This window comes from Vicia villosa, linkage group LG1 (genome assembly GCF_029867415.1).
Source record: "Vicia villosa cultivar HV-30 ecotype Madison, WI linkage group LG1, Vvil1.0, whole genome shotgun sequence".
Taxonomy (NCBI): domain Eukaryota; kingdom Viridiplantae; phylum Streptophyta; class Magnoliopsida; order Fabales; family Fabaceae; genus Vicia; species Vicia villosa.
The window spans coordinates 121,436,369-121,487,523 of NC_081180.1; the positions used below are offsets into that span (position 1 = coordinate 121,436,369).

Below are 51,155 nucleotides of genomic sequence, written 5' to 3' on the forward strand. Positions count from 1 at the left end.
TCCTCCACAAAATTGAGAAAATCAGCACAATCTCTAGCACTGCTACTAGAGTACTTCCCTATCCTCTCCTCCTTGTACATTACAGAGTTAAAATCACCGCTATGCACCATTCCTCATCCGCTGCCAAGTTCTTCAGCCTAATCAAACTACTTCAGACTTCTCTTCTCAAAACGGACTTGCAAGGAGCATAAACATTTATGAAATTAACACAGGTACCTTTATGACAAGCCTTCAACCCAACAAAACCCACTCCTTTAAAGCTCTGAATAAGCTCCAAGGAATTCCTCCTCCAAAGGAAAACCGAACCTCCTGAAGCGCCATTGGAATCCAAGTGTGTCCCCTCCACATCCTTAGCTCCCCAGAAATCTTCAGCCATCTTCAAACTAAAGCTAGATAACTTTGTTTCCAAAAGAAAGTAGACATCGACCTTACCAACCTGGCTCAAGAAATCTATTCTTTTTCTCTTTAAATAACTACCCCTCCTCTAATATTTAGGGTGACAATAATCATTTCAAACTATCGGATTTCACCTTCCTTGCAATCATCCCCTTCTTATCTCTCTTCTCCAGCCCTTCTATTTCTTTTTTAATCTCATCTTTGTTACCCTCACAAGCAATGCCCAATCTTAACATAGAGTCCTTTAGCGTTTTTTGCCACCGAAGACTCCTTGTTAACCTGCAGCCTCCTGATACATTGAACAATATCAGAGTCTGTCATTGACTCACAGCAAAGAACCTTACCACCTGAGAAATTATCCTCTTCTTCTCTCCTTTTCTGCCTATCAGAAACGGTTCTCGAGAATTTGGGTCCAAAATTAGGGTTTAGAGAAGCAAAGTAGGATTGGGGAATGTCAAAATTTTCAACCCTTACCCCCAAATCCTTCACTTGTCGCACCTTCTTGGATTTAAGCCTGTTATTATTAGTTTTAGTGTGAGGGCAATGGTGTAGTTTTCATGATGTCAAAACATTATGAATTAACTACAATCGACATGGAATCATAGAAATCAAATGGATGCAACAAAGACAAGCACTTTTGGCTATAAGACACCAATAGGTCGACTCACACATACTATAGGTCGACCTACTACAATCATTTTATGAAAGATTTCATGCAAGGGTTGAATGCGTCGACGCATTACCCTCTCAGGTCGACGCATGTGATTTTGGTGAAATCTCGGGTATGCGCACGCCGACCCTTCAGGTCGACGCATCAATTTTTGGGTGACTCAAGTGCAAGATCAAGATGCGTCGATGCATTATTGGATTAGGTCGACGCATGGCATTTTGAGGAACTCATGGGAATGCGCACGCCAACCCTTCAGTTCGACGCAAGTGTCACACTTAGCTCATTTTCAGGTGCAATACTCTCAACAGGTCGACCTATGCAGAGGAGCAGGTCGACCTATCGCTTCTCAAACTGGTTTTTGCTGTATTCAAATTGGCCTATGTAATGTGTATGGTATAAATATCCAAATGATCATTCTCAAGCATTTTAACAAGAAACGTGAAAGATAGACTCAAGCTTCTACTCATCTTCAACCTTTCGCTTATTGATCGAAAATCACACATGATCATCTTTTTCGATCGGAGTAAGGAACGTGTGTTGATAAGGTTTGACGGTAGACATTTGTCTTGTTCGAGATTCGACGGTAGACATTTATCTTGTTCGAGTGAAGATTGTTGAGGGTGTTTCTTGTATAAAACCTTAGGGTTTTTCCTTCTTCATCAAAGAATTGGTACGAAGGTTTTTGACGATCAATTTGCTTTGGTAATCAATTCAGCCGTGCATAAGGGATTGAGGGAGTGAAGATCCGCTCAACAAATTTGCTACAACTGGAGGATTGATAAAGGAACGATCGGGGTCTTGATCGGTGAAGATCATTGACATTGACTTGATTCAACTTGAATCAAGGGGAGGATCAAATTGTATTCAATTTTACTACATGTGTGTAGTTGGTGATTGGTAAATTCTATCCTTGTTAAACATTTTGCAATCAAATAAAACTTTCCTAATTTCATTTGAAATTAGGGGAAGACGTACTCCTGCGAGGAAGATAGAGGAACTGCCTGAACAAATCTCGTGTTCTTTATCGTTCTTACTTTTCTATCTTGTTTCTATTCGTTTCGTTATATTTCCATTATTGAACAAAAATTAAGGTTTGGCAAATATCGATTACCAAGTGTTCGATAAAACGTAATTCATTATTCGCCATTTTTCATCCGTTCGGTTTAGTGCACATATCCGGTCCCCGATAACGCAATCGCTCTTAAACGATTAAGTGATTCAGGGAAGTCACGTTTCAAAAGCTAAAATTTTCTTAAGTCAGAAAAAGGTGGTCTATTCACCCCCCTCTAGACCATTCCTATGGTCTAACATTTAGAACAGGCCTCATCAAAAGATAACAAGCCCAAAAATAAAGGTCCCACTAAAGCTAACCTTTTATCTAAGTTCGATCCATTTCTCACCCCCTAGTGACACACCTTGCTAGACAAGTTATAATCCTAGGACTGACATTTGTCCCTCCCATTGACTCTACAACCTTGAGAGTGAAACTGTTGATTTCTAACCCCAGTGACGCCACATATTCTTTGTACCTTACTTAAACCTCTAAGAGTTCTTTGTTTTTCCCAATGGATATTAATTCTCAATATTCGGACCACTATTTTCTTTATCCAGATCTTGATTGTTCTCCTTTGGCTCCGAAACACCACCATCTCCGGTACCACAGTCGGATTCTGGCACAAACTTAAACTCACTACTAACATCTTCATTATCAGACTCATTGACATAATCTTCTAAAGATGAGTCGATCTTCACCTGATACTTTTTGTGACTTAACTTAAACCATCGCCTTTCCTCCACTTCACAAGCATCTTCTACCAATAATATATTGAACATATCATTATCAATCTTAACCTTGACATCTTCGTTGATCAACGAGAGATTTTTTGTGCAGACAAGGAGCCTAGCCGCATCCATACTAGTTTTGCCCTTGGTTCTTTCATCCTCGTGGATTAGAGCACCTAACGTTTGAGAAATGAATTCAAAAAAGCTAAAAGACCAAGCATGACATGGGACTGTGTAAGCTTTCACCCACGTCAACCTTTCGTGATCAACCTTTCTAGGTGTCCACCTCCTCATATCCTTGAACCACGGCTCAATCCATATGCTACCTCCCTCCATCATCTCTTTCAGTATCCCTTCTTCATCATCCTCAAGCAAGCATAGGTTAGCTCCAAGAGGGATGACTTTTATCAAAAATAAACCATCAATGTGAAACTGATCTTGCATGGTGAACAGAGTCCCCTGAATGACTACCTCTCCCACTAAATTTTTTGCCAGTTTAATCTTCTCACTTTCTTCAAACATAAATTCTTTAACTTTGGAGGAAGATTCTCCTTGAAGCACCTTCGCAAAAGTAACACCCTTAACAAGATCCAAGCAACTTTTCTGCTCCTCAATCCTTCCTGTTGATAGGTAATGTTTTAGGTAGGCCTCTAACCGTGCTTCTCGATGGTAGTCCTTTGTTAACACTTTGAATAGCCCTTCTTCCAAACTTTGGCAAGTTTGCTTAGATCTTCTTTTCGTCGAGAAGTATCAACAAACACAAGTATCAACAAAATCCTATAACCATATAATACATAAGTTTTTTTCCTGGACATATGATCCGTAGGTAATAATTTCAATAGGTTTAGATCACATATAGCCACGAATGTATCAGTCATCACTGATAGTTTCCGTTGATCAGGACCGGTTTTGGGCCTGTGCAACCTGACCCGTTGCACAGGGCCTCCAAAAAAGAGTGGCCTCAAAATATTTGGACTGGGCTTTTTTAATTATTAATATAAAATCTATATAAATAAAATTTGTTGTTGTACAAACATTAATGCTTGTGGACCGCAGTGGTAGCGCAATAGCAGCTCATAAGCCCAGTTACGCGTTCGACCCATGTTTGATTTTTTTAAAAAATAAACCAAATACCCTACTTTTTGTGTTTGTTTCATCATATTATAATAAAATTTTGAAATTCATTGCCAAAAAGTTAACGAATCTAATTCTGTCCGCCCATAGTAACTTTCCAATTTTATTTTCTTTTTTAAATTCAAACCTTTAGATAATATAAATTTATGGTAAAATTTAAAACATTATTATGTGTCAATTGATCAATTATTTTTTATATAGAAAAATATACTATTTCATTTCAATAAAATATATTTATGTAAAAAAACATTTAATTTTGGCAAGCGGGTATTTTTTTAACTATAAAAGAATTAGTGCCTTGAACAGATATTTCATTATATGTCAAAAAATCTCTAATAAAAATATATCTAAATATATGAAAAGATATTATACCAATTAATAATAAATTTTACCAATATTACATCCATACGTTGCATCGGTTGATTTGAAAATGAAATTAGCCGAACATACACGACTCCTTTTAAATTTAATTGCCGCCAAACACAGCTATAAAAGACAATCTTCTCATTCTCATTCACTTCACCGTTCTCTCTTTTCTATTTCTGCAACCACAGCGTGTGAAACCCTAACCTGATATTCCATGGCATCCAAACCCTTGGCTCGTTCTTCTTCCGCCGCATCAAACATCTTCAGACCAGGAGTATTAGTTGAAATCAGTAACTATGTTAAGGGATTCCAAGGTTCATGGTTCACAGGAAAGATTATCCGTTGTCTCCATGGTGACGAGTTTTATGTAAAGTATGACAAGATAATGGAGAAGGAGGATAAAACAAAGGGCCTCCGAGAAAAAGCTAAGCTTTCTCAACTCCGTCCGATTCCTCCGAAGGATATCGTGCACGACTTCCGTATTGGAGATGATGTGGATGCTTATCACAACGGCGGGTGGTGGGAGGGTTGGATATCTGGATCATCAGGGGACGGTAAATGGGTTGTGGATTTCTATGACTGGAAAGAGCGGCAATCGTACCCTGAAAGAAAACTTAGGTTACACCACAACTGGGTCAATGGAAGGTGGATCCGACCAATTCCACAACAGGTGTGTTTTTATCTTCATTGGTTTTTTATCGTGTTTAGATTTGATCGATTCTAAGGTTTGATTGTTATTGTTGCATGTCTTAATATGTTAACTAAATACTGTGAGTGATGATTTGATGACATTGTTTACAGCATAATCGTGACATCAAAAAAAGGGAGAGGGTAAGGGCTGCTGAAACTGCTAGTAGAGAAAAGGGTGATTTCATACGTTCGGAAAGGGTGGATAAGAAATGGGTAATGACTTCTAAGGTATGATTCCAGTGTTTGTTCTTTTGAGTATGCACATTGACAGTACTTTGGTTTGAATAAGCAGTGTATTGTTAGGGCACATGTTAGCATGACCCATATAATATTAGTCTTCCTTTTAAACTGACTCAATCTTTTAGAGTGTGTTGGATTGCATCAATGATTATTTGTGGATTTGTTTGCTTGTTGTCACTTGCTTTTATTCTCAACTTATCATTTAATTCACATCTCTTAATTCTAAAATTTAATTTTTATTATATTAATGAACAACGTAATTTAATAATTGACTGATGTTTATTTGGTAGTATTATTATGAATGACAATTTTTTGTCCCATTTTTTTAATTATGTTTTTTTAAAGATAAATATTTTACCATTTTTATCTCAGAAATATTTATACCATATTTGTTTTCTATTTATCAATGTAAAATATTTAAATCATTTTTATATTTATTATTAACAATTGTTTGATTATTTTTCTATATAAATTTATTTGTGGAACATATTTATCACGTAATTTTATTGATTGATTTTAAATACCTTTTTTGAATTTTAGCATGAGGTCGCTCAAAAAGATAGAGAGACAAAGTTGAATTTAGAAGAAGAGTGTCAAGAGTTGAAGAGGTATTTCAGTACACTGGATATTGTAGGCAAGAGGATGACGAAGAAAAAAGTCAGGGAACTAACACATTCATTCACAATTTCCATGTGTCTACCATCAGTGAAGTACACGCTAAGGAGAGAAATTAAGAAGAGAAAAAAGAGTCAAGAGAGTGACGTGCATCGTGATCCTTCCATGTGGAAGTATGCTGAGGGCTCACAAGAAAGTCAGACTATGAAGAGATTATGTACAAAACCAACTGAAAGTCATTTGTCTAGCAAGTCTTTAAGACATTACTTATCTCAATTTCCTATTTTCTTACATCAGTACATTGATGACATTATTGATGTGCGTAAAGATGGAAATTGTGGTTTCCGTGCTATTGCAGCTTTACTTGGAATGGGCGAACAGTCATGGCCTTTAGTTCGGGAGCAGTTAGATGTTGAAGTTTATCAACACCATCAATTGTATTCTAAAGTGTTCCATGACACAATATCTAATGTTAGGAGTTCGTTGCAAGTAGATAGCTTGGGTCCTCAAGATTGTGACAAGTGGATGATGATTCCTGAAATGGGTTACCCTATTGCTTCTAGATACAATGTCATATTCGTCTCATTGTCCAAGAACTTTCACCTTAACCTCACTTTCTTCCCATTGATGAGATCTCCATGCACAACAGAGAGTATACACGAAATTTTTGCGGTTGGTTTTGTTGATAATGATCATTGGGTTCAGGTGAAGTTGAAACCCAATTGTCCATTGCCTCCCATCACCGATCAATGGAGACAGAACTGTAGTGAAGATGCAAGAGCATGGGAAACAACATATGCAAGACGTATAAGGCACTGGGAAGAAGAAGTTCAGAAGTCAACATAATTTATTTTGCATTGATATTGTAGCATATTTTTCATTATATATGTATTTATTTAATCGAATATATTTTATTAACTGGTGCTCTACCGAATTTTTCATATATTCAAAAATCACCACTACCTACCTGATTTTTCATTTATTTGAAAATTTTGGTATTTATCGGATTATTCGAATTCAAAATTTTTGGTATTTATCATATTATTCAAAATATCGGGTACGTTTTATAGGTTACCATATTTTTTAAAAAGAAATATCTAGTATATATTCATGCATTTGAAAAAATAGGTATTTCTTCAACAATTACTAGAAACCAATGTTTTTTTACCTGAAATTTCAAAAATTTACAAGTTAAATTCACGCATAAGGTGGTGATATATATATATATATATATATATATATATATATATATATATATATATATATATATATATATATATATATATATATATGAAAGTAGAAATACAAGCCTGATCGGTTTCAAGTGAATGGTTATTCTATGTATATAGGTCTTATCTTGAGTGGATGGATTGACGAGTGTCTCTGCTTCAAGGCCGTTTCATTTTTTTGAAGGTCCTGTGTAGATTAGTCATGGTTTAATCATGATAAAATAATTAGAACCCTATTTAACTCCATTTTAATAGTCGCAATACTTTATGAGGCCCTATTTAATTACATTTTAACTATAAAAAACTAAGGTCATATGCAGTAATGTCTTGCACGTCCTCAAAGACGGCTCTGCTCTGCTCAAAGGTTATAAAAATTAAAACTTTGCTACCTTTATGGAGTAGAAGACTATGAGTCAATTATGAAGCACATTGAAAGATTTGTTATCAGAATGAATTCCTCAAACTACTATTTTCTATTTTATCATTGAGATCAACATTTCCGTGATATTCTTCTCTTGCACAATACCACAACTTCAAAAATTATATAAGCCTCACATCAATCTTTCAAATATATACATACATCATTAAGTAAAATGAATGTTAATGCAACACATCTTCATCTCTACTCCATATGAATATGGTATAATCACTTTGGATCCTCTCCTTCAATTTTCTCTCCTTCCCTCTCCATCCTCTCTATCTCTCTCTTAATTTCATTCTCTCTCTTTATCATATTTTGTTTTTTTAATGATGAGTGAGAGTGAGATTAAGAGAGAGATAGAGAGGATGGAGAGGGAAGGAGAGAAAATTGAAGGAGATGATCCAAGTCCTGGTATAATCCATACTCTAGAAATAGATAACATGAGCTACTTAGGATTCTACACTAGACATCGTAAATTCAAAAATTACTTAAAACCCATAGTCCATACCTTCTCGATTCATATTTTGTGTCACACTTAAAAATAAATGGCTTAAATGTATTTTTGGTCCCTGTAAGTTAGCGAGCTTTTTATTTTCGTCCCTGTAAGTTATTTTTTTTATTTGAGTGCCTATATTTCACTTTCGCGTTGATTTTAGTCCCTAAAATCAAAATCCGTAGAAAATTTCGCAGAAAAATCCGCAGGAAACCTGCAGATTTTCCTGCGGATTTTGGCTTTAGGGACTAAACCTCAACCAAAAAGTAAGATATAGGGACTAAAACAAAAAAACACTTATAGGGACGAAAATCTAAAACTCGCTAACTTACATGGACCAAAAGTGTATTTACGACTAAATAAATTTATAGACTACGGTATTATGTATGTTTAATCAAATTTAAGGTGGTAGATGAGTCGTGTATTTCCGAGACTTGTGGGAGAATCTAGTGCATTTCGACAATGAACTATGACTCCACCATGAGTGAGTGGATTGATATTGGGTCCTACAATTTCTACAACACGTATGCTTTAATTTTCCATTGTTTTATTGAGGTTAGGTTGATTTTAGAGTTTCATTATTATCGCATTTCTTAGGATGAGTTTTGAGTTAATTTGGATAATATTTATTGTCAAATCATTTGTGTCCTTGTTAGAATTGACTTAAATACTCTTATGGAATGTTTTGTATTGAATTGTCATGCCCCACGAAATCATTTTAAAGAGAAAAGCTATATATGTAAAAAAAAAAAAAAAACTATTAACATAAACCTAAAAACATTAATCCGGTATTATATAAACCAAATTTAACATTGATGCATTATAATATAATACAATCAAATCATAGAAATTTCATACACAAAATCATACTTCAACCAAATCATAAAGTCTAACATATACCCTAAAAACAGTAAAGTTCATACATTGTACTATCAACTTTTTAAAAAAGTATTTCCAAAGTATTTTGCACCCTGCAACGTAAAGAGACGTTGGGATTTGCGGCATGATTTTCACTCCGTAATGTTTGTCTTTGAAAAAGTGTTAAACGGTCACCTACCACATTTGACACACAATAATTCTAACCTTTAATTTTCACACATTTTTTTAAACTTAGTTGCGGGGTAAATAATACTTCGTAACGTTATTTTCAAAAAAATTTAAACTTCATCCATTAGTTACGAAAGAAAAAATATTATTCTCTTCTTTTATAAAAAAATTGTGTTGCGAGGTGAAAATCACATCGCAAATACATTATTTTGCTAGGTGATTTTCACCTGACAAACTCACTGACAAACTCACATGACAAAATTAATATTTTCTTGTAATTTCAAACTTCACCTCTCACTCTTCTATTTATGAATTAATCAATGTTTTCTTGTAATTTGAAACTTCACCTCTCACTCTTCTATTTATGAATTAATCAACATCATAAAATCATGTTTTATATGTCATATGTATTAGGCTTAAACATATACTATTTGCCACTAAATCATACCCAATGTTCTTGAAGCCGTAAAAACTTTGAAGCGGAGGTTGAAGAAAAGTTAGAATATAGCTTCATAATGTCATGGTCTTGAAAAATGAATCTTCTTTAGATGTTGAACATTGAAATATGAATTCGTTTTTTGTTTATTTTTACATTAAACTAGTCACAAAAGTAATTGTCAATTTTAGATTGGATTGTTAATACATTTTTTAGATTGGATTGTTAATACATTTTTAGATTATACGTTGAAATCCGGAAAATTCCCAATTTTAGATGATTATCTTTTCGTTTACTTCATTCAATAATAGTTTTTTAATATTCATGAAAAGAGTAAATAGTTACAAGCAACCTCCAACATCCACTCATTCACGATTTTTTATCACTTTAATTACATTATTCATTTTTATCGTATAGGTTCTTTTGACTTCACTTTGTAATCAATATAGATGAAAGATTAGCCATTTTCCAAGGATCTCATAATAGTGAAAGCATATGGGTAGCATGTATGAGGTATGTAGACTTAGTTAAATCAATGTTCAAAATAATATTTGTGTATTCAATACAATTTTGATGTATTAGTATTTTGAATAAGATCAGTTGATTAATATATCTTTGTCGGATAATGGTAGTTTGTCATTATCATCATTAGAAGAAGATGTTGAAGACAATATCAAAGAGCCTGGTGATTGTACTTTTGATGAAGAAATTTCAGTAAATTATACGGGTGATTTAGAGAAAATTAATTTCAAAGAAAGTAGTTTTGAAAATATAATTATATACCATTTTCCTGATCGCGAAGTTGGATTTATGTTTACCAATTGGTATGGGTGACTCCATGAATTTTTTAGTAGGAAGAGCAAGGTTTTAGAAATTTCATTGATGAAATAATTCAACAAACATTTAATTGCCATAGAGAAGGATTCGTAGATGAAAAATACAGCAAGTCCGTAACTAGAAAGCGGGAACATAAGCCAACTAGCATATCTGGTTATAGAGCAAAAATTTGAGTACATGGAGACTTCAATAGTGGACGTTGTTGGTATATTAAGTTTTTTGATGATGTCTATAATCAAACACTTTTAAAGACAAGTATGGGTGAATATGATAAATACCAATTGAATACTATGAGGAAATTTGGCATTCAAACCTTTCGCGTTTATGGGCTTTTTGAAAGCCAAGCAGAGAATATGTGTTTAATATGTGTTTACTCGTGATTTTTGTAATCAATCACTTAATTTTAAATAATTACTTGGATGATCAATTTAGAAAATCCTATGGTATTTTGTGCATAATTTTTATGAGAAAAGTGTTTGAATGTTATAAGTTTGAAACTGATTAAGAGAGTGAAAAGAAAAGTGTTCGAACATGAAAGGAAATAAAAGGCTTCGACCGTATCGAAGTCTATTATAAAATAAACGGTAAATGAACGATAAAGGCTAGAATAAAGTAAGTAAAAGTAACTGGAATGCTTTTCTTAAATATATAAAAGTTGGTGTGCAAAATCATACATAGTCCTCACAAACTCGTTTCTCGCTTTGACTTGGGCACTTTGAGCTCTATAGAGACTTTACAATGATCTTACCACCCTGATTCCTAACCATAGTATAAAAGTATTTGCCTGCAACAGCTAAGTCTTCAGGGTTCAACAAGTAACCCTTTGCATGGTTTCAAATCTTCTAACTTGCTTTCATGTGTCTTCGGCATCTGAATAAGATCAAAACTCAATTACTCAATATGATCCTTTCATCTTGTCTCAACTGTTATGGTCGACAACTCATCTTGTCGAGTTTATAGGAACAACATCTTGATCTTAAGGTTAATATGTCGACCTTTGACACCAACAATCGAAGACTACCTTTGTCGAACACATAACCATATCTTCCCGTATTTCAACTATGTATTATCTCAGCATCATATTCTCCTTGTTGAACTTAGCATGTCGAGAATCTCATGCTAACAAATTGCCCCCTAAAAATGTCACTTTTGACCATTTGGGATACATGTGGCATTTTTAAAACTTCCACGGCTGTTTAAAGTGGTGTGTTGACGTCATCATCATCATTACCTCTTTATCAAAATATCTTTTCAAGACTGTAGCGATGAAAATTGAGATCAAAGCCATTGGATTTACTTGACTCATTATTTTAATGAAAGTCGCCACTGCGCTTTATTGTTTCCAAAAGAAACGGGGAAAGGGCGAAATAAAACCCAAAGAAATTTTTAAATTAAAACTAATAAAAAGCAGAGATCTTAGATACGGGGGTTGATTATGCAAGGGAGAGGTATTAGCACCCCTTACATCTGTGTGGTACTCCATAGGAACCTTTTTGTAAATTGTGTTAAAAAAGAATTGTGTGCAAAAGAGAGTTTGTTTGATTTTAAAATTATGCTCGGCAAGACATTAAATCTTGTGCCTACATACCTCCCGAGTACAATGGAGAATTCAGAGCAACTGTAGTTTCACTTAAAAAGGAAACAAAAGATTTTAATTTAAAATAGGATAGACACTGGATTATCATAAGGGAGAAAACTCAGTCAATCATTCTTGAACATTAGAACAGATGGACCATTTGCATCACAAATGAAAGAAGGACTCCAACTTGGATTAAATCAACAAGTATGCCACTAACTCTTTCAAGTGGAAAAGAATCAATCATATCAATCAGTATCAAGACATTTGGGGGATTACATCTCCACTAAAATAATCCTTCAAGTCTAAACTTTAAAAAGAGGTATTGAAAGAAAGCCACAAAAGGGTTTTAAAATATTTTGAAAGAAAGTTTCATTAAAAGAGTGTTTCTAAAAGAATTTGCAAACATAAGAATATTTTGAAAGAGATGGAGAAGTTTTGAAAATTTAAGAAGATGGGAGGAGATGAAGGGACTATCCTAAAGCATAAAGTAAAAGCTAAAGATAAGAACAATCTAAACAATAAGAAGCCAACACTTGACATAAAGAAGTCAATGTAGATTTCTCATCCTTTGAATTAACACAACCAAGCAAGTACAATACCAAGTACCATATGAAATAAGCCTCAGATGAATCATAGATCAAGAAAAGCCTTCAATGAATATAACATCTTTATATGAGCAGCTTGCAATCGAAGTCTTGAAAATGCACCACAAGAACTTAAGACAAAATTTGACCAGAGTAACAGCTGCATATAGAAGAATTTTCCCAATCACAATGCCTTGGAGTAAACTCCAAGGACTTCAGACAAAGTATGGAACTCAAAATAACATGCACACAAAGAAAACCAAACCAATGCCTTGGAGTAAACTCCAAGGACTCCAGAATATCAATATAATAAAGCCAAGGTATCAAAGTCTTAGTTCAATAGTCCATCCTCCAAGCTTAGGGTATAGTAACCAAAGTCCAAGTCCTCATTAATTTTGTATGGTTTAGCCTTTATTAATGTTTTAAGAACAAAATAAGAGTCCAAATGGGCAAAGGAAAAAGTGCATAAGCATAAACATATATCCAAGTGGACAAATGGAAAATGAAAATAAACATAAATATGATGATCAATGAGACTTAATAAAATAAATCATAAAATAATAAAAGAAGCATAAAATAAAGTTAGAAGTTAGTAATTAGAAGTTAGTGATTAGAAATTAGTTATCAAAGTGAATGATCAATAATGATTGAATAATGATCTTAGGCCAAATTTGATAAAACTCATTGGAGGATTGATAAGACCAAAACCTCCTAACAACGATTTTTCAAAGGTATTGACCCAATTGTCAAATAATCAACCATCCTTGGGCTTACAAACATTGGTTTAGGCCACGAATGATCATTTTCCGATACAGGATAAATTTAGCGCTATGTTAAGCAATCGCCAAGTAACTTATATAGAAGTCACCCTACAACGAGGTCGGTCAATAAATATTTATGTGTTTAAAAACAAGTTAGAGAAATGATATAGAAGATCATTCTCCAAAAACTTGCAACACGTGTAAACTAACAAACAAAAACAAGAAGGGATTGAGATGAAGAGGGAGGGAAATGGATTGAAATTAAAACCATAGTGTCCAGATAAATTTCTTCTGATCATATGAGATTTCTTCTTAATGATCCAACAGAAGAATGATAAAATCATAACCTCTACACAATGGATTCATCAAGACTTACACCCAGAAATCAAAATAAAAATTAGATGGAGGAATACATCAAGTCACAAAATATAATAAAAGTCAGAAACGATTATCAAAAGAAATAAAATCCAATTTAAAGGAATAAAAAGGGATTTTAAATGGTCAAAAAATGAGAAATTATTGATGAAATACTTAATGAGTATCTAAACACCAAAAATGACCAAAATAAAGCTAACAAAGCAAAAATTAAGAAAAATAGTAAAATCCAAAGTAAAAATATGGAAAAATATAAATCAGAAAGAGAAAAATAAAAGAAGATTTTAGCAAATTTTTTGGTATTTTTATCAATTAAAATAAAAGAGTTATTAATTTTTTAAGATAAAACAATTTTGAATAATAAAATAAAACCAAAATAATGTAGACCATCTGATCAATGTCAAAATGCGTTAGTAATAAAATCTAATGAATCTGGCGCATTGTACATGTTATGGTCATTAGTGGATAAAACATTGAATCAACTTTAAATCAGATTTTGAAAAAAAGTGTGGCATTATTTCATTAGTTGAAGACGAACATCACATTGTCTTCAACCTCCAACCAATTCAAAATCACACTTCATGAAGTGTACAATTAGGAGCTCAAACCGGTACCATTAGATTCGTCCCTTCAAGATGATTACAACTGTATCCTCGCGCCAAATTTATTTTTGTCATAGCGTACTCGATTTGGAAAAAACCAGAGAAACAAAGTTTGAAAAATTTTGAATACAGATGACGCAAACGCATCCACAAGAAAATGAATGATCCCATGAGCATCAGAGAGTCAATAGCTGCATTGTAGCAAAAGAACTTAGATAAATTGGTGGAGAAAACTACTTGTAAAAGTTCAACTTTGAAGCTATGAAAGTGGAGTTCATGAGCTTTATTCAAGGAGAGTTGTGGCTTAATTCTTGCTCGGTTAGCTTCATGAAGTAACAAGGAATCTAACTCAACAAAGAACTTTGAGGGAATTCAAAGGAAAGACTGAATTCAAATCTCAATTTCAGTGAAGGTTGGTTTGAATAGGACCAGAGGTTTCTTGGCTTTTCAAGCTTTCAAAATGATGGGAATGAGATTCTTATTTATAAGGGAAGTGAATGGTGTAATGAGGAGAGGTGGATGAGGCAATTTGAGACGAATTCCTGCACACTTGCATCATGAGTAAAGTGTGACTTGCAAATTGTCAAAACTCATCCAAATCATGTCTTTTGGCACTCTAAGTGGCTCAAACAACTTTGTTAAACATGTTTAAGTTAAATTCGAGCATCAATTTGGTGATTAGAGGTCACATTAGTTAAATTCACTTTTGATTGTAAGTGGAAACTTAATGCTTAAGGTACCAATTTCAACATCATGGGGCAAACAATGTAGGGACCTTTATAGTACAATCTTGGACTCTTTGGAAAGCCGAGTGATCAAGATTTATCATGAGCTTTGAAAGTTTCCATTTTGATTCTTGTATAAAAAGTTATGACTTCTCGAAGTGGGGAAAAATATTGCACAAAACACTTAGCCAATTTTAGCAACTTTGACATCTTTGGGCAACTCACTTCAACCTTATGCCCTAAGAAATTGGTGTGTATGTTTTGAGATTTTCTTTGAGCCAAATACTCTCCTTATCAAGATTAATACAATTCAAAAAGAATCACCTCCATAGGCTTCATGAATTGAGAGATATGACTTTGTCAACTTGGGCAAAAACAAGGCAATCTTGCGAGGTCATTTCATCAAACACCTTTATGTATGACTCAAATGAGTACTTTAGAGCTTGAATTTATCAAAAGTCCCAACATGAAAGTTGTAGAGAATGTAAAAATAAGCTTATAGCCAAAAGTTATGCGAGAGAAAGTTAAAATTGAGAAATTTGGGCTTGTGTCAGTCTTGCACACATGACATGCCTTAAAAACTAGGCATCATAAAATGACCTCTAATGTTTCTCCTTCTCTCATGATATTTCACTCAAAGTTTGTTCTTAACCTCCAAATATGACTTGAATTAGACTCATTCAAGATTATTATTCAAAAATAATGGGCTCAAAATTATAATAAATGAGCAAGTTATGATCTTTTGAAGTGGACACGCAATTCCTTGAACTTTCAAAGGAGGACCTATAACGTCTTCTTACTTTTGATGACTTTCTTCACAAAATTTCCTCTTGACTTGTAAATATAAGTTGTTAATGGTGACAAGGAGAATCATTTGCAACAATAAGCACTAAAAATGTTGAAAATTTAAAGAGTTACGGCCATGTGATCACAGAATCAAGGACTTGTCAAATTAGGTCAAACTTCTTGAATCAACTTTGAATCTGTTGAACTTTCCTTGAATTTTAAAGCACCGGGAGTTATATGAGACTTTGAAATGATGTTTTCTTAAATCACTCTTGATTGTAAGGCTCATAGCTTGATGAAACTTGTTGAAGAAGGCATGGAAATAAACACATAAACCTATGAAGTTTCTTGATGAATCAAGCCACATGATCTTGAGATAAACTTGATCAAATGAAGTTAAGAGATGCTCAAGGTATAGAACTTGGTGAAGAGTGTCATACCCCAAAATTTGCCCTCCTCTATGCATCTTCAATAGCTCAAGGTTCAAAGGCTTATTCAAGACACTCTCTCCTAATCTAAGATCTCCAAAACTAGAGTTTTCATTTTTATCAAAGGTTTGTGAATATTCAAGGTTTAAAATGGATACTTTCACAAATGGGCCTAGCTTCTTATAATCCAAACTTGTTCCAAAGAGTATTAAAAACCCATAAAACTTAATTCCATGCCCATGATATTTTATTTTATTTATTATTGAATTTTTTATTCATTTAAAAATTCAACTTAAATTAAAATAAATAAAAAAATGGGAGAAGATTTGTTTTGGCTTTATTTTAATCACATAAATGCTGAATAATTGATGAAATTTAGTTGCAAAAGAGATTAGAAAAGGGAGAATAATATTTGAGCCAAAATTAGAAGCATTTGATTCAAAGATTCAATCATATATCAAAATCCGATTTTGCTAAGATTAGGTCCAATTTTGTTGACCTATTTGGTTCCCATATATATGTTGGACATAAGGAGAAGGAGGGGAAGGGTTTTTGGCCGAAAAGCATGCTGTGAAGAACTTCAAAAAACCGTAAAATTAGTGGCCATGGCAAAAGAATTTTGAAGCAAATTCGATCCATTCTAAAGATCAAATCAGCTCCCTCGATCCTTCCTGAAGCTAACACGATCGTCGGGGACGATCAAAGCACACGAAATCGCCTCCATACACTCACGGTGGGGCCAAGATTTAGAGAGTCTCGATTTCTATCATACGAGCAGTATAAATGCTTTTTGATCTTATATTCTTGTTCATATTCATGCATGCTATGTTTCTGGATGGTTTAATTTCAATATAGGTGCAGGAATTGGGAACCACCATTGTTAGGTTTGAGAGCTTCAAAAGAGGGTTTCCCATTCTAGGCCGAATTGAACGAAGATAATGATACCATTATACTCAGAAGCAAATTTCGGATGGAATCGTGGCGTTTCTTTTCATGTATCGTTGTTATATTTCACTTTGATAATGGTCCTACATGTAGCTACGGCAACCCCACCGTCACTATAACCATATCTAAAACGACAGTCCTTTGAGGAAGAAGGTTGTGTGGCGAATGGGTATTGGTCCAATTCAAATATATTGTGGGGCGCGCGTTTGTCTTCTGGATCCCCTATAACGCATGTTTTTAGATAATATCTCGTTTGCCCATATTCTTGATGATATAGAAACGTGGTACAGTTGGTAAAAGGCTCTTGCTGTGAGAGAGAGAACTGGGGTTTGAACCCTATATACAACATGTTATTTTTTATAACTTGTATGTTTTAAGTTGCTTACAGATCCTACGCAACTAGCCTATATGATCCAACCATGCACGTTCAATCCAGCACCATCAGATTAAGCTAGTATAAGATCTAACGTTCAAGAACTTGAAGGTCCATCATGCACCCTCAAGACCCCTACGTACATGATTACTGCCAGGTTTCTTTATATATTTATTTTATTATTTATCTTATTATATTAATTAATTAACATTGTTTGATTTAATTAGTCTATTTAATTAGGATTAATAATATGATTAGGATTAGGGTTGTAATTATTTAGGATTATTTTCCCGATTATTCAATTTATTTAATTTTAATCAATCTTTAATTATAAATCATAAAAACCCTAGAGATAGTTTATCAACATTAGGGTTTGTCCAATCTCATTGGCCATTTGGCCGGGATACTAGGATTTTAATTTGTTATTCGTTTCGACTAAATCTATTGGTCGCGATGGGTAATAATCGATTATTTAACCATTTAATTTTTTTTAATCGAATATAATTCAAATAAACTTATTTTGCTAAATGGTTTTAACCAAAGCTATTGGTTACGATGATTAGCATTTCTCCGTTATAAAATTCGTTATTATTTGTAATCGAATCTATCGATTATAAGAGATAACGATAAACTAATAATTATATTAAAATACATTCCATTTGCTAAAAGTGATAATCGAATCAATCGATTAGAATTTCCAGCAATTATTTACTAATCTTTTAACTATGGTGATCGAACCTATCGATCATTGCGGTTAATAGTACAAACTAAAACCAGGGTTGTACGCCCAAATCTCAAAACACACTAAACCACGACACCACAAAATTCATCTCTTCAATACTGCGATGTTCAAAACTACGATAAGGTAATTCAAAATACCTTCGAACTTCGTATTTCAAAACTACGATAGGCCATCCAAAAAGCCTTCAAACAACCTCATACTAATTCTAAGGCGTACAACCCTGTGCCCGAACTACGTTGACTCTGATTCTCCCTAAGGAGATACGTAGGCACTTGGCAACAAGGTGAGTCCCCTCCCCCATAAATCTCATTTTGTCCCGATTTTATTTCTTTGAATTGCAAACCTTTAATTATGTTAATTATTTGCCTTAACCCTGTTAACTGTCTGTCATATTTCTTTATGTTAGCCATAAACCTTAGCTTTATAATGCCAACCTTAGGAAAGGGTTGAGGGTGCCTAACACCTTCCCTCGACCTGAATATAGTATCTTACCCTAATCTCTTAACTGCGTAGGTTTCCTATTCGCCTTGGTAGAATAGGTGGCGACTCTAATCTTTAATTTTTAGGGCATGTTGTTACAAAGAGGACACTTCATTTGAAATCCAGGTCAATTAGCTTCCATGAATGATTAATTGATTGAGGGTCGATTCTCAAAACCCTAGCTTTAGGAGAGAGTATGATAGTTATTGGTTCAATTACCTACAATGCAAAACCTTGAAAGACAAAGACATCTTTTTTGTATTTTGGTTAGTGTAACATAACAAAGAAGTATTAAAAATTTAAATAAACATTGGTGCTTGGTGATTCCCCCAAAGGTTGAATGGGCACAAAGCTTAAAGTCAAACTCAAGATGGTGATCTTGATTAGTGGTAAGAATGCAAATGATTAGGGAATCTTAGGGTAAAAAATTGGAGTATGACAGATGCCCCTATTTAAGTTTCTTCTATCTGGATATATGAATATTGAAATCTTCTTCTCCGCACGATTGAAGAGACTTAAATACAAAATAAAACATGATTTTTGGCCCTAAGATGCCATGCCATGCTTAGGAATGAAATGACGTGATTAACAAACAGAAGGACACACAACACCACTGGGGAGAAGAAGATATACTCCACTGGGGAAGAAAAAGCTCCACTGGGAAAAATATCTTGCATAGGTAGGAAATGATAATCATCATTGAACCATACTCACAAGGGCTAGCAACATTTACTGAAGGTAAACTAATAAAGAAACACACTCACTTTTACTGAGAGTGGTTAACTAGGTACAAAGTAAACGCACGATTTTCTCATAATTCTCCCAAAGTGGTTAACTGGGTACCAAAATTTATTCCAGGAACAAACTAGAAAGAAACTGTCAATTAAGACTGAGTCTAATCCTTTTCCATTCATATAAACAAGCTGAACATAAGTACTGAAACATCAGTCATCCACAAATAAAGTATTTGGTGGGGAGATAGAAGAATAAGCATTTTTCTGCCTAAAGACTTTCTAAATGAAAGGAGACTTTGATAAGATACAAATTTTTGTTGACACTGATAAATTACTTCAAATGAGCACAGAACAAAAGGTTCTACTATGAATGCATGAATGGATATTTATGCATGTTATGATGCATATGTTGCCAAAACAATCACAGGGATCGACTCATTACGATCGGGATACACAGATGTACATTCAAGCATGTCTGAAACAAAAACATATGGAGGAGTAAAAATCCAATATCACATAAAACATAATAATATTCTTCGGAACATAGAGTTGTAAATCAGTGAAACAGGGCAAATATGTCAAACAACCTTATAGAAAACCGAAATAAACACCTCCCGTTGTCTAGGAAATTCGCAACCAGGGTGACACCAATGCTTAAAGTGTTTTAACTCTATTGGGGGAAACCAAGCTTAACATTTCAGATTTGAACATTTACTGAAATCGTTGTTTCAATTCCTTTTGGTATACTCATGAGTCAAAATAAATCATTTTTATGGTTTTAACAAAAACATGATTTGTTATTATTGAACTTTTCTGTTTCAAAATTTACTATCAGGAATAAATGAAATTTTATAAAGCAGAAAGAAATGTGATTGCAAATAAATAAATAAAGGCTTAAAATTTCTTGATAGGATGGTAGTTTGCGAATGGCAAAACTCCATCGATGATTACAAAGTTTGGAAAATGGTAAATTCATTGAAAAGATCCAATAAAACATGATGACCCTATCCTCCCTACCAACTTTGAATCTCTGCGTTGAGGTTTCGGTTGAAACGTGTTAAGCATTTTCTAACCGAGAGATAGTTCCTGATGATCAAGTCTTGTCTGATCTAGTTACTTGCCATGAATCCCTAACTTTTGCTTGGACTGCATTTTCAGGTTTTCAGTCCACCGGGATGATTTATTCTGCTTATGTCTCTACTTTTTCCTGGACCGCCTTTTTCAGGTTTTAAGTCCACCGAGACGCTCATTTTTGCCTAAGTCGGTCTTCGGGTTTTCAACATAGCGAGTTGTTCTTTTATTTTTATTTAGGCGGAGTATTTATTGAATACATCAACATTCACGGGACGTGGGAGCTCCTCATCATCAATAGCTACAATAATTAATGCATCGCCAGAGAAGGCTTTCTTAACAATATATGGTCCTTGGAAATTTGGAGTCCACTTGACCCTAGAATTAGAGTTGAAAGACAAATTCCTTTTGAGCACGAGGTCACCTTCTCTAAATACACAAGGTCGCCTTCTTATCAAACGCTTTCTTCATTATTTTCTTGTACAGCTGACTATGACACAAAGTCGCCATTCTCTTTTCTTCTATCAAATTTAATTGATCAAACCGACTTTCACACCATTCAGCCTCAAACAACTTGGTCTCCATTAATATCCTCAATGACGAAATCTCGACCTCAATGGGGAGCACTGCTTCCATACCATAAACAAGAGAGAAAGGGGTTTCCCCTGTTGAAGTACGAACAGATGTATGATACCCATGTAAAGCAAATGGTAGCATCCCATGCCAGTCCTTGTATGTAACAACCATCTTCTGAATGATCTTCTTGATATTCTTATTTTCCGCTTCAACAGCCCCATTCATCATTGGTCTGTAAGGAGAGGGGTTGTGATGTTCAATCTTGAATTTTTCATAAAGCTCTTTCATCATGTTGTTATTCAAATTTTAACCATTATCAGTGATAATCTTGCTTGGTGCACCATATCTGCAGATGATATTATTTTTGATAAATCGAACCACAGTCGGTCTGGTCACATTAGCATAGGACGCATCTTCTACCCACTTGATAAAATAATAAATAGCCACAAGAATGAAACGATGTTCTTTCGAAGCCTTGGGTTCAATCATTCCAATCATGTCAATGCCCCACGTAGAGAAAAATCATGGAGAGGGAATAACATTGAGAAGCGTCGAAGGCACGTGAATTTTATCGGCGTACACTTTTTAGTCGAGGAAGGAGCTTGATGATGGGTGGAATGACCACACCAACCCGGTTATGTATATTCATTATTTGAGTATTGGATTTATTGCACTTCAAGTTACAAACCGAATTCACCACTTGTCCTTAGATATAAGTAGATAATTTTTGTGCTTGACAAACTGAATTATTATATTAATTTAAAGAATCTTATGTATAAACTCAACTCTTGCTAATTAATATCAAATTTAAATTTATGTATTGCATTACTTAATTTAAAGAATCATGTGTATAGTTCAACTATGCTTAATTGATGAACATTAAGGTACTTTAGATGAATTGAGCCCTACAATTGTCCTAAATTTTTATATATAAAAATTTTTATCAGTTGGCCACGGTTGTATCATGGCCATTGTATGTAGTTTTCAAAATATTACTCTAAGGAAACACTTTATAATTGTTGGTGTTTATGGCAACACCGAAAAAGCGTTGCCTTAAGATCCATGGAAAAATGTCCCCTATCCCAATATTATAGGTGTCGTTTACGAATATTGTGCCAAAGAGAAAATAAGCGTTAAATCAACGCTCATATCGAAGACACCTAAAAATTGTTGCCTATTGTTTTAGGCAACAGTTTTAATGGCTCTGGTAATACTTTTCCAGCGTTGCAAGAGACAATAAATGTTGTAGTACGTAACTAAAAGACATGTCATTAGAGTATGGTCAGGCGCGTCAGAACACTTGAAAACTATATGAACTTGCAATGTGAAGAATTCCTCGCAAATTAAGGAAAAGGACAAGTGTCAGAACAATTGAAATTTTTTACGTATTCTACCCATCTAATTTATTCCCTCTATACATTTTAAAAGAAAATAAATATTGCAAGGAATTAACACCCTGTCAATGTTGCATCAATATTAAAAAAAACATGCATTGCGAGGGGTTAATCCCTATCAACCTCACTTATTTTGCAAGGAGTTTTATCCCTAGCATAAATCCCTCGCTATGATGCGATTATCTTACAGTGTCAAACACTAAAAAACACTTATTAGCCACGCGAAAACCACTTCACAAACAAAAATATCATATCGCAACACGCAATTTAGAGATGTGACGAAACATGTCGCAAAAATGCAAGTCGCAACTTATTTGTGGCGTGAAAATCACATCACAACTTTTTCACTTAAAAGTCACATCCTAACTTATCAAAATTATCACCACCACTTGTCCCAATAGTTATGATACCCCAACATTCATTTTCATTTTCATCTTCACCACCTGACGTTTTTTTTCTCCCTCCCATGGTTCTAGAACTTCCACAAGAATCACCATATTTCACCATGCCAAACCCAACACCAGAGATTCCACAACAACAACCAATTATCCATACTCCAACACTGGATGTTATTCTTCCTTCTCTAGAGATTCCACAAGAACCACCTATTTTCACCATGCCAAATCAAATGCCAGAAATTCTACAGGAACCACTGGTTTCTGCCATGCCAACACTAGACGTTGATGTGATTTTTATTTTGGAGAGAAAGGAAGTAAAAAGAAGAAGAAGTTTATGTTTTGTGAAAATGAGAAAAAGGGAGAAATAGGATATAAGGGAAGTAAAAAGAAGAAGAAGTTAATATTTTGATAAGTGCTAAAAAAACACTGATTAGCCACGTGATTTTCACACCACAGGCAATTTTTTGAAAATTTTAAAATTCCCCCCAAATACATCGTAACATGTGTAAACCTCATTAGCCACATGATTTTCACTTCACAATTTTCATTTTTTGTGACATGATTTTCACGTGGCAAAAACACATAGTTGGAAACCATTTTTCTTGTAGTGTGATTTGCAACATGGATGTCACATCGCAACGTCACTTTTAGCGACATGTTTTCACAAGGAAATATCACATAATTAGAGACCATTTTTCTTTTAATGAAAGACCTTAGAGGTTTCCCATCAGAAATGAGAAAGCTTTGATCGCTGTTGACACTTAGAGACATATGTTAGGGTCGCCCCATATGTGGAATTCCCTTTATGCATGAGGGAGTTGCCTTCTACATAAGGGAGTCGCCTCGCACTTGAAGGACTCAATCTGATAAGAAAGAAAAAATTAAATCACTTCACATTTTCTAAACCCCCTGTGCTTGAGGGGCTTTTATTGGTATATTTGTAAGGGGTCTATGAGAGGTGTCAAGAATGATGAATCGCCTCGCCATAAGGACCTCTTGAACGCCCTTTAACGTGATCGATCATATGTTTATCGGATGTATCACGCCTTTTTTTAATGTGTCATCCACTTTTGAAATAACCCTTTTGATGTTGGAGAATGGAAAAGTGACGTATATGCGATCCATTACGATATACATTGAATTATGGGGATAGTTAATCAAGGCCCAATTCGGTTATAAATACCTCAACATTGTAATTTAGGAAACAAGGCTCAATTCTCACCCCTTATGTGAGTTATCTCTCATCTCTACAACATACCTATATATACCTCTCTCTCTCTCTCTCTCTCTCTCTCTCTCTCTCTCTCTCTCTCTATATATATATATATATATATATATATATATATATATATATATATATATATATATATATATATATATATATATATATATATATATATATATATATATATATATATATATATATATAGGAATAGGATCAAATGACACCAAGGTGTCAAATTTAATTTGACACCAAATCTCAACCTTTAAAAGAATTCATCAGACGATCATGTAAATAGTCTATTTTTTAGGCAAAAAATAGTCTATATATTTTTTAATTATTATTTTATTTCATTTAATATAATCGTTTGATCAATTCTTTTAACAGTTAAGATTTGTTGTCAAATTAAACTTTGACACCTTGGTGTCATTTGATCCTAACCTATATATATATATATATATATATATATATATATATATATATATATATATATATATATATATATATATATATATATATATATATATATATATATATTTCAATTAATAAAAATGGTTTATTAATAAATTTCCATTTATTGAATTTCACTCATTATAATTATTTTTGGTAATAAATTTTTATTTATTGAATTTCACTCTATAATTATTTTTTGGTAATAAATTTTTATTTATTGAATTTCACTCTGTAATTATTTTTTGGTAATAAATTTTTATTTATTGAATTTCATTCAATATAATTATTTTTCAATAATAAATTTTAATTTATTGAATTTAACTTAATATAACTATTTTCCGGTAATAAATTTTCATTTATTAAATTTCATTCAATATAATTATTATTACAATTTAATAAAATATATATTTTACTAAACACGACCACATACATTAGATTAAAAAAGAGTGGTGCTATCTAGACACGATATTATGATATTATGTTACATTGTATTAACGCCATAAATTTTACTAATTATTTTAAGTTTGGCACAAAAACCAAAGCATGTAAAAAATTATTAAAAAAACAAAAGTATATCTAACCGTATTTATATACGGTGTTGTTGTAAGTTTAGGTGTGTGTTTAGCATTTCTCATTAAAAAAAGATTAAATACATGGGGACAACTTCTCTACCCTTCATAAAAAGTTAGGTAGGATACATTCCACCAATCACATTGCATCATTCAATTTTATTTTATTTAATTAATTATTAAATAGTACATTTTTTATTTTTTTCAAAATATTTTACACTAAGGGTAACATTACCCAACTTTTTGTGTTGGGTGGATAAGAATTCACCTAAATACATACGTTGGCAACGCTTGATTTGAAAATGAAATTAGCTGAACATATACTACTTTTAAATGCCACCAAACACACTAATCAGTTATAATGAAGTAATAGAAAACAACTATAAAAGAAACTCCTCTCATTCTCATTTTCATTCACATTCACTTCACCGTTTTTTCTTTTACCATTTCTGCAATCACAAGGTGTGAAACCCTAAATCGATAATCTATTGCATCCGAACCCACAACCCTTCTTCCTCAGCCGCATCAACCATATTTAGACCAGGAGCATTAGTTGAAATCAGCAACGATGTAGACGGATTCAGTGGTTCAAGTTCACTAGAAAGATTGCCCATTGCCTTCGAGGTGACAATTATTTGTCGAGTGTGATAAAATAATGGTGGATGAGGAGGGAGCAAAGGGGCTCCAAGAATCTGCTAAGCTTTCCCAGCTTCGGCCAATTCCCCGAAGGATATCATCCGGCACATCTAACTTGGTAATGAAGTTGACGCTTATCACAATGATGGATGGTGGGAGGGCCGCATCTCTGAATCATTAGGGGATGGTATATGGGCCACCTATTTCAAAGACTCGTCGGAGCAGCTAGCCTAATATGAAGAAGAACTTAAGGTCCACCATAAGTGGGTCAATGGAAGTTGGATCCCCCCATTTCCACAACAGGTGTGTTTTTATTTTCAATGGTTTTTGTGCTTAAGTTGGATCAATTCGAAGGTTTCATTGTTATTGCATGACTTATGATGTTAATGTTAATTTTCTTAATTTGCTTTTAAATAAATACTGTTATTGATGATATTGTTTGTTAATTATTAATATTATAGGCTGAAAGTGAAATCAAGAAAAAGGTGAGGGTGAAGGCTTCAGAAATTGTGAGTGGAGACAACGTTGAGTTCAAGTTCAAACCAGGGACATTGGTTGAGGTGTGCAGTGACGAAGATGGTTTAAAAGGGGTTTGGTTTTGTCCAACCCTAGTTGAGCCTAAGTCGGGATGTAAGTTTGTTGTCGAGTATGAAAGTCTTATTGATGATGATTATTCAAATCTTTTGAGAGAGGAAATCAGTATGCTTCAGATTAGGCCTCGTCCACCAAAAATTGATGATGTTTCATCAAGACTTTTGATCATAAATGGGTAATGGCTTCTAAGGTATGGTTGCATTGTTTGCATAGTAGTATATTAATTGTCAAAATAATTTGTTGCATAGTGAGGATTGACAAATACTCGTAGTTGAATCTTTTAAATTGCATCTTGGGGTCGATGTATTACATTTAATGATTATTGACTCAAATTCAACCCAGTGATTGTTTGTTTGCTTGTTTTGTCACTTGCTTTTATGATCTAAGATTTCTAAAATCTGAATTATCAATGTTTTTGTTATGATTTTCTTTTTTTTATTATTGGCTTTAAATTGCGCCTCTATTAGTAGAAGGTGTTGTAGGATAAGATACTTGTATTTATTATTTCCAGCCTTTCTTTTGACATGATAACAAGCAATTGTGATTCCGTTTTCAAGTGTAGCTAAAATAGCAATTAATTACAAGGTATTAGCGGCCACTTCTTCTGCATGCAATAACATATTTTGATTTGACGGTTCTAACATATGTTGGTTAAATTATTTCAGGTGTTGAAAATAATGAAAATAAAAGAAGTGGGGCTTGGTTCTTGTTAGCCAAAACTTTGAATTTGTAGTTCTAAACTCCATTTCTTCATTATAGTTTTTGAAATAAACAATATATTTCGAGTCCCCCCAGAACTTTAGAAATAATCCCAGCCCACCAACTGTCATCGTAGTATGCATCAACTTCATCAAGAAACTTAAACTTGATCAACATCGTCAATTTTTGGTGGACGAGGTCTTATCTGAAACATAATGATTTCCTCTCTCAAAAACTTTGAATAATCATCATCAATAAGACTTTCATACTCAACAACAAACTTACATCTCGGCTTAGGCTCAATAAGAGTTGCATAATCCAAACACCTTTTAAACCATCTTCGTTAGTGCACACCAACCAATGTCCCTAGATCAAATTTGAAACCACCCTTGTCTCCACTTACAATTTCAACAGCATTTACCCTCTCTGTTTCTTTTATTTCACTATCATCCAATCTAAAAACGAAAAAACAATGAAAATTAAAATACACTTTTTGTGGAAATGGTGGGATCCAACTTCCATTGACCCACTTATGGTGCAACCTAAGTTTTCTTCAGAGTACGCTGGCTACTCCGACCAGTCTTTGAAATACAGACCCTTATACCGTCCACTAATGATCCGGATATGCGACCCCCCCACCATCCGTCGTTGTGATAAGCATCTACTTCATAACCAATTTGGAAGTAATGCATGATATCCTTCGGAGGAATTGGACGGAGCTGAGAAAGCTTAGCAGTTTCTTGGAGGCCCTTTGTTCCCTCCTCATCCTCCATTATTTTGTCATACTCCACAACAAACTTGTCACCATGGAGACAACGGACAATCTTTCTAGTGAACCATGAACCACGGTATCCGTCTACATCGTTGCTGATTTCAACTAAAGTTCTGGGTTGAAAGATGGTTGATGCGGCGAAGGAAGAATGGGTTGTGGATTTGAAAGCCATGGATTATCGTGCTATGGTTTCATCACGTAATCTGATTGCAGAAATTGTAAAAGAGATAACGGTTAAGTACTAGGGTTAATCCCCTTATCAGTTGTTTTCTATTACTTTATCAAATAAATAATTAATGTATTTGGCGGGAATTAAAGGAGTATATGTTCGGCTAGTTTCATTTTCAAATCAACCTTTGCCCATGTAGGTATCTAGTCTTCTTTTTTGTCTACGGTATGAGGTATTGTTTGATAATACATTTTTATTATTTGTAAGAAAAAAATTTAATTAATTGAAATTCAATAAACAAAAACATGTTATTGGAGAAAAATATGAAACTATGGATCTTTTAATCTTATATTATTTTAAAATAGAAAAAATATAATAATTTTGAAACATGAAAAATAATTTGTATTGATTAATATAACGATAATAATTTTATTTAAAAGTTGAGAATTAAATGAGATGATGGCCGTAGTTGAAAATAAATAATATTTTTTAAATGTATCCTTTTTTAATATAAGGAATATTTTTACTTTGTAATTTTATTAATTTTTTTATTATAAATTATAAAAATACACGCGCATATATAAATTATAATTTTTTTGATATGACCTCTTAAGTCTGTTTCAATATCTCGGTAGATACCTAGTATGAGAAAGACGCCTTGAATAAAGTTTTTACACAGGTTAAAGATCTTAATAGGATCAACTTTCAATGTCTCTCTTGGAATTTCTTCTCAACAAAATTCACTTGCGCAAGTCATCTTCCACCATCTCTTTTCCGCTTATATAAAAGGAGTTGAAGATTTGAAGGAAGATGAATAATCATCTCACAAGAACAACATTGAACACTACAGAAGTTCTTAAGGTTTCTTATCTTTGTATATCTTAGAAATCTTAAGTGGTTAAGAATTTGTGAGTGTGAGTTGTATCACTTCTATAATTCTTGTTTTACATCAAGTATAGTTGTTATTTATTCTCCTAAACTATTTGTTTAAAGTATAGGAAGTGTCTTGCTAGTTTGTTTGAGCAGTGGAAGTCTCTTGCTAGTTTGCTCGAGCAGTGGAAGTCTCTTATTTGTGTGCTTGAGCAGAAGTCTCTTTCTAGTGTGATTGAGCATTTAAAGTCTCTTGCTAGTTTGCTTGAGCAAATTGTAATCTGTTTGATTATAGTGAAAATCTCTTGTTGGACAAGGAGGCTGGACTACTCTCAATTTGTGAGAGGAACCAGGATAAATCTATGTGTTGTTTTACTGCTTGCTTCTAAACTTTATTCATTCAGCTGCTAACAACTCTGAGCTCAGATTCTAAACTTGTTCAGATTTTGAAGTTGATTTTTAGAAGTAAAAAGAATTCACTACACATAATTCAACCTCCCTTCTTGTGTATTTTTCTCACCTTCAGATTTATGTCTTGATGCTTCAATAAGATTGATACACCACAGACATAAGCTTATATAATAAATCGCTATAAACAAAGTCTAACTTATATGGTATACGATCAATGCAAACATGCAATAATGCAATAACATGATAGTTAATGCTTGAAGGTAAAAGAGGTGAGGGAAAAAGAAAAGATACACAATGGTATATAGTGGTCCAGTTGTCGTCCTCGCATTGCCTACTTCACTATTTAATGGTGTTAAAATCATTGGGAAATAATCACGATTTTCCATTATTTTGATAATTTTGATACAAGAGTTTTGGTTACAATTGATTATTAAATAATAAAACACATTGTTGATGCACACACTTTAAATTGCCAACAAAATAAGATCTCAAAAGAATTTGATCCAATTATTCTTCACATGCACGACAATTCTTCTCCAAGTATTCGTATGCAGCCATAAGCCCTTTAATCCTATTGATTTCTTGTTCTGAGTGATTGTCATGGCTAAGCATTCATTAGAAAACTCCTAGCTTGTCTGCGAGCAATCTTTCTCCAACTCTACCAATAATGGACAACTTTAAATCCCACCTTACAAATAGTTGATACTTGATCTCGCCAAAGTCTTCCTTGGAGTATATTGAAACACTCTTCTTGATGAATATCGAGGATACCAAACTGGATTCAAGAAATGATACATGCACCTATTACAAACAGTAAAATTCACACAAAAGTATTAGATATCATAATGTACCATTAGTCTCTCTCATGCACTCAAGCTTTAGAGGTAGAAGACCATAATGATTATGACTAAGGATGAAGATGATGAACAGTGTCTGAAAATCTCACAAACCAAACTATAATACAAGGTGTTAGTCAATGTATAGATGAATGTGAAAGTAGAACACAGCACAATGTTCTAACAAATTTCTAGATGAAAGATTCTTGGCAAAGATGATATTCTTGAGATTGATTAATAATGAAAAATACAACAAGATTAATCAACTCACTCTCTAATTCACTCAACACAACAACACAATTGCATAAAAAAAAGATGGAACAAAAAGGATAATAGATTTGACATGAACTCACAATCAAGGGTTGTTTGTAGGAGAAAAAGAGAAAAGATCTATGGTGTAAAGAATGAACACATTAAGAAGAGAAGACAAAGATAAACACGCATTGTCTCTATGGGTCTTGCCATATGTTTCACACACTTATTACTTTCATCAAAGAAAAATCTATTTAAATGAAATATGAAAAATAGGTCTTTGAAGTAATGATTCAAATTAAGTGAAAACCATGATTAAAATCAATTTTGGACTCTTGAACTTGTTGATTCGAATCAAGTGAAAACTATGATTCAAATAAATTTGTCTAGAGGAAAAATGAAGCTTCAGGAGGGCATTTGATTCAAAATAATATATGTGCTTGATTCGGATCACAAGAGGTTGTGATTCGAATCATGCCTATTTTCTTATTTAAATCAATTTGCCATAGATTTATCCCGAATTTCATACAGCTCGTGATTTGAATCATATATTGTACCTGGTTCGAATCAACCCTCTAATATTTCATTTTTAGTAACTTTAACTTGTGATTCAAGCTATGGGTGTGGAAATGACAAGAGATCATTCTCATAGGCTCAAAAACATAATATTAACAAGGATTAAAGAGGTTTATTACAAGAATGAAGAGGGTTCCTATTGGTACAAGTTTCTAATAGCCTAAGCAATCAAATAAATTGAAAGGATAAAAGCGTACAAGCACAACGAACAAACAACAATATCCAAATTACAAATATGCAAACCAACAATGAATTGACAAAAACGTCAAAACAAAAACAATACTTAAAGCACGTAAAAGGCACCACAAGATACTTTGTGCTTTCATCAATTACACTAGAAATTATATTACTAGCTTTTAAGGACAGAGTAAATAGTAGCAGAAATAATGATAGTAAAAATAAATAGTATAAACTAAAGAGGATAAGGGTTAGAGGGATTGCACCAGCAATTTATTCATGTTCGACGGAACGTCGATCTACTCCTGTCCCCAAGAGATGTTCTTAAGATTTTGACTACAAACATTGAGCTTTAATAGGTTATTCCCACAAACCTTAATACAATATGATATTGATATTTTTCAAGCTTGTCCCCAACCAAAATGAGAGCTTTTACCCAGGCTAAGTTGTCGAACCGTTTGGAGATTTTCCAGGCTTATCTTAATAACCAAACATAACTTTTTTCTGAAAAAGTTCCATAAAGCAAAACATAGATTTTATGACTGTTTATATCATGAACCAAACTCAATTTCCCAAGAGTATCCCACTGTCGAGAATTAAAACAACAACACGACCAGTACAATTTCTTCCTCACAAGTAATGTTTTACTCAAAAGCACCATGGCCACTTAAGTGAAAGAAAAATTACTTCTAAAGAGAAAGAGAGAAAATAGAGAGATAAATTCCAAATAAAATGTAAAACTTCAAATTATTGCATGAAATAAATACTAAGAGACCCTCTTTTATATAGGAGATGAAAAAGAAATGATCCATGGACTACTTTAATCCCCCAGCCGATTATCTTAAGGTCCTAATCGATTGGATGACCTAAATAATTTATTATCTTGGCTCAAAATGGAAAGATTCGATATAAATACCAATCATTAAGAAATAGTCCTAATCGTTTGGTTAATCGTTTAGGGCTCTTCCGACCGATTGGCTTAAGTATCAGATTGATTTGGCAGTTAAAATTTTTTAATCGATTTGCTTAAGGTCCCAATCGATTGGGTAGTTGTAAAAATATTCCAATCGATTGGCTTAGGATTCCAACCAATTGGTTAGTTAAAAAATGCTTCAAAAAGGAAGCAACCAGTATCCTTATCAACTGGCTTAGGCTTGAAAACATTTTAAGATCTTTGATAGATAAAAAAGAGATTTTAAGTGTGAGTGTGTGTGAGAGAGATAGTGTGTGTGTGTGTGTGAGTGAGAGAGAGAGAGAGAGAGAGAGAGAGTGAGTGAGAGAGAGAGAGAGGGAGAGAGAGAGAGAGAGAGATTTGACTTAGTATATTAAGATTTACTTCCTTACTTTTACCATACTCAAGTCACTCAGACATACACGACCAGAAGAACTTTCATACTTCCCCTCTTTCACAACTCTGAGGCCTTCAAGATTCTTTTCCAGATGCATCAACTATATAAGCACTTCAATATAGTCTTAAGTCTTCTACTAGATGAGGCTTAATATGTGCTTAATTTTAGCCACCATCATGAGAGAGTTGGAAAACCATTACCTCCCACTTCACCAACATCATAGTTAGTGGTGTTGTCGTCATCAAAACTTTAGAAATGATCTATTGCGAGATCATTAACTTCATACCTTCAAGCACATTGATCCACATATAATTATATATGTTTTGATGTTGTTTTGTTGTGCATAAGGTGCTTTGGTAACAAGTTTTGTCGCACAAAAATTTATGACCTACACTCAGCAGGCCTTGAGCAGAAATGTTGAGCCAATCGATTAAAAAAATGCTCCAATCGATTGAATTAGTTAATTTTAATCGATTAAATTGCCCAACATGGAAATATTTGATATATAGTTGTTACAAGTCATTAATTTGTTGTCCTAATCGTTTATGCTATCTCCAATCGATTGGCTTAATGCTCTAATTGATTGGCTGACTCAGAAAAGTTTATCCAATCGTTTGGCTTAAGTGTCCAATCAATTGGTTAGTTCAAAAAAGCTTTGGAAACAAATTGGACATCTTCTTAATCACTTATATTCGCCTAGAAAATAATTTTCAAGATTAAAACGTTTGAAAAAGATTTTTCACAACTATTGATGTTGTCGTCGTCACAACTTTATAGAGGATATTTTGCAGAGTCATCACCTTTATACCTGCAAGCACATAGATCCACAACGTGTTCCTCTAACCACCATGTTACTTCCTCAAGACTAAGTGGGCACTTGAATTGATGCTTTAAACACATAACAAATGTTTTCACTTTAGGGTCATCCATGACATTCTAAACAATAGTGGGATTATCTAAGTTGAAATCTCTAAAACTAAATCCCACCCTGACCCATTTTATGTTAATACACATAAGATAAAATTCTCTATCATTGGGAACAAGGTCGATCACTACTGAGTATCGTAAGTGGCATCACTAAGTTCTAAAATAGGGATTTCTACAAATGGGTTCTCCATGTCCAAACTCAGTTAAAGTCTCAAAAATGAAATAGGAGAAAAGGTAAGTACCTTAATTTCAACTAAAGAAGCACTTAATCGATTGATCAACGTGAATCTAAAAGTTTCTACTAACAAAAACAAAGTGAACAAGAGTTTCCTCTAAATAAGATGGATCAAATATAATTTAAAAAGTAGGAATGAGACACTAGTTTATGCTTTATATGCAAAGTAGCAACTAGATTCAACTACCACGATCCACTAGAAGTTCAAAGAAGCCCTCAAAGGGCATATATCACATCTCAAAACTCTAAATGAACTTGTGTATGCCTATCCACATCACTTTCCTATCCTACACTAGTGGGACACGATGAGACTATCATAGTAAAAAATTGTTGCATCGATAGGACGTGATTTAATGTGCATGTTCTCCATGACAACTATCACCATTAAGCAAGGTCCCCCTCTCAATGAATGACATTACCACGATTCATACTTATGGTCAACCTCACATGCTCTAATATCAACCCATAAGACTAGCCTAATCGACATAATTGCATCCTCTTCAAGGACTCCTCGGATCGCTGCACATATTGACCTTCCTCAATCATCACTATTCATGAGTGCCATGTCCCATCACTTTGAGTCATTTGATTCTTCAACGACGACTCACACTCAACATCGGACAACACAAAGACAATTACAAGGGTCTCTCACACATATCTGTGACCCCGAGTCACATCGAAGTGCAATTCATTATAGATTGACAAAGTAAAACCTCAATCTTATTGACTTAAGCGTTAAAATTATAACTTTTTGGCAATACCTTTTCCGTTTTCGAGAGAATTGTATTTGCTACACCGAAAAAACATTATAATGTATTTGTTATTTCTAAACTGATCATCCTTTATCCAAATTGAGATGATATATAATTAGTCGGTACTTTACCTGATAATGATTTTATTTAATAAAAAACACAAACAAATGAAATGAGTTCGAATTATTTGAATTGAATGAATAGGGAAAAAAAAAACGAAAACAAGAGAATACATAACGGTGGATTTGAAAATGAATTTAGCATAGCACAATAAACTCGATCCAGTTCCCGCCAAACGCACTAAATAATTTATTTAATTAAAAAAAAAAAACAGATATAACAAACACATTCTATTCTCATTCTCATTCACTTCACCATTTCTCTCTTCCATTTCTGCAATCCCAATCTTGAAACCCCTAACCGATTATCCATGGCTTCCAGTTCCAGAACACGCTCTTCCTCTCCCGCCTTATCCCGCTTCAAACCTGGAACCTTAGTCGAAGTCTGCTCCGATGACGACGGATTTCGTGGTTCTTGGTTTACCGGCAAGATCGTCCGTCGTCTCATCGGTGAAAAGTTCATGGTCGAGTATGACAACTTAGTGGTGAATGAAAACGGCACAAAGCGCCTTAAAGAAACAATTAGGCTTCGCCAACTCCGCCCAATTCCCCCCAAGGAGATCACCAGGGACTTCAAATTCGGTGATGAAGTTGACGCTTATCTCAACGATGGATGGTGGGAGGGTCACGTCACCGGAGTATTAGAGGATGGTAGAAAGGCAGTGTACTTCAGAGTCTCGAAGGAGCAGTTGGAGTTTTCCGACGAGGAACTCAGGCTTCACCGTGAGTGGGTTGATGGAGGTTGGATCCCACCATTTCCACAACAGGTGTGCTTTGATTTCCATTGTTTATTGCTTTTAGGTTGAATTCTAGGGTTGCATTGTTATTGCATGTCTTAGGATGTTAATGTTAATTTAACTTAATTTGATTTCGGTTAAATGTTGTGAGTGGTGATAATGATATTGTTTGTTCATTATTAATGGTATAGGATGATGATAGTGAGATTAAAAAAAAGGTGTGTGTTAAGGCTCCTGAAACTGTGACCGGAGACAAGGATAATTTCGAGTTGAAGGAAGGGGATTTGGTTGAGGTGCGCAGTGACGAAGATGGTTTCAAGGGGGCTTGGTTTTCTGCGACCCTTGTTGAGCCTAAGGCGGGATGGAAGTTTGTTGTTGAGTATGAGAGCTTGCTCGATGATGATTCAAAGCTTTTGAGAGAGGAGGTCAGTACCCTAAAAATTAGGCCTCGTCCACCAAAAACTGATGATGTTGATCAGTTTAAGTATCTTGATGAAGTGGATACCTATTACAAAGATGGTTGGTGGGTTGGGGTTGTTTCTAAAGTTCTTGGAGACTCCAAATATATTGTTTACTTCAGGAACTCTAATGAAGAACTGGAATTTGAACATTCCCAGTTGAGGCTGCATCAGCAATGGGTGAATAACAAATGGGTCATGGCTTCTAAGGTATGATTGCAATGTTTGTTCTTTTGAGCATGCACAATGACGCTTTCGAATAACAGTAGGCTTGAATTAATTTGCATAGTAGTATATTGTCAAAATAGTTTGTTGTGAGAGGATTGACTTCAATACTCGTATGGTGGAATGGTTGTATTGAATTTTAAAGAGGAAATTCAGTCTTCCTTTAGATAAGCTGACGCACCCGTTTTGAGCCAAAAAAATCTTATTTAAACTAGCTCAGTGTATGTTTGGTTTTGCATCAATAGGATCTGTGCAGCCTGAACTCACGTTTTTTCCACGTCTATGCAAAAGCTTTGGTTTGTAGCTTCTAGGAAATCATGTAAAAACCAAAACCGGGCATGCATTTGACTCTGAGTGTCCAAACTCCAAAGGCCAAACCAAACAAATACTCAATCTTTTGGAGTGTGTTGGATTTCATCTCCGATGAAATCAGGAGTAAAAGTCTGATGTTTTGAAACTCGTGGCTTCTCATTATGATGGTGAAGTATCCTGTCCAAGTTTTTAAATTGATTACGTCTCAGGAAAATAGTTTATATCTAATAACACAGTTAAGATGATTGTTGGCTGAAATTCAAGTCAGTGATTATTAGTGGGTTTGTTTCTGTTTTGTCACTTGTTTTTGCAGTCTAGAATTCTAGAATCTGGATTATCAATGTTTTTCTCGGTACTTAACCAAATTTGCTCTTCATTTTTTATGCAACATTTTGGGTTTTGTTAAGTAGTGATTGTGTAACAGAACTTTGATATCACCACATTCAAAGTATTCCCTTTATTCATCCAAACTATTTTGATCACATGATTTATCTCCCTTTAACTTTGCATGATCGGCTAAACTAAATAGATTTGTTGAGTCAATTGCTCTCCAATTTTAAACTTTACAATTTACATGTAGTTCGGTAGACTTGGCTTGCATTTTGATTATAATTTGTTTTACTTCTACGAAGGAAATCATGTATTTCTAGCTTGTTATGATATCACTAATTTTTATCTTCTCCATTGATTGAAAGAGTAGTTTGAAAGTATCTGTTTCTAGCTCATTAATGTCATGCACAATATTTGAATACTGTCTAGTCAAAAAATAGTTTGAATAGCCATGTGCACGAACGTGTTTGGTCATGTTGCATACCATCAAAGAAATTGGCTTATTAAGCACTACTATTTTTACAGCATTTTCTAATGTTTAAGACATTTACTAATATTGTTGACCAATACTTAATATTAACATGATAGCAAGCAATGTTTTAGATTGTGATACGCTTTGCAATTGTTGCTAGAATGACAATATTTACAAGGTCTTAGCAACCACTTTGCGACTAAAAATAGAGAAAATGATATATTCTTGCCTCTTCAGCATGCAATAACATATTTTGATTTGATGATCCTAACCTCAAGCTTTTGGTTTAAACTATTTCAGGCATTGTGATTTCGGTTAAATGTTGTGAGTGGTGATAATGATATTGTTTGTTCATTATTAATGGTATAGGATGATGATAGTGAGATTAAAAAAAAGGTGTGTGTTAAGGCTGCTGAAACTGTGACCGGAGACAAGGATAATTTCGAGTTGAAGGAAGGGGATTTGGTTGAGGTGCGCAGTGACGAAGATGGTTTCAAGGGGGCTTGGTTTTCTGCGACCCTTGTTGAGCCTAAGGCGGGATGGAAGTTTGTTGTCGAGTATGAGAGCTTGCTCGATGATGATTCAAAGCTTTTGAGAGAGGAGGTCAGTACCCTGAAAATTAGGCCTCGTCCACCAAAAATTGATGATGTTGAGCAGTTTAAGTGTCTTGATGAAGTGGATACCTATTACAAAGATGGTTGGTGGGTTGGGGTTGTTTCTAAAGTTCTTGGAGACTCCAGATATATTGTTTACTTCAGGAACTCTAATGAAGAACTGGAATTTGAACATTCCCAGTTGAGGCTGCATCAGGAATGGGTGAATAACAAATGGGTCATGGCTTCTAAGGTATGATTGCAATGTTTGTTCTTTTGAGCATGCACAATGACGCTTTCGAATAACAGTAGGCTTGAATTAATTTGCATAGTATATTGTCAAAATAGTTTGTTGTGAGGATTGACTTCATTACTCGGCTGAAATTCAAGTCAGTGATTATTAGTGGGTTTTTTTTCTGTTTTGCCACTTGTTTTTGCAGTCTAGATTTCTAGAATCTGGATTATCAATGTTTATCTCAGTACTTAACCAAATTTGCTCTTCATTTTTTATGCAACATTTTGGGTTTTGTTAAGTGGTGATTGTGTAACAGAACTTTGATATCACCACATTCAAAGTATTCCCTTTATTCATCCAAACTATTTTGATCATATGATTGACATGTGATTTATCTCCCTTTAACTTTGCATGATCGGCTCAACTAATAAGATTTGTTGAATCAATTGCTCTCCAATTTTAAACTTTACAATTTACATAGAATTTTGTCTGTAGTTCGGTAGACTTGGCTTGCATTTGGATTATAATTTGTTTTACTTCTACGAAGGAGAAACTCATGTATTTCTAGCTTGTTATGATATCACTAATTTTTATCTTCTCCATTGATTGAAAGAGTAGTTTGAAAGTATCTGTTTCTAGCTCATTAATGTCATGCACAATATTTGAATACTGTCTAGTCAAAAAATAGTTTGAATAGCCATGTGCACGAACGTGTTTGGTCATGTTGTATACCATCAAAGAAATTGTCTTATTAAGCACTACTACTTTTACAGCATTTTCTAATGTTTAAGACATTTAATAATATTGTTGACCAATACTTAATATTAACATGATAGCAAGCAATGTTTTAGATTGTGATACGCTTTGCAATTGTTGCTAGAATGACAATATTTACAAGGTCTTAGCAACCACTTTGCGACTAAAAATAGAGAAAATGATATATTCTTGCCTCTTCAGCATGCAATAACATATTTTGATTTGATGATCCTAACCTCAAGCTTTTGGTTTAAACTATTTCAGGCATTGTGATTTTGAACTTTGGAGCAACCAGAGATCAAAGAAAACACCAGGTGCCATGGAAAAATGAAAATAAAAATTGTATATTTTGGACTCATTCCTGCTAGCCAAAACTTTAAACTTGTAGTTCTCATGGATCAAAACTTTTGACTTGTATATCAAACCTTGAACTCAACTTGATGGGTTAAATGCCACTTTAGGTTCCAAATTAAGTAGTTTGTAAAGAATTTGGAGGCTTACTTAGATTCCAGTTAGTATACTTGATCTTAGTTTGGATTTCATACTTTCAGATTTTGGTTTGTTGGGTTTTATTTTGCAAATTCTTATTGTTCCTTCCATTCTTTTAATAAATGTTAGTTTTTAAAGCATGTCTCCATGTTTATTTTTAAAGAATGCTTGTGGAAAAAGTTAATTTCATTTGGGAGCATGAGTATCAAAGCATGGTAAATTTTTAGCTGAATTCAATGCTCTTGAATCTGGAGTCACCCTAAGCTCAAGTAAAAAACTATAATGGTTTAAACAAAATACGAAGAGAATAAATTTCATAATATCTTTGATCATATGTCATGATAAATGATTATAATTTTATATATTAGTCTTTAAGTAAACCGCTCCATGAGAGCAGCATAATCAAAGACTCAAAACATAACAAGCATTACTTTAAAGCAAGAAACTGAAAGGATTACAATGTATCGAAACATAATATAATAAATTTATTTTAATGAATACGAATACTTCAGATTCAGACCTCTTTGACTTCAACAGGAGCAGCAGCAGTAGCTGGTGCAGTTTCTTTGACTTGATCTTTGTTTTCTTCCTTCACATCCTTAACTTCCTCTTCAATCTCAAAAGCTGAAGCAGGGAATGTCCTGAAAAGCCCAGTAACAGCCTTGAAGGTGATTTTGCCAGTAGGTGGTTCATCCATAAGGATTTCATGAAGAGGAAGCCAAATCAAGAGCTCCTTCACCTTCACACCAGTCAGCTTCTTGATCTTACCAACCTCAACAGTGGCAGTGACTTCAGTACCATAAATCACATGCCTATCAACTTTCACAAACTTGTGGTTATAGCTTGCTTTCTGCTTAAGCCACACAAAACCACTCTCTCTATGGTATCCACATTCTTCTATGTCTTTCAATGGCAAAAGGCCATTGGGCATGCTTATTTCCTTGAGAAGTTCCTTGGACTTGATTTGGCAGATTTCATCTCCATAGTATACCTCTGACTTGGCTTTGATCTCGTCGGTGACCAGAGACATCTTGTGTTTTGGTATGTTTGAACTTTGAATAAACTTACTGAGTTACTACTTGTTTGTGAAAGAATGAATGATTCTGAGAGCTGAAGAGTGGGTTTCATATATAGGTATGAATCTCTGAAATTGCCCTTATATTTCCCATTAACTTCACAAATGCCATTGTTTTTCAGACACTCAATTTTTAGGGAAAATTCGAAAGGAAAAAAAACAGTTGGACATGGGAAAAATAAATGAGCGCGTCATTTATTATTTTTCCCTTCAAATTTGGTTGGAAAGAGGGGAAGATATGTGACCCACGTCAACATCTTCTCTCATTAAATGATGGAAATATTTGGAGAAAAGATATTTAAACGTATTTTTATAAAAACATATCAAAATAGTTTGTCTTATAAATTCACACTCTTAAAATATTATATTATATACTTTAAAATATAACGTATTTTATTTATCTATTAATTAATTAATTTATATAACTAGAATTTAATTGATAACTGACAGTATAAAACAGTTTTACGTAGTCAGTCGTGATCATTAAATGTTTATTAAAATTTAATTTTTATTTAAATTATTTATAAAAAATATTTGTGAATGGTTGTGATGTAAAGATCGTTTACAAAATTTTACATGACAGTACATAGGGAAATTTTTTTTAATAACAATGTTTTAAAAAAATATACATAACTAAGTAACTAACCCATATTTCAAGAAAATTATCCCAATAACCATGTTTGGGGGGTTTCACACGTAGGCGACATTCCATATAGCGCCTCCTATTTTTTTTAAATTTTTCCAGTTACCTGTGGATTTAGTGTTACTTGCGGATTTATCTGCAAATTTACCTGCTGAATATTTTAATATTTAGTCTATATATAAATCCGCAGGTAACACTAAATCTGCAGGTAAATCCTCAGGTAACTGAAAAAAATTTAAAAAAAAAAAGAGGCGCCATATGGAATGGCGCCTAGGTGTAGAACACCTCCAAACATGGTTATTGGGATAATTTTCTTGAAATATGAGTTAATTAGGCATATATTTTTTAAAACTTGATTATTAAATTTTTTTAATTATACATTAAATTTTATTTAAAGACATTAAACCAGAATATTAATTCTATAGTAAAAATGCAATTTATTAGAGAGAATTGAGAGAGAAGAGAGAGTTTTTGGTGGTTATTTTATATAGCCACATTAATACTAATAATTTTTTAATAATGATAGAGTTTTCGCATCGAGTCATTTGTTTTCGCTGCTTCCACTTCGCTGATGCTGGTCAAGCCATCAGATTGAAGTATAACTAAGCTTCTTAGACCGTTGTTCTGGAATATTCTCAATAAAGGAGACACTACTGTGAAAGAGATAGTGGACCTGATTGAAAAGAGACTTATGAAAGTCTCTCTTGAAACTTATGAAAGTCTCTCTTGAAGCAAAAAATATATTGCTATCAAAGGTCACAATGGATGAGAAACATTTTCAAGAATTGTGCAACGCTTGGAAGGAGGAGTTAGTCATTGTTGAAGCGGTAAAGCGGCAAGCAAAAAAAGTTTTGGAAATATTTATCCGAGAAATTATCGTCTCCACATGAACTAGTGCATTGAACCGTCGTTCAACAGTTTCCAAAGTTATGAGTTTGGATTGAATTCTTTAAAGCATAAAAATATAAAAGTAGATATGAACATAAAAAGAATTCATTCTTCAGAGAGAAGAAACTTATCAAGCATGCATAAAATCTACTTATCACAAACTTAAACTTATTGACCAGTTGCACTCAACCTACAATACTCGTCAAAGTCATCAAGCATCGCTCACACCCTAAGTCATTTCTAACCCAAAGTAGAGAGAACTACTATATCATCTTGGCGACAATCTCTCAGCCAACTTCAACAACACAGCAGACATCCATATCATTTGTACCGACGATCTCTCAACCGACACAACTAACACATACGCATTAAGCTTAGACACTCATAAAGTTTATTAGCTCTAAATCTATCTCTAGAATCTAGAAACTAATAGAAATCCATCCCTAATCAAGATTTGTAAGGTATAAGTCTATAACAATCCAAATCCAAACATAAATGCAAAAAGATTAAGGAAGACATCAATAATGATTTGTAAAGCAAATATATTATACAACATCATGATCAATACATATACATATGTTCAAAGTAAATAGACAAACATACCCAACAAAATAGAGTATATAAAGAGAAAAGAAGAAGAGGAACCAAACATGTCTTGGTTTGTCAACGCAAATTGATGAAAAATTCGACCTCCGATCATCAAGATGCAACCCCATTTGATGTTTCTAAGCCTCTCTCTACCAAAAAATAAAGGTTGATGGAGTTGGGAACAAATAACCCAAAACCATAACCTAAAAAATGTGTTTTTACCCCTTTTAACGCACTTCTGTCCTGCCAGATTCGCCAGGCGAGCCTGTCATTCACCGGACGAACGTCACCAGTAGCAACATCATTGTTTTGGCCATAACTTGAGAACCGTAACTCCGATTTGCATCCAGTTCGAAGCGTTGGAAATCTTATTCAATTTCCCATATAAAAATGACAAAATATCAACCAAATTGATGATTTTTTATTATTTGATTGTGAGTCTTATTCGTTGATGAATTGGTTCCGTTGCTCAAAATCGCGCGTTTGAAGTCGTGTCTTCGACACTTTATTACTCATACTCCAAATACGCATAAATACCTACAAAATGAATAGAAAACTATCAAACGGTACATAAATAAATCAAAAACTCGATTAAACACAAAGTATACGTATTTATGTAATATACACTAAAACGCGTATAAATTGAGGAAAAGAGAAGATAAGGGCCGCAAAACTATACACAAAAATAACTACATTTGACACTTATCATTCATTAAACTCTTGAGAAAAACATTGGCTATCATTTAATGAAGGATAGATTGAAGAAGGTGTGGAATATTACTGGAGGTTTTGAGATCATGGACGTTAACAATGGTTTCTCTATGGTCAAGTGCGAACTACTCGTAGACAGGGAAAAATTATGTTAGAAGGCCCGTGGATGTTGTTTGACCATTATTTGGCAGTGGCTCTATGGACTCTTGACTTTGCATTCCCTCTTGTAAAAGTGGAGAAAATTCTGGTTTGGATTCAATTTTTAAGGCTTAACTTATTATATTACGACGAAAGTGTCCTTCTTGGTTTGACATATGTTGCAGGTACTCTTGTTAAGATACATAACAATACCTTTGATGATGTTTATAAGCAAAGACTAACAGAACTGCATTACGAAGTGCGGGAAGATGGCGTCAAAATTGTAACAAAAGAATCTGGAGAAATAAATTTTGTTCATGGTAATTTGCTGGTGGTGCATAGGAAAAAACACAACAAAAGAGTCAATTATTGTCCAGGAAATTTTTATCCTATAATGCGCTCAGAGATCCAATGAGTTCTAAAATCAAGGGGATTGATGCTTTCTTAAAAGGAATAAGCGCTGACAGCAAAACTGCTGGACCCAATCAATTTGACGCAGTTTCCAAGAAACGAAAATTTGATAAGAGTGGATCCACTTCAGACGCATGTTAGCCAACTGGTAGAGAGAACCCACGCACCAAGGCCAAGTCTCCCATTTTGGAACCACGTCATGCTATTAGTGTACCTAGCACGGCTAAATACAAAAGGGTGTGCCTAGCACAGCTAAATACACCTTCATCATCCCCATTATAAAATTGAGTTTGGAGACCATCACACAATACAATATTCCACATTTTGAACCGACAATAAGTTAGGCAGATGGAAATAACCAATTTGATATGGATAAGGGTGTTACTCAAGAAGAGTAAGTTGTTCGTGAAACTCCCATTGAATGGGAGCCTGTTAAGTAAATTGTCTCATGTCCGAGATTTGCTTTGACACCTCTATCTACTTGATTAATTATGTTAGGTTTCAAAGAAGTCACTCTTCTTTCCTAGAATATCTGGGGAGCCTCTAATAATAAGGCTGAAAGACACGTGATGGATTTGATTAGAAAACACTCTCCAATATTTTTAATCATTATAGAAACACACATTGGTTTTCATAAGACCATGTCCTTCTTGGACAGAGCTGGATAAGTGAGTGTTTACCATGTGGATGCACATGGTCAACTCGGGAGAATTTAGGTGTTAAATCAGAATGGTAGTAACATTATAATTGTCGTGCACGATGTCTTTATGGATACAATTACTATCAAGCTATCATTGGGAACTTCCTCTTTGCATGTAACTAGAACTTATGCTAGTTTCATGTACAATTCTCGTCTTGACTAGTGGCTCCACAATATTGACCGAAGGAACACTATTGATGGTACTTGAATGTTAATTGGAGGCTTTTACGACATCATTCATCCAAGTGAACAAAAAGGAGATAATTTTAATCATTCTAGGGCAGCTTCTTTGTCGAATGTCGTTGATAAATGTAGTTTAATTGAAGTAGACATGTCTGGTAGAAAATTCATTTGGAATAGGTCTTGTACTGATAATCAAATGGTCTATCTCAAATTGGATAGGGCCTTGGTCGATGTTGCTTGGCGCATGGCTTTCTCTGATGCATATGTTGAGGTGTTGTATAAATTTCATTCTGATCACAACCTAATTCTCCTTAGGTGTGACCTTCCCTTCCAAGACCATGGGCCGTGTTCTTTTAGGTTTGAGGCAACTTGAATCACTCACCCGAAATATTCCAATATGATCTAGACTATTTGAGGGAAATCCCCATATGACATTGTATCTTGTCTAAAAAATGTGCAACATAATTCTATCCTTTTTAATAAAGAAACTTTTGTCATTATCAGGAAATGGAAGCACAACATTGAGAAGAGACTCAGAAGTATCCAATACTCTTTGGAGAGAATAGATTCGACAAGACTAGTTTATCTCCAACAAGGGCTTCAACAGGAGTATGATGAGATCCTTGCGTAAGAAGATATTCATTGGTATTAAAAGGCTAGAGATGATTGAATTAATTTGAGAGATCAGAACACCAAATTTTTTCATACCACGACAATAATCAGGCATAAGAGAAATAAAGTCCATTACCTTCATCTTCCAAGTGGTATTTGGTGCAATGATGATACTATTCTTAAGAAGTAAGCACTAAAAAAAATTTTAAAGGTCTTTTCTACCCTACATATTCTATATTCCCCCTAGAATGGGTGACTCAAGTATGACTACAAGCCTTATTGAAGAAGCTCATCTATTGTGATAGCAAATTAACTATATACTTGACACATAACCCGACTTTTCATGAAAGAAGCAAACATATAGAAATAAATTGACATGTCATTCGAGTGAAAATCCAAAACAAACTCATTCTTCTTCTACCAGTCAATAGCTCGAATCACCTTACATATGCCTTTACCAAGCCTTTTCATCAAACACCTTTCTTTGCCAACACGTCCAAATTAGGCTTGTGTGACATCCATAGTCCAACTTGAGAGGGAGTGTTAAATATTACTCTTGATGTACAAGTTTCTTATTTTTCTTGTTGAATCCATATCATTGAATCCCAATATTCCTATGAAAATTATGCCTAACGATGCAACCACAGTCAAATCAAAGGTTACCAAACCTCAGAGTTAAGAAAACACATAAATTATTTTTTAAAAAATCCCGCGAAAGTTGAATTCATGTAAATTATGAGCCAAGAAGTTGGGATTATACGAATGACAAGAAAAGTACATCTTTATTCAACAAATTTTTACAAACTTTCATAATATTGATGTACAGTGAACAAGAAGAAAATATGCCAAACCAAGAATTTTGAAATCGTCTTCACCTATTTATTTATATAACAAGGCACCCAAACTCGTGGAAGAACTAAACATAGCCACCGTTGACACGAATAATTTGACCGTTGATCCATTCAGCAGAATCTGTTGCTAAAAATCCAACAACAGGTGAAATATCTTTGGTCTCACCAATTCTACCAAACGGATTACCTTCCGCAATTATCTTCACCGTCTCCTCCGTCTTCCCTTCCAAGAACATCTCCGTCGCAACAGGTCCCGGCGCCACGCAATTCGCGGTAATCCCCGTCCCCTTCAGCTCCTTCGCTAGAATCTTTGTCATGGCTTCCACCGCCGCCTTTGACGCCGTGTACGCACCGTATCCTGGCTTAAAAGCCGCTGCTAATGAACTCGTCAGAAGTATGATTCTCCCTCCGCCGCCGCGCTTTAGCCTGTTTGCCGCTTCTCTCGCGCAGAGAAACGATCCTCTTGCGTTCACGCTCATGATGCGATCGAAGGATTCAACCGCTGTGTTTGCTATGCTTGGTAACTTTCCGTCGGCGATGCCGGCTGAAACGACGAGTATGTGAACAGGCGAGTTGAATGCTTCTTCAGCGGAGTCGAAGAGAGACTTGACGGCCTCCGGATCTGACACGTCGGCGCGGACGGTTATGGCTCGTGGAGTGGCGTGGTTTGCGTTGATCTGAGCAGTGACTGAGTCAGCATGGTCTGAGTTGGAGGAGTAGTTGATGACGAGTTTGGCGCCGAGTGAAGCTAGGTGAAGCGCGATGTCCTTGCCGATGCCGCGGGAGGAGCCGGTGACGATTGCGACTCTGTCCTGAAGCGGTGATGATTGGGGAAGTGAAGTAGCCATAGCGATTTATGTTGTGAATGAATATTATGCAATGGATGTGATAAAGATGGTTAAATATATATATATAGATCATGCAATTCACTCTTTGGACAAAAGACTCTGAAGGCTCTTTTTTTATATACAGGGTTAAATTGCGTAAGCTCATATGTAATCTACTCTGAATGGATAAAAATGAGTAAGCTCATATGTCATCTACTCTTACAGCCTTCCAGAAGTAGACTTATCAAATACTACAAAATGCGAAGAAAAATGCGATATATATATTTTTTAAAGTGACCATCTTTTGGAACAATAAGACGATTATTGACTGAAATTCATGCACAATATTTTGATACTGTCTGTCAAAACAATATTTGCTAATGTTAACGAGGTTTACTAATGTTGTTAATCCATGTTACTGACTTCACTTAGTGCGATATAAGGCTTGATTGTTGTTTGTTTGTATACCTGATCCGAACTTGCATTTCATACTATCAGATTATGATTTGTTGGGTTTTTATTTTGGACTTTTTATTATTCCTTTCATTCTTTTATTAAATGCAAGTTTTTAAAGCATGTCTTCATGTTTATTTTTAAAGAATGGAGAGTTAATTTTATTTGGGAGTCAAAGCATGGTAAATTTAAGCTGGATTCACCCTAAGCTCAAGGAGCTTGAGTATCAAAGCATGGTAAATTTAAGCTGGATTCACCCTAAGCTCAAGGAGCTTGAGTATCAAAGCATGGTAAATTTAAGCTGGATTCAAATCTATAATGGTTCAAATGAAATACGAAGAGAATAAATTTTATAATTAACTTTGATCATAGGTCATGATAAATGATAATAATTTTATATATTCTTAGTCTTTAAGTAAACAGCTCAATGAGAGCAGCATAATCAAAGACTCTGAAACATAACAAGCATTACTATAAAGCAAGAAATTGAAAGGATTACAATGTATTGAAACATAACATAATAATAAATTTATTTTAATGAATACGAATACTTCAGAATCAGATTCAGACCTCTTTGACTTCAACAGGAGCAGCAGTGGCAGGTGCAGTTTCTTTGACTTGATCTTTGTTTTCTTCCTTCACATCCTTAACTTCCTCTTCAATCTCAAAAGCTGAGGCAGGGAATGTCCTGAAAAGCCCAGTAACAGCCTTGAAGGTGATTTTGCCAGTAGGTGGTTCATCCATAAGGATTTCATGAAGAGGAAGCCAAATCAAGAGCTCCTTCACCTTCACACCAGTTAGCTTCTTGATCTTACCAACCTCAACAGTGGCAGTGACTTCAGTACCATAGATCACATGCCTATCAACTTTCACAAACTTGTGGTTATAGCTTGCTTTCTGCTTAAGCCACACAAAACCACTCTCTCTATGGTATCCACATTCTTCTATGTCTTTCAATGGCAAAAGGCCATTGGGCATGCTTATTTCCTTGAGCAGTTCCTTGGACTTGATTTGGCAGATTTCATCTCCATAGTATACCTCTGATTTGGCTTTGATCTCGTCACTGACTAGAGACATCTTGTGTTTTGGTATGTTTGAACTTTGAATAAACTTAGTGAGTTACTACTTGATTGTGAATGAATGAATGACTCTGAGAGCTGAAGAGTGGGTTTCTTATATAGGTGTGAATATCTGACATTGCCCTTATAATTCCCATTAACTTCATAAATGCCATTGTTTTTCAGACACTGTCAATTTTAAGACAGTTTAGCTTGTGAGGAAAATAAATGAAGGCTTCAATTTTTTACTTTTTCCTTTCTAATATGGTTGAGAGAGAGGGGATGCAATGTGACCCACATCAACATCTTCTCTCATTAAATGGTGGAAATATTTGGAGAAAAGTATTTACATTAGGATGAGGGGAAATACGTGAAACAGGTCTAAACTAGATTTGTACTGTGTTAAAACTTTTTTAATAGAACATATTTTTAATTTTACAAAAAGAGAGTATTTTTATTAATTTAAACATACTAGTCTTTATTATTTAAATGTGTTTTTATAAAATATAATTAAGTTATCATATAAATTCACACTCAATAAACATTATATTATATTTTAAAAAATAACTTAATTTATTTATCTATTAATTGATTAGTCTATTTAAGTATAATCAATTTATTTATTTAACAGCATTAATATAGAATATATTTTTTTTTAAATTGTTATATATATATATATATATATATATATATATATATATATATATATATATATATATATATATATATATATAAATGACAATTTCTCAACATACTCTCTCACGCACCACCTAATTGACCATTTTGCTTTCGTGTTTCCGTAGATGCATCTCGAGAAGCACCTTTTTTATTTTTATTTAACGTTGCTTTGTTCCGTAGATGCATTTACAGAAGTCTTCCGTATGTGGATCTACGGAAAGATTTGGTGTTATAACTTGCGCCATACATTTTCCCTCCCCCAGTCCCTTCATTTCAAACTCCAACACAAACTCAACTTCAAATCTCTTTCAAGCTCAACTTCAAATCTCTGGTCAACATCAACTTCAAACAAGTTCAAAGCGATATTTTAATCGGTAAGTTTTTCGAATTTTTAGTTAATTTAGAGTAGTTTTGAAATTGAATTGGAATGTGATATTTAGGAGCAAAAATGAATTGAGAAGTTTAGCAATAGTGATTAGAGACAATGTAGGTTTTGTTTGACGTTTTAAACGTACGATCAAGCCAAAAAAAAGTTTGTAGTGGTTGGACTGACTCAGACGCCAATGTTGCGTTTTTTAGTTTCAGTTGCTTCCGTAGATCCATCTACAGAAGAGATGGACGTTGGAGATTTCTGTAGATCCATCTACGGAAACACCCAATGTATTGACAACTAAACATGTTTTTGTAGGTCCTTCTACGGAAGTATCCAATGTTTTTGAAACTAACATACTTTCGTAGGTGCATCTACGGAAAAAGTTTTTTTTTTTAATTTCTTGTTTATTAATATTTCATTGTTCATGTACGGTTACCTATGCAGACATTATGAGTCACTGGCCAGATAGAGATATACATGGGAGGACTGCGCAGCACGCATTTGTGTGTCGCAAACGAGCGTGTGTTATATCTCAGGTGACTGATGGAGCTGTTGTTTCACCTGATACACCTGCTCCAGCCGGGACTTCTACATCTGACCCAGTTGAGGGGGTCTCATCTGTTGTTCCAGTTCATACACCCGCTATAGTCGGGCATTCTACAGTTGTCCCTGTTGGAGGGCCTTCCCCGTCTACTACTACTTCACGAAAGTCCCAGGATGATGTGGAGGGTTCTTCACAAATGCCACCACCCTGCAAACGTCGTCGTGGCACTACTTATATTTCTACTCGTGTGCCTGTGGCAGACAGCAGTGATGGGCGATGCAGGATCTGCTGTGCCACCTACGCAGGGACACAAGGATCTGCTGGAGAGGTAAATTTTATTTGTTAATTACTTTTTATTTTCGTCATTTCTGACCATGCTTATTACTAACTGTTTGAATTATTTAAAAATTTCAGAGTAGGGATCCCCAAAGGTTCTACAACCATGGGCGGAAGATTAAAAATCTCGCGCAACCTGACGAGCCATGATTTTAGGAGGTACTGGCAGCTTCAGGCATGTGGGACCTCTGTATGCTCGGCTACGATACCATACAGAATGGTATGCTTGCGGCCTTTGCAGAGAGATAGCATCCTGAGATATCCTCATTTCATCTGCCCCACGGTGAGATTACCATCATCCTAGATGATGTGGCATGTCTACTTCATCTACCTATTAGGGGTACCCTCCTTTGTCACAGTAGGTTGACGAAGACGGAAGCTCAGGAGATACTGATTGCTAAGCTGGGGGCTGATCCCGATGACGCCCTTGAGGAGGTGGGGAGGACACGAGGGGCCCACATCAGGTTTAGATTCCTGCAGAGACAATATAATGCAGAGCTCACTGCGTCACAGTAGGTTGAGGGGGACGAGTTGGAGCAGGCTACACACAGAGAGCGGGCACTGAAATGCTACTTCCTATATTTGATTGGCACTCAGCTCTTTGTGGACACGAGCTCGTCGTCTACCTGACGTACTTATCAGATATAGCATGTATCAATGAGTACAACTAGGGAGCAGCTGTACTGGCGTACATTTACCATAGACTTGGAGAGGGATGTGTGTGGAAGGCAAGGACAATTGCGGGAAACTGTACTTTTTGGTGGTAACAATCTTATACTCTTCTACTTTTTTATAGTTTTTTATTGTACTTTAAAATAACTGTGTTTTTTTCAGGGTTAGATACTACAACACTTCCCATACATTATTAGTTTGGGAGAGGTAGAGGAGTACACAGAGGTCATGCCGCATGCCAGTGCTTTCACCACCCTTAGAGGGAACCAGGTGCCAGATC

General features: G+C 34.5%; 4 protein-coding genes and 1 pseudogene across 4 annotated transcripts; 2 read left to right on the forward strand and 3 right to left on the reverse strand.

The window, feature by feature from the left end:
- The first annotated feature begins 4,517 nt into the window (after positions 1–4,517).
- Positions 4,518–6,861, forward strand: LOC131615792 (uncharacterized). The gene is made up of 3 exons (XM_058886951.1): positions 4,518–5,018; positions 5,150–5,266; positions 5,819–6,861. The coding sequence occupies exons 1-3, from the start codon at positions 4,563–4,565 to the stop codon at positions 6,737–6,739; spliced, it is 1,494 nt and encodes a 497-aa protein (XP_058742934.1). The 5' UTR covers positions 4,518–4,562; the 3' UTR covers positions 6,740–6,861.
- Positions 6,862–35,016: 28,155 nt separating this feature from the next.
- Positions 35,017–38,187, forward strand: LOC131653018 (protein AGENET DOMAIN (AGD)-CONTAINING P1-like; annotated as a pseudogene).
- A 1,286-nt stretch (positions 38,188–39,473) lies between these two features.
- LOC131615799 (uncharacterized) lies at positions 39,474–40,221 on the reverse strand. Its single transcript, XM_058886963.1, has one exon. It carries the CDS (start codon positions 40,162–40,164, stop codon positions 39,649–39,651), a length of 516 nt encoding a protein of 171 aa, XP_058742946.1. The 5' UTR covers positions 40,165–40,221; the 3' UTR covers positions 39,474–39,648.
- A 5,627-nt stretch (positions 40,222–45,848) lies between these two features.
- LOC131644036 (NADPH-dependent aldehyde reductase-like protein, chloroplastic) lies at positions 45,849–47,464 on the reverse strand. The gene has a single exon (XM_058914419.1). The coding sequence runs from the start codon at positions 46,780–46,782 to the stop codon at positions 46,000–46,002; it is 783 nt and encodes a 260-aa protein (XP_058770402.1). The 5' UTR covers positions 46,783–47,464; the 3' UTR covers positions 45,849–45,999.
- Positions 47,465–47,590: 126 nt separating this feature from the next.
- LOC131644037 (uncharacterized) lies at positions 47,591–48,367 on the reverse strand. Its single transcript, XM_058914420.1, has one exon. It carries the CDS (start codon positions 48,289–48,291, stop codon positions 47,779–47,781), a length of 513 nt encoding a protein of 170 aa, XP_058770403.1. The 5' UTR covers positions 48,292–48,367; the 3' UTR covers positions 47,591–47,778.
- Between the last annotated feature and the right edge of the window lie 2,788 nt (positions 48,368–51,155).

What these genes read in the sequence shown, in the direction of transcription:
- LOC131615792 (XM_058886951.1), top strand. Translation starts at nt 4,563, where the DNA reads ATGGCATCCAAACCCTTGGCTCGTTCTTCTTCCGCCGCATCAAACATC. An exon ending in TCCGACCAATTCCACAACAG is followed by an intron (nt 5,019 to 5,149) that starts GTGTGTTTTTAT and finishes CATTGTTTACAG; the next exon opens with CATAATCGTGACATCAAAAA. An exon ending in AATGGGTAATGACTTCTAAG is followed by an intron (nt 5,267 to 5,818) that starts GTATGATTCCAG and finishes TTTGAATTTTAG; the next exon opens with CATGAGGTCGCTCAAAAAGA.
- LOC131615799 (XM_058886963.1), bottom strand. Translation starts at nt 40,164, where the DNA reads ATGTCTCTGGTCACCGACGAGATCAAAGCCAAGTCAGAGGTATACTAT.
- LOC131644036 (XM_058914419.1), bottom strand. Translation starts at nt 46,782, where the DNA reads ATGGCTACTTCACTTCCCCAATCATCACCGCTTCAGGACAGAGTCGCA.
- LOC131644037 (XM_058914420.1), bottom strand. Translation starts at nt 48,291, where the DNA reads ATGTCTCTAGTCAGTGACGAGATCAAAGCCAAATCAGAGGTATACTAT.